Below are 72,089 nucleotides of genomic sequence, written 5' to 3' on the forward strand. Positions count from 1 at the left end.
TCCAATTAAGAAGGTTGTGGAGAAGTCCCATTTGACAACTATTACAATTCCTATTATGGCAAGAACCAATCATCTAAGTACAGAAAAACGACAGTCCATTATTACTTTAACCTCCTAGGACCCGAACTCTTCCATGGCATGCATTTTTAATTTCTCTTTGATATTTGGGCTGATTGGGACCCGATGAATGTACCTGATTTTTGTTTCTAAGAAAAAAAAAGAGCCACATATGAGGATATTCGTTTAAAATTTCGATACAATGTATAATGTCCTCGTAAGTGGATATCAGGCCCTTGTAGAGCAAAATTTAGTATTTTGGTCTAAATAACCCAAAATGTGATGTCCACTTATGTGGACGCCAGGTCCTAGGAGGTTAAGAACTGAAGGTCAGTCAGTCTGGAAAATTGCAAAAACGTTGAATGTGTCCCCAAGTACAGTACAAGCGCCACGACTAAAATGGCTTGCATGAAGGCCGCTGCATGAAAGGAAATCCAAGAGTCACCTCTGCTTCTGAGGATAAATTCATCCGAGTCACCAGCTTTAACAGTATGTCAGACTAGAGTCCAGATAAATGCCACACATAGTTCTAGTAGTAGACACATCTCTACATCAACTGTTCAGAGGAGACTGCACGAGTCATGATTTTATAATCAAATAGCTGCTAAGAAACCACTACTAAAGGAAAATGACAAACAGAAGAAGTGTGTCTGGGCCAAGAAACCCTACACCAGGAAATTAGACCAGTGGAAATATGTGCTTTGATCTGATGAGTCCAAATTTGAGATTTCTGTTTCCACCTACCATATCTTTGTGTGCCACAGAAAAGGCGAACAGATGGTCTCTACATGCATGTTTCCCACCGTGAAACATATAAAGGAGATGGTGGGATGGTGTGGGGTACTTTGTTGGTGACACAGTTGGGGACGTGAGCCAAACACCCCATACTCCCGAAATGCCTCCCACAGGACATTGGAGGAACACGGTAGAATGCCTTCTGCAAGTTTACAAAACAAGCAAGCCACCAAAGGACTCCAAGAAGGTGGGGTACTCTGAACCTTCATTTGGTGCATAAACGCAGACAACAGTCAGGACCCAGTCCTCGGCCCAAAAGGACAGGGAACCCCCCCCCAAAAAAAATAAAAAAAATAAATTACAGGCAGAAAGCCAAGGGGAAACTAAGAGTGTGCGTGTGTTTTTTCATCTTTGGATTATTTATTATTACTCATTAATTAGACAAAAGTATTTCTTATCCAATTACTTCAGTAATTGATGGAATAATTGAGATAATAATTAATAATACAATCGATAGCAGCAGTCCTAATTCGATTCAGTTCGATTTTATTCATATAACATCAAATAGCAACAGTAGTTGTCTCAAGATGCTGTGTTGAAAGGTAAAGACAACACAAAAATAGAGAGAAAACCCCCAAAATCAAATGACTCACTTTGATGAATCTCTTGGTGACAGTCTTAAGGAAAAACTTCTTTTTAACAGAAAGAAGCCTCCGACAGAACCTGGCTCAGGGAGGTGCAGCCACTGCTGTGACCGGTTGGCAGTGATGGGAGGAAGACAGGAAAAAAAACATGCTGTGGAAGAGAGCCAGAGATTAACAATGGATGTTAAATGGACTAGTTCTTATATAGTGTTTTCTACTTGATCACTTGAGTGCTTTATATAACATGCCTCATTCACCCAGACTTTATTAACAGAAAATTCCACCGCACCACCAACCTTCCAATTAGTAGATGATCTACTCTACTCACTGAGCCACAGCCACCCCAAATGACTAATGATTAAATGCAGGGTGGCACATAGTCAGTGAAAAAGATGATTGACGAAGAAATACTCACTGCATCATGGGAATTCCCCAGCTGCCTAAGCAGCATAACTAAGGGACCATTCAGAGTTACCCAATAAATTTTTTGGACAGCGTAATAACAACGAATCACAGTAGTCCAGCCTAGAAGTAATAAATGCTTGAACTACTTTTTCAGCATCACTCCGAGAAAGGTTGTTTCTAATTTTAGAGATATTGCACAAATGCAAGAAAGCATTCCTATATTTGTTTATGCTCTTTGAAGGACTTCATGTCAAGAACAGCTCCAACATTCCTCATAGTGTTACGGGAGACCATCATAATGTCATCCAGAGTAAGTATCTGGTTAGACATGTTTTTAAGATTTTTAGGGCTGAGCACAATAACTGCAGTTCTAACTAACTTTAGAAGGAAAAACATATAGGTCTTCCAGCTATTTAAATATTTAAGACATTTTTGTGCTTTAACTAATTGGTGTGTGGCATCTGACTTCATTGATATACAGAGCTGGGTATCATCTGCATAGTAATGAAAATGTATGCTTAATCTAAAATTAGAGAATTCTGTGTTCTTAATCTAAGAATGTGAATATAGTGTGAATAGCATCAAACTGATCCATGAATTCTGCTTGGGTACTGAGGTCCAAAACCATCCACTTAATATTAATTATGTGGACATATTACATGTGGTTAGAAATTTTCTAAACAATCAAAAAAAATGTTTCAAGAAGTTATATTTTTAAAAATCTTTTCTAAAAGCAATGAATTTCCACTTAAATGTGGTCATCTTCATGCTAATTGAATGTATTTTCTTGGTTGCATACCTCTTTGAAAAATCCTAAACCTGACTATGAGTACTCAATACGACATTTGATTTATTTTTGTGAAATAAAACCCTACAATTTTTCCATGTACCTTATACCAGTAACATATCTATGTACTTGTCACAATCTGGTACTACCAAATAAATTAACGGGACTTAGAAAATTAAGGTTGTTGTTTAATAAAAAGATGTTATTAACCATCTCATTATCTCTAAAATAAAAATACTAGTTCATGCATTTATTACTTTACAGATGGACTACTGTAAGTAATTATTATTAGGGAGTCATAAAAACTCCTTGAAAAGCCTTTAGTTGATCTAAATTATTGCAGCCACAGTACTGATAGGGACTAGATAGTGAGAGAATATTTCTCCTATACTGGCAAAATATTCATTGGATCCCTGTTTAATTCAGAATCTAATTTGCCCACAGCCTACACTTCTGTGGACTTCTCATGATACACTGAGTATTTCTGTTTCACTCACCAACCTCAACACTAGCATGTTTTATGTGTGTGTGTGGATTCACTGTTTATAGAAATGTTCTGTGTCTAATTGCACTTCCTTTGTCCTCTGTTTGTAATGATGTAATATATGGTAATCATGTTTTGTTCTCTTGTAATCTTTTGCATATTTCTTGTAATTTTGTACAATTTGTCTTTGTAGCACATCAAATTAACTATTTATGTGCTGCATAAATAAAGAGATTTTTACTTTGGCCCTGAGAAGTGAACCAGACTGCAACTTAACAAAACTTGCTAAAATACATACCAGGTATTTCACTTTCTTGAAATACTTGAAATACTTGTTACTTCATAGCCTGAAAGGATGCTTAGAAATAAATACAATGAATAAATAAATCAAATGAAGTTTTATTAAAATAAATGTATTAATATTTTATCATAGGAATTTTTGCTATAAATATTACTATTTTTACTTCACTGCTAAATTAAGTGAACACTTGATCAGTATACAGAACAGTATAACACAAAGTCATAAAAGTGCTTTGGTATCAGTTGGTCCAGTCAGCTAGCATAAACCATTGTGATTCCCTTTCACCTGATTTGGTGTAAATGAAAATGACAATAGGATCACTGGAGAGGCAACAACAGAACAACTCCCAAAAAGGATTTTACAGACCATTGCTCTATCCTTATCCTTTCTGTCTGAGCGTTCTCTATTTTTTTTCTTTTTGCTCGTGTCATGTCACTGGCATGTCACTGCTGGTAAAAGGAGATGATACCTATTCCTCAAACTGCTGAACTTTGGATCTAATGGCTGACAGTTTGAACCCTGACCTGGAACTCCTCCCTGAATGTCAATAAAGTCATTTCAAAATAGAGGTGGGCCTACCTTTTACCAATGAGCAAACTTATGATGAATATAGTCATTAAAAGAGAGGGACACTAACACTGGCCAATGAGAGAGCGGAAGAGGCCGGCTTTAACCTGATGGAAAATGGCCTTTGTTACAATCAATTTCTTCAAACTAGACCCATTGAAATTTCTTGAGTACCTGTTCAGATGACAAAGGTGGTAAAGTCAGGGGTTGCCTTTTTTGGTTTGTTTTCGCAAAATGTATGTAAAAAAATTAGTATAATCACTTCTTTATCATTTCTTTATATCTTTTGAAAGTCATTTTCTTCCCCTAGTTGGCTCTATTGTGTAGTGGCTAACACATTAGCCACAGGTGAAAGATCCCATGTTCAAGACCAGGAGGAGACGCAAAATTCTGGGAGGGTTGCTAACATATGATTTGACACATATTTTTCCTTATTTGGTTTGGCAAAATGTGTGCCAAATCAAATATGTGGATCCATCTGCAATGGATTATGAATAGAGTAGGGGGTGGTAAAAAGTTATATATATCTTTTTCTACTCTCAGTGGCAGGGGACCAGTATGAGAACAGCCGCACCAAGACTGCAAACAGAGAAATACTGAAAGAGCATATGGGAGATGGAAGCAACGCATAACAACAATGCCCAGGGGCTAATGGATCTAAGAGTAGATCACAACAACATCTCTGAACAGACTAATAACCATCACAGTGGCAGAGATCGAAGAAAGAGTGTCAAATATGAAGGGCTGGACAGAACCAGGACCCAACATGACTCACAAAACATTCATTCATGTTTAAGAAACCAGTCTGAGATTATTTGAATTTTGTGACGTGGTGTATTTTTCTCTTGGAACCAGCCCTCAGAAGATGAGTACACTGGGGTCATAAAGGGGTGGAGATGGTTAGCATCAATACTCAGATAGGCTGCAATGTTTAAATAACATTCACTATTTACCAAGTGGTCTAAACAGTGCCAAAAATATGGAATTATCTGAGTCATGTTTTTCAGATTCCAGAAGATGTAACTTAACTAATCAATATAAAATATCTAGTATACTTAGTCAAACAACACTTTGTGTTAGTAAGCAAAATATTTCAAACTTATGTTTCCTTCACCTGGAGATTTAAATGGAGAGAACAGCCTTAACCACAATCTTCATATAAAGTGAAACTAGCCCAGAGATTTTATCTGTTACGCTGCAGTAATGTTTCACTGCATAGCCTCGGAAAGTGAAATTTTTGGTTTGTCAGCATGATTCATTTTGCACTGAATGGCTGCACACATTGTTGAATAAAGGATGCACCCATGCATATGCCAAGCAGGGGATGTTGCTTGGTATATTCATGTTTCAACAGGAAACAAGGAGCTTTAAAAAAAACATTGACTTCAAACTTCACTTTTCAAAATGGAGTAAATTACATTAAAATGTATGTTTAGTTTTAATTAATAGTCAGTATTAAAATCTACTTAACTTTGCCATTCAAAATGCAATTATCCTCAAGAGAAAAAACAGACATAAATTGCTTTTGAATTTTAATTTTACTTTAATCAATTGACACGAGGTAGAGATTTAACTGGGGATTTATCCCTGTTTAGTTAAACTGGAAAAAAAAAATCAAAAACAGTGGCATTTAAAAAAAATATAACAAGTAAAACAATTCATTTTTTTACATTACCTTCCTCTGCAAGTGTAGATGGCGAAAACCGTCTGTGCTACAATGTCGTGCTACAATGTCGTGCTACAATGTCGTGCTACAATGAAGTGAAACTAAACTTAACTCAGAGAGTATATCAGAAACTGCCATAGGTGTTTCCTGGTAGTAGTTAAGTTTGTTTTTAAAGGTTATTACCTGGTTATTAATATGCTATTAAAAAGAAATAAACAGTTATGCATTTTGCAGCTCTGTTGCCTGCTTATTACACAGAAACTACTAGAGATATTTCCCGGTAATAGTTGCATTCCTTTAAGTTAGCTTTAATAGGTTATTCATATGTTAGTGAAGAAAACAGGCATTTTTGCATTTTTCAGCTGTTTCCTGCCTGTTACAGAAAAACTATCATGAGTGATACTAACTTAGAAATTACCACATTATTAAGTTGTGTTTCTTCCTTGTTACTATACTATTACCACTTTATCATGGAGTTGTATTTCAAAATTATTACCCCCACTTTTTTGGCTCTTATTATCCTGTTACATAAATTTCAGGGTAATATTACTCATCTGTAACCACTGTTGCTACCATGATATTACTTGGATATTACATGGTTCTTACTTTGGTAATTGCATAGTATTAACTTAGAAATTACCACATTATTAACGTCTTGTTTCCCCCTGTTACCCTACTTTTACCCTTTTTTTACCGAGCTGTAATAGAAAGTGCTACCAAGATTTTTTTTATTAAATAAAAACTAGTTGTTGCATTTGCTTCATTTGGAGGTTTAGATGGCGAAAGCAGCCTGCACTAGAGCATCCATATCAAGTGAAACTAAACTGTAACTCAGAGATCTGCTACCGGCCAGCAAGGCTGGCTGTACGCTGGGGCAAGAGGGGGCAACACCCCCTTAAACAAACGTTCTTCCCCCTTAACTTTTAGAAATTGAGAAAGAAAATAATAGGTTATCCACAAACTGAATATGGACAAGATTTACTACAGTAGGTGAAAAATCTACTGGAAAAGGCACAAATGAGATGGTTTCACCTCGTTCGCTCTTTCCCTTTGTGGGCAGGCTTACACAAAACTCAGCAGGGAACCCCTCCTCCCAGCTAAACATTTAATCACTGTTTGTATGCAAATGACCCGGTGTCAGGTTTCTCAGTAGGCAGGGTCGAGCAAGATGAAGCACCAAATCTCTGTTGTCAAAATCATAGCTACTTGTGAGATAATTAACAAATAAAAAAATACATCTATTTTAGTAAAGCTCAGCGATTCTAGTAAAGCTCATTCACTTTTCACTCCAGCTTCCAGCAGCCCACAAAGGGAACATTAATGCTGTGTGATAGGTCCTATCCCCCTGTTGTGTTCTGTTCTGTTCTAAATCTTTTGTGTTCTACAAATTAGTTTGAGAATTGTAGTAAAAAACATAGTGAATTGTTTTGTTTTATTACTTTTCCAACCCTTTTTAGTTTTGTAAATATTGTCTATATTGAGAGGACTTATTTTATTCTTATTTTATTTAGCAAATTTATTTGAATATGGCTATCCAATTAAAATACATTTTATGTTGCTGGTTGTAAAGATCTGGATGGGTATTTTATTTTATCCTTTATTTCATCTTTTATTCAATTTTTCAGTTTTACTTTTCAAGATTTGGCGAATTTACTTTTTTTTTCTAACTAGGCCTACCCTTTTTAGTTTCATTAATATTAGCAATAGTGAGAAGTGTTATTGTTATATTTGATGTAGGCCATCCAATTAAGGTAAACGTCATGTTTTTAGTCGTCATAATCTGATGAGGAGTATTTTATTTTATTTTTTTGTTGATTTATTTTTCAGTTAATGTGGTCAGGGGCTTTGCGTGCCTCAGTCACCCTAAGAGCTAGACCAGCAGAAGCATAGCCTTCAGGTTGGACACCCAAGAAACACCCCACAGAAAAGACAACAAAAAATTAAGGTTATGATTGGACCCCAGTGACTTAAATAAAACAATTTCGAGACAGCATTACTCAATCTCAACAACTGATGAAGTTTTGAGTAGGTTTGCCAGCTAGAAAATATTTACAGAGCAGGATGAAAATATAGTTACTGCTAAGTCAAGCTATGCAAAGAGTCATCAATTCTGTGTATATTCAGTACTACATGGGGAAGATATAGGTTCAAATGCCTACCATTTGGGATCAAATCTGAAAGTGAAGTTTTCCAGCAGCGCAACTGTGAAACATTTGGAGGTGTTCCAAGAGTTCACATGGTAACTGGTGACATGATTATTGCTGCATCTACAAGGAAGAAAGAGAATGAGATGATACAGAAAGTAATGAACAGAGCAACCGAAGCAAATGTCAAATTTAGACAAAATACAGTACAAGATAGTGGAGTGTCAGCTACATGGAGCCACACCACGACATCAGAAGGTGTGAAGGCAGATGAAACAGATGCCTTCTTCTTGTAACAAAGTAGTATTACAGTGGATGTTGGTCATAGTAAAATGCTTGACCGAATGCATCCTGGGAGAGGCTAAAATGATGACCTCTTACATGCTGCACAATAATGTTTAATATTTAGTATTTACAGTTATATTCCCATATATCATTGTGATGTTGTTTATTCTATTGCTCTCGTTTTCTTCTGCTTGTTGTCTTTTTTCATTCTCAACAGGTGAAATTAAAAAAAGTATCTACTGTTATCTATTGTTAGCTAGTTTATTGTGATGGTGTTGTTTTTATTATGTTGCTCTTTGTTATTTGTTTTCTCTTCTGGTTTTTTATCTCCATACAGGTGATCCAGGTGTTTTGTTTGTTTTTCTTTTTTTTTCTTTTTCTTTTTTTCTTCTCCCCTTTCTCACCATCTCTTCTCCCCTCTATTTTTCTTTCTCTCCCTCTCTTTCTTTCATTCTTTCTCCCTGTCCTATCCCCCAGTCATGTCTGTCCTGTCTTTAAAAAACAAAAATAAAATAAATACACAATTATAATAAAGGTCAATCAAATGGACCAATATGGCAAGGCCATGATGATCCACTTGGTAAAGTAAATCCACTTGGCATCTTTCTTGGCCTTCAGACAACGTTTCTGATGGCTAAAGATCCAAACGGGACAGGCAAAAACATAAAATAAAATAAAATAAATAAAATGATGACCTCGTTGGGCCAACTGCTACGATAGCACCATGTAGACGAAGAGGCAGTTAAAAGACTGAATATCAGTTTATATAAAGTCACTGCACATATTCTTTATAGAATATGATGCTGGACTTACACATATGTAGGAGTAGTATTAATTACTTTTACACTGATGGGGAACAAATATAAAAATAATTATTTTTGGTCTTGATACTTTATTAAAGGTTTTCCAGCAATACAGTTTTCTGGGTTCTGTGTTGTTTTCGTGGTGTTTTATTGTTTCTTTTCCTAAAGGAAGAGTTTGAAAAGTTCCTCCACCACTTGTCATTTTCAGCTAACAGGTGGATCGTCTCTGCTTGCCACCTCACAACACCGATGAACCCTATGCTTCTTTTGAACATATCTTAGTGGAATTATCTCTCAAATAGAGCGACACATAAACAGAGATTTAAGTTTAGAAAATTAAACGAATGTCCTTTGTGCAAAATGTTCACAAAAACAACAAAAACCCAAAACAATTCTCAATATATAGTCACAAAACAGTTTTATCTCTGCTCCCTATTACACAGTAGTTGCAAAACCTGTACACAACTAGTCACAATAATATTAAGTAAATTAAAGTAAAGTAAATTAAAATCTATGTGTTTAATTTTAATAAATAGTTTAATAAATTTAAATCTACTTAACTTTGCCATTCAAAACGCAATAATCCTCAAAAGAAAAAAGAAAAACAGAAAAGCAAAAAAGGAAATGTTGCTATTAATATTTAAGAGCAGACCAACAAGAAGATTGAAGATTAAACTCAGAGAATACAAATGAGTGTTTTAGCAAGTAGTAAAACATTTCAAGTTTGTTACATTACCTTCATCTGAAGAGAGAAAAAAAGCCCAACAACATCTGTGGAAATAAAACTGGGCTTTCAGACTGTTGGCTGCCAGTGTTATAAATGTGAAAAAGGGGGCGTGTTTAAAAGGCTGTCACTGGTGTTACTTGCAATATTGTTACTTCTGCTTAAATAAAGGGTTTTAATATTTCTCTCAAGATGTTTCTTTCTTGGCCTTCAGACAACATTTCTGATGGCTAAAGATCCAAACGGGACAGGCAAAAACATAAAATAAAATAAAATAAATAAAATGATGACCTTGTTGGGCCAACTGCTACGATAGCACCATGTAGACGAAGAGGCAGTTAAAAGACTGAATATCAGTTTATATAAAGTCACTGCACATATTCTTTATAGAATATGATGCTGGACTTACACATATGTAGTAGTAGTATTAATTACTTTTACACTAAAGGGTTTTAATATTTCTCTCAAGATGTTGTTAAAAAGTAATTCAATACAAGTACAAAGAGCATTTGGTAGTTGGTCCTTTCTATGCCAATATATTAGCAATATCGAGTATTTGCACATTGTGCTAATGTGGAGTGGAAGCATATACTGTTGCCTATCACAAGCATAAAGAATAATGTCTGGGGTGATGAGATGTAGGAAGTTCCGTTTCTGGTGCTATACTTCACAAATAATTCATAATAAAACCAGCACTGCAAATGAGCAAATTATCTCCTCATGGTGTATTTATGTTTCATTTGATATTTCACTATTAGTGCCCTGATATATATGTGGCACATTTTCCTAGTTCACAAATAAAAAGCAGAGAGAATAACATTGTGCAATAAGGTATGCAAGTGTGTCACTCTAACTCTAACTATCTTGAACAAATCCCTGCTGACTGGTGAAGACCAATTTCTTTCACACACACACACACACACACACACACACACACACACACACACACACACACACACACACACGTGTATATAGATAGATAGATAGATAGATAGATCGCTTTTAAGTGTGTAGTGTACATCAGTATGTATAAATAATGTCATATATATTGTTATATAACCCCACCTATGGTCCCAGTAAACTGGCTTAACATAATTCCTGTGGTCTGTATGTCTAAGGAAGTAAATGATTCTAGATCTTTGAAGGTTGATTGTAGAACACAATGCAAATGGATTTAAAGATCATCAGACACAGTGGTATATCAAAGAAATGCCAGGTGACCCACACCCAGGAACAATCTCACGGACTGGCGGTCATCAGCTCTCACAGACCTGGGAACAGGAAGATTGTCTGATATTCAGAAAGCAGACATTGGTTAGCTGACCGAGGAATATACTCAGGAACAGAAAGGTCACCTATGTATTTACACTCAGAAACAGGAAACTGGTTAACTGACCCAGGGATGTTCTCATGAACAGAAAGGTTGTGTGCTTACACAGACACGAAAACAGGAAATTGGTTTGCTGACTCAGGGACAAACTCAGAAACAGGAGGTTGGGGGAAACTAACCCTAACCCAGCTAGAGCTTGGCTGAAAAGTTTTTCACAAAGGTGTTCGGCTCACAAAGATCATTTGACTTTTGTTTCTTCGTCTTCTTCTTTTTTTATAGAAACCCCCAAAGGGTAATTTTGCTTCCCTTTCAGTTTGTACACACAGCAGTGAACGTGTTTTTCTGTTTTTGTGTACCTGCAGTTTGTGTGCTGATTTGACCACATGTTTGACTCCTGTTGCTGCATCAGCAACTTTTATAGAAAAATAAGGAAGAAGCAACTTCAAAATGAACCATCACTTTGAGATAACAATGGATTACTGCACACTACTCTCTTATGTTTAATTGCCTCACAGTGGCTTTAAACATTTCCCTCAATTTCTGAGAAATTAAACCTTTGTAAAAAAAAAAAAAAAAAAAAAAAAAGGGCAAGTCCTGGAAATATCAAGTAAATATGCATAAAATGCAATGCACCATTTTGAGCCATAAAGATGGCTCTGGCTGTTTATTATCTTCCCTTGGTTATTCCCCATGGTCCTATAACATTAAATGCTAAAAAGCCCCCAAAATATTATTACAATATATTATTCTCCTGCTGAATTACTAATCAGAAATGAAATGTCTTAGACCACAGAGACCCTGAGGTAACATTGAAAAATGAAGCACATTAGACCATATTTGCCTCTATTATACAAACACAAACTTTAGTCAGGAATGTCAGGCATTTTTAGTAAACAGGAATCTGTGTTCATTTGACTGGTGCGTTGGGTCTCTTAATGATATTAAAAATTGTATAGGCCTGAATTAAGTTTATTATAAAGCTATATCTAATATCATTTTCTTTAACAAAATCTGAGTTATTTAAGTATCTCTGCTGTATTGGCACATCCACAAATATAATATGTAGGTATGTTTGACTTCTTTTATCATGTAGCCTGATGATTTTGGTAATAAAAATATCGCCTGTGAGCTCTTCCATTCATTCAGAAATGCAGTGTTATGAAGTGTTTAGAGAAAATGTGAGAGAAAAAGTTCTTGTCCTATCTTGCAAAACTGTACAGAGGACTGGAGCAAAGTAAAACAAAAGAGACCTGAGTCATCATTGTACAATTCAAACCATCATTGTTTTGTCAGACCACTGCTGATTCCACGGACAGCTGTTCCTACTTTACATCTAGAACCTAGAAGAAGATGCCGCTGTTAAAAATACTCAAACATGTGCGACACATGTGTGTCTCATAATTCAGAAGGTCTGCCGTGGTTCATGGATGGATGTTTGACATCCTCACAACGGCGACTATAATCTGCAGTTCTCCCGCTGTCCACTAGATGCCCTCAGTTCCCTGCTCTTTGTCCATCCATTCCCTTTCCCTCAGAACCCACCAGTTTTACTTTCTACCTTTAGCTGTTTGTGACTTTATCTTTACAACATGTATCCTAAACTTCTGACTGTTTCTGACCCTCATCACCTGCTTTTTACATTTTTTGTTTGCTGATTCTGCCGCAAGTCTCGTGGAATTTAGACTCATTAAACACTGTTAACAGCACGTGTTACTGAAGCGATTTAAGAATAATATCGTGACAGAGTGTTTGCAAAGAATCAAGATATGACTCCAAGACTATTGTTCATTTACGACTGAACACAGTCAGAACCTAAGGTTTTTATTATAATCCATGTCCTCTTAATAAGTGATATAAACAAGCTTTCATCACTTCCACGTCACCTTGGCAAGTGGAGAAACGCTCGGATAGACCCTAATCAGGATTTATCCTGCTTTTCTCTCAGAAACCAGGCCTTGCTGCGCAGAAACACTTCCCCCCCTCAATCTTTCATACGAAAAAACGATGAAACAAAAATCGCAGACTCACTGGATTATAATAAGCGTTTGGCTTCGTCTCACTGATAATTCTCTCTAGAAGTAAACGGAGTTCAGCTTTAAAGGTGTTTCTCTATTTCAGCCACAGATTCTGGTAAGTTGTTGTAATCAAGCTATGACTTTATCACCTTCAGCCTGAATGAAAACCATTAACTTGCATGTTCGCATTTTTGTTCGTGTTCGTTTTTTGCGTTAAAATCGGTACTGTTTGCTTCACATTCCAGTAAAATACGTGTGATTGTGAGAGTTACGGTTATTTATTAGTTTCACGTCCGCATTCAAAAACAAAAACAAAAGTAAGCTGCAGCTTCAGGTCTGATGGAAAGAAAAGAGATTTCTTCTACAGGAAGTGTCAGTAGCTCTGATTTTTCTTGTTAATGCTGCAAGTTATGTCAGAGTAGTCGATTACAAGTTTACACAAAACCCAGTGAAGTATAATTAATTATAAAAATGTATCAAAGGTGAGTAAAAGTACTTTTATTGTAATAAATTAGTCCCTAGGAGTGACATGTGACATGCTGAGAATTAAAAAGAAGCCTGAATGGAAAACATGTTAGCTGGATCTGGTTCACTCTCTCCAAAGAGTCTCAGCATGTATTTTAGGAATCATGTCTTAATTAAAGACCCAAGAGAAAAAAAATTAATGACTCCTTGAACATCAGGCTCAAACATGTTTGATTAACAGTAGTTTAATGTTTGTGTTTTATAATCATACCATGTTTTTAAGAGTAAAATCACATACTTAGAACTCGTAACTATAACTGTAAAGTACTATAAAGTAGTGAAGTACTCCTTCTTTAGTGAATATATTTCTTTTTCCTCCCCCAGTTTGCACTAAACCATCCAGCTGTAAACTCAGGTATTCTGGGAACTTTGTCACTGTCAGGTGTTTTTGTTTGTATTTTGTGTCATTGGCCTGACTATTTTTCTCTTTTCCAGATGAAAACAACAAGCTGATTATTCAGTCGGTGAGTTTGAGACAGCTGGTGGGGTGTCAGCCATGGGTCGAAAGCTTGATCTGACAGGACTGACGGACAATGAGGCGGAGCACGTGCTGCAGGTGGTGCAGAGGGACATGAAGCTGCGCAAGACAGAGGAGGAGAGACTCAGGTGAGTTCTGACCTGTAAATGCAGTGGAGCTCCAGGTGTTTAATGTTTAGGAAGTGAACTGTACTGACTTTCCCCCCCATCCTGCTGTTTTTCTATTGCAGCTTGGTTACTCTCACTGCTCATATGAGTGTTTGAAAGTTTTGAACTTCCTTACCTCTGATGAAATCTTATTTCTTTGAGTCTGCTAGTAAATGTGAAACTGCTGAATAATCAGCTTATCACAGCGGTTTATAAAAGTACACTTTTTCTGTTCTTAGTGTTGCAAGAAACATAAACCTAGGATTTATTATTGCAGATATTCTTTTATTTTTGGTTTCAATTTGAGTAGATCTTGGCGTAGACAGAAAGAGGGATTGTGGAAATTAAAATTGTGCAGAGACCACGGAGACGCACTTGTGTGCAGAGAATTACAGTCATTTTAATACTTTGCCATTTTCAAAGTCCCAACATTAACTAGACAAACCAACCAAATTTAAACATGAAGTTTATTTTAAATCCTTTGAAATGAATGACTGCTTGATGCCTAGAACTCATGAACATCACAAAATGTTGTTTCCTTCCTTGAGATGCTCTGCTGGGCCTTTACTGCGGCTACCTTTAGATGCCGTTTGTTTGTGGGTTTCTCTGCATCCAGTTTTGTATTTTATTTATTAGTTGAAAAGCCTCCTCTGTTCGATTGAGATCAGGTGACTCACTTGGCCACTGGGAATGGAAACTATATCTCATTTCTTTGCTTTTGCAGTTGCAGCATTTGGCTGAATCTGTGTAGAGAGATCAGCCCTGTACACTTCAGAATTCATATTGCTTCTTCTATCCACAGTCACATCCTCAATAAACACTAATGACCCAGTTCCAACAGTTCCAATGTCATACCATTACCTCCACTGTGTTTGACAGATATGTTATGTTTCAGATTATAAACTATTTCTACCATGGTGATGAAAATATAAAGTATGGCTATGGAAACAAAATGAAGAACATATAAGTAAGTAAGGCACTGCATAACCAGTATACCTTTAAGGTCTTTTACACCAATTTTCTCAGGCTGCTTTTCTTTAGCACAATTTAATTGGAGGAATTTTTAGACCTTGGTGGAGATTTCCTTTCCCGCCTCTTTGCTCTGAAGTGTGTCCTAAACACAGTAGCCAGGAAGTGAAGCCTTTTTCCGCTGCACTCAGACCAGCTTCCTCCTTCACCCCAACCTCAACATATATAGATACAAAGGCACAATAACGTGGTAAATAGGTGGATTTCATTGCCTGTAGCCTCAGCCTGAGAGTTACACAATAGTGGAAAATGATTTGCCTGTTTAACAAAAAGAGTCCTTGCTGGTCCTGGTGCTTTATTTAGAAAAACACTTACCTCTTACAGCATTACTCCACTGTTTACCAAAATGCTTTCAGTGGACTGAAAACCCATGAGAAGGACCTCACATACAAGATGAATCTAATTGTCAGGATTTCCCTTAGATTTTTATCAGCAAAAGCCCTTTTATTTGGACATCTGGCTTGATTAATTTAGTGTTTATCTGTAGTGTTTGATAATGTAACTTCACAGCTAGATTTTTTTAAAGTATATATTCTTAGGAGTATGTCTAGTGTGTGCTTATCAGCCCAGTTTGGTCTATTATAACTTCCCATAAGAACTGTTTATTGTTGTTGCTGTTACCCTCCAGTCTCACTCTGTCCACACACTGAGGACACGAGGTTTCTGCCTGTAGGTCAGACTACGCATATGTTTTGAAAGTATTTCATATTTAATATGAAATGTTTTACTTTATAAGCCACCTACCAGATCAGTTAGCTACATTAGCTACATTCACATTAAAAAAAAAAAGCAGATGGATTTATTTTTCAGTACCACATACTGAAGATGAAACAGGGTCCACAGAATTATCTATGAAACACCATAAAATATCTCTGCATCTCTTCAGACGAAGTCTTTGAGGACCAGCAAACAGATTTTCAACCCGTGGTCTTTTCTTTAAACTTTTAATCTATGTTGTTTCAGATTATTTTCTGGTTACATTTTGGAGGGGAGTGTCTGTAAAGTTGAGGAAACAGAGACACCAAAATATTACCGTAAGAAAAATATGCTTTAAAGAAGTGTACTTTAGTACATTAGACGGGCAGGTAGTTGTTACGTACCATACCTTAACTGAGTTATAGAAATAGTAAAAAACTAAACTATACGACTAAAATTTATGACCCTCAGCTGCATATATATTTTCAGTACATTCACCTTAACTTACTTTCCCAACTCCCAAACTCTAACTCTATCTAAGTCTCTGTGACAGTCTAGTCAGAACATAGAACATACGTCTGTGGCCTGAAAACACTGTAGAACTACAGTATCGATCCAATTTTGTGTCCATATTCAAAAATCTGTGTATTTGCTTCACTGTACCTGCATTAATGTTTAAAAAGGCCCATCATCACTATCTGAGGCCACTGAAATGACAACAGTTTCTCTGCTTGAATCATATGTGCAACTGAAAGGGTTTTTTCTGTTAAATCCCCACATGACATGATGAAAAAAGTGATTAGTTGGTGAGCTTTTTACATTCCTTAACTTCAACAAGTGTTGCTAAGCAAAGCGCTTACCACCAGCTAATCTTGTAATTGTTTAGCCGGCATGATTACACATTGTTGACATTGTCTGAGTTCTTTAAAGACAGACATGCTTTTGCCCAAAAGTTAAGTTATTTCTTAGGTCAAAACAATAATAAAGTCAATCTATACTGCAGTTTTTAACAGCTGATAAATGTGGCCAAAGATCTCCTCAGCTAATCCCCTCTTTAGCAGAAGTGCTTGACACAAAAGGTCACGTACTGCTTTCAGTCATCACACGTATGAGTTTAATCTGTCATGTCATTTCGATTGTTCACTTTTCGGCTTCCTCACTCCCAAACTTGTTACGTGAGCTCTCACTTCATGCATCTTGCTTTTCAATTTCTGCACCGACATCCCTGAGATGAAACCCAGGAGTGTTCATGCATCTGAAACAGCAATCAGAGGGCAGAGATGAAGTTAGGAAAGGAATAGAGATGAGCGAAGAACAGGAGAACACATCTGGATGCTGTTGACTTTCTTTGTGACCTCTGGTGCATGTTTTTCTTATGAAAGGAGGAACTTCTGTGTTAAGACGTTCAGGACTGATTTGGATAACTGAAATGTCACACATGTATTTTATAACTGATCTGAGATGATATTATGTGCGATAAAAATACTCTTCTGTTTTTCTCAAGAATGTTCAAGCATAACTACTTCATTAGATAATAATAGAAAAGCAAGAAAGACACAAAATAACACAAATAAATACTCCAGATGAGATTTATTTTTAAAGCAGTGTGCTGGGGATTTCTGAAGCTAAATACAGCATCTATTGATTTCACACTTACCCGGGGCTAATACTTAGTTGGACTCCTTTGTGCCCTCAGAACTGCCTCAATTCTTCATGGCATAGAGAGGCAGAAACATTCCTCAGACATTTTGGTCCATATTGACATGACAGCGTCACAGTTGCTGCAGATTTGTAGGCTGCACATCCATAATGCAAATCTCCCATTCTCAATCCAGCAGAGCATCCCAAAGGTGCTCTACTGGATTGACATCTGGTGACTGTGGAGGCAAACTCACTGTTCAAGAAACTAATTTGACATGATTTGAGTTTTGTGACATTGCGTGTGGTCATAAAGGGATCGAAAAGGGATGAAAATATGAGCACAGAAAAAAAATATTAGAAGTATTCTTGATTGTAATGATTGGTTATTTGAGTTACTATTCCTATCAGCTGAAAGCATACTGGACATTCTCCTCTGACCTCTGGCATCAATGAGGGATTTTCACCCACAGAATTGCTGCTCACTGTTTTTCAAACCTTTCTCTGTAAACCCTCGAGAATTTCTGAAATACTCCGACCAGCCAACAACCAGGCCACATTCAAGGTCACTTAAATCACCTGTCTTCCTCATTCTGATAATCAGTTTGAACTTCAGTAAGTCATCTTGTACATGTCAACATCTTAAATGAACTGAATTGTATCCCAGCTATGATCAGAGACAAGTTAAATGCACATTGCAAAAAAGGTGATTTTGCAAAGCTTTTCTGAGACATGGTTCCCATAACTGAAATGACTGATCAGTAGATGAGAAAATCAGCTATAAATGAGTTTTAATGTTGCTGCATAGATGCTAACATGTAAATAAGCTGCTATTTGTCAGATGTTTTCATGCATCAGCCTAGAAGTTGATGATATATGAGAGATTAGCTGTCCTGGAATTGTGAATAGTGAAAACCTCCGTTCACCAGATACAAAAATCCTAAAACTTAAAACACAGCTGTCCCCTGCTGTTCAGAAGCAGCACAGCAGGCACATTCATTTGGTAAGATACACTGTTTACAAAGAACAACATGACCCATCTTTTTATCTTCTTATGACAAAAGATAACTGATCCCCATTCAAATCTTCAAACACAAGAAAAATAAACTAAGCTCCATTCAGACAAATGCCAGCAGACATTAGTTAGCTTATCACCAAGAAGCAGACTTTATGTGAGGATAACTGCAGCTGACACAGCCTGAGCCTCTTCTTGTTTGTTCTCTTTGAATGACCGAAGCTCAAAAGCTTCTTTCGCTGAGGGTGTGTGAGGATAAAGCTGCAGAGTGCTGTGAAACATTACTGTGCATGTCTTATTAGGTCAAAAAAAAGGTCCACAGCTTTTTTGTGTTGAGTATCATGGGATGCTTTATGTTTCAGGTATGTTTGTGCATGTTTCTTCACTTTCTTGATGTTATTACCTCACAGTCTCTGTCTGAGTCTGGCTGATGCTGTTCTGTCTGGGAGGTATTTATATCATCCACTGAGCTTTAGTAATGGATGTGGTGCTGTAGTGAGGGGCATCCGAGGGAGACTGTAAAATGTTTATGGTTTTAAAGTTACAAGTTTCATTTAAATATTTGTGGTTAAATTTTTTAAAGGACTTCTAAGTCATATAACTCTACAGAGCTGAAGTGATTAGCCAACAGAACCAAAGCTTGCTATCATAATTGTTCTTTTAAAAAAAATAAAATTCATCTTTTTCGTCATCACTGATGTGACCTTTGGCTTGTTACTATTGATTAACAGAGAAACTGACACATTTTTCTACACTAAAAATATTCATTTGTTGTCTGAGTTTTTGCTTTGAGCTTTTGTCACATATAACATCATCATCTTTTCTTTTAAAGAAACCCCTAAGTTTCCATAAATCACATTCTGTAAACGTACTTTAAAAAACATTGTCATGTGCAGAATGAGGAATTTATTTTGGTGCTTTGCATTTTGAATTTCACGTCATCAGAAACTGAACTGAAACCAACCTGCATACCCTGCAGAAGCAGTTCCTGCCTCTCTCCTCATCTTGTCAGACTCCATCAGTTTCGAGCTGTAATAATTTAGAAATGATTCAGTTATGGCTGATGCTCCTGCTGTCATGATGTGAAAATAATGGATTTTTTTTCTTGTGCCACCTACACAGTTACACTTTCTATTTGCCTCTCCTGCTTTGCCTTCATTTGTTTGACTAATTTTATATTCCATCATGTTGGAGCTCCTGTCAAATCATCTGCTTCTGTCTGTATTTCTTTGCTGGAAAGCTAATGATAAGAGAAATGAATGCTAAATTGTTACACAATTACCCGTGTTTGTTTGCTGTCACATTTACTGAATGTAACAGAAAACAAATAGCTGGCAGTTATTCAGCTCCCTGGCAGAAAGCAACCAGTCTAAAACAAATTTATAACAATGTAAATTCAGATAAATGTGATCTAGTAACACCACAAATGAAGAGAGATGTGCATACCAAGTCCAATTAATTTAGATGAGTAAATAAATAAATAACTAAGTAATTAGATTAATGTGTTTCATTTTAATAAAACAAATAAGGAATTTGCGTACAGTTTTAATTCTATTACTTTGACCAGTTTGACCAGAACAGATTTGTTCCTCACAAACGCACAGAAACAGAAACACTGTGCCAATGATGTCAAACAGCAACATTAATTTAACTCAACAACAAAAGAAGCAGACTGCTGTCTTTGTATGGCACTGAAACAGATGGTAAAATGGTAAATGGACTGGTCCTTATATAGTGATGCACTCAAAGCACTTAATGTAAGTGCTGTTTGCAGGTTGTAAATGCAGGCTGCTGTAAGTCTGTTAGTGCTTTGTGTTTGCGAAAGGATTATAAATGCAATCAAACGTGTAAAGTCGAGACGGCATGTTAAAAAAAGTCATATTGAGGCACACAATTACAAAATTACATTACATTAATTAGCATAAATTATTATTGCATTAATCTCCATGGCTTGAGCTCTTCTCACTTCTTTTGCACTTTCATCCAGATTAACCTTAAAAAAGACATCAGGGGTCTCAAATGAACCCCTTTCAGTCCAATGTTACCTGATTTTACATCTCTCTCTTCAAGCCTCAACAAGTTCTCATATATTCATGCCATCATTAACACCATAACTAGTGAAGACACTTGTTCAGTTATTAACATTAGTTAATTCATTTGTCTGAGTGAAGATGCACTGAAGACACTGGGCTCTTTGTGTGTGTTTTAACCATGTATTTGTGGTTTAGTCATCACGGCTGTTATTTATTTAATACAGGCTTTCTGGTTAACAAGCAGCTCGATAAACATATGAAGTCGCTCCATAATTCTCACCGTATCTATTTATTTTCTGTTTACAAAATGATGAAACAACCTGACCGAATTTTTGAAACCACTTCAATTTCTGCTCCATTTTCATTAAAGGGACGCAGAGGATCAGTGTGCGTTCATCTGTGCACTCTGTGTCCTCATTCACATAATCATCCTATTTGACACAGTAAACCCTGGTCTGGTGCTTTATCCATGTACAGGAACTTCATATGATCCCTGTGGAATACTATACTTCTTATCTTACTCACTGACACATAAGCATCTTTTTCAAACAGATTTTATACATCTCTCTCTCTCTCTCTCTCTCTCTCACACACACACACACACACACACACACACACACACACACACACACACACACACACACACACACACACACACATTCCTGGTTTCACTATCTCTCTCCCCCCTCCTCCCCACAGCGAGCTGAAGCAGGAGCTGGACGAGGAGGGCAGTCGCTGCCTCCTGCTGTCACGGCAGAGTTGCTTCAACCAGCGCTGCTGCATCCGCTGCTGCTCGCCTTTCACCTTCCTGCTCAACCCCAAACGCCAGTGTCACGACTGCCACTACAACGTCTGCAAGGCCTGCCGGGTGTACAACAAACGGGACAAGACCTGGCTCTGCTCCGCCTGCCAGAAGAGCAGGTAAGGTCAGCGGTGGTGCCTGGAAGTGCTGTGGTGTTTATCTGTGTGTGCGTGTGTGTGTGTGTGTGTGTGTGTGTGTGTGTGTGTGTGTGTGTGTGTGTGTGTGTGTGTGTGTGTGTGTGTGTGTGCGATATACAAGGAGACTAAGTGAGGATGAGAGGCCGAGAGTGACGTCAAAGGTTATTAAGGTCTTACTCCACTGTTGGAGAGATGGATTTAGCACTTATTACACATAACATAGACACTAAGATACAGTGCAGGATAAAGTCTCCTTTGGCCCCAACATTTGCACTAATGCAAGATGACAGAGGAGGAGATGAGGTAGGGAGATGTGCAGCAACATAAAATGGATTTTCAAAGACATTTTCCCAAATTTTCCCTTTAGAGGTCTTTTCTCGAACTCAACTTGTTTGTTTAATGTTACAGAAATCCTGAAACGCTCCATTAAGCATGTGAACTTTAAATCCACACGCTCTACTTCACTGTATTTTTGTGTAATTTTATATTTTTTACAGTTTGCTCAGATTGTAAAGCCTAACCTTAAGGCTTATTGGATAAAATCGAAAGTGTGTCATAATTAAAATTCCCTTTGTTCATGAAACGCTGACATTTCGGGAGTTGACATTTTCTTTTAAAAGGACGAGGCTGAGCTTGTTATATGTTTTTCTCATTGCTGAGGGGTACAAAGCAAAAAACTAGTTTCTATGACAAATTGAATGCTGTCTTGTAAGGCCTGCTGAAAATGCAGCAATCATAAAAAGGTCGAGACGTGATAATCGTTCAAATGTGTGGAGAACACATTTCTAGACAGGCTCCTAATCAGAAGTGATTGCGTGTAGAAGAAAAAAAATGGAGCCACCATTCTCACCTAAACATGTGAGTACGACCCTCAGACTGTTGGTGTTTGAAAGTTACAGACTGTCAGATTTATGGGGTTTTAGTGGGAATGTATTTCTGCAGCCTCTAGTCAAACTCTGAAGTGACCATGTCCGGTCACGTCTGCTGCACAGAGTCCAAATTAAAAGCCTGTGATTTCTGCTAAATGCTTACATTATATACTTCATAATGGCACCTTTTTAAAAGCCTTAATATACTCCAGAAACTTCAAAGACACTGTAGATGTAAATTTTAAATGTGTAAAGCAGTTGCTGGTTTAAATGCCACTCTGTATGCAGTGGATCGGGGTTGTGCTGCTGTCTGACCCAGACATTCAAAATCAATTAAATAGATAATATGAGAATAGAGAGCCATGACATGCGCTGGTGTCAGGAATCACTGTGATAAGCTTACCTACCTGCCACCTGCCTCCAGATCATTCAATATAGCATCAGCCGTGGGGTCAACGGGGACTGCAGATATCCAGTCATGCATTAAACGATGTATTTAGGTGCTACGTTAACTTTAGTATTTGTCAGAGAACCTAAAGGTAGAACATCCAAATAGATTTAAAATAAAGAAAAAACTGCAGTGTAATAAAAATGTAATAGTGCTTTGTAGATGTACTTCTTTCTTTCCAGTGAGGCATCGTTGCCAGTAGCTGGTAGTTAAAACCTGGCTGCTTAGTCTACACCAGGAGGCACCTTACAAAGCCTGTAGAAGTGCAGTAATGATGTGTGACATTTTATGTTTTGCATCTGCTTCCTGTCAAAGCACTCGCTGTGTACACACACTTACAGCCACTCAGAAATCGGAGGGTACCTCATTAAACATAAACGTGTCATTATACAGTTAATTTAAAAGCAGCAGTGATAGGAATTTCAATCTTAAATATACTTGAAGATAATGCAGCATGTAACTGAGGTAGACTAACAACATCATGCACACATTGGATCATATACTGGGTCTGTTTACAGCCATGTTTCATATGTTACATACAACAATTTTAGTTATAGTACGCAAGGATATAAACAGACACTTTTCATAGAGTCAGTCACTATTTGTAAATGTTGTAGTTGAGATACATTTTCTGCACACTTACTCAGATTCTGCAGAGTAACATGTTACTTTCACATTAGTCTAATTCATGTGACCTCACTAACTGATAGGTCTACAGAAATCTTCAAATTCTTCACATTGACTTATTTAAGTTAAACATTGCTGAAATACTGTTCACAGCAGCAGTGTTCTGGGTTTGGGTACATAAACGCCCTTCTGTCTGGGGTTTGCATGACCTTACATGATTGTGTGGGTTTTCTCCAGTTAATATGATACAGTAGGTAAAACAAAGAAAACAGCACAGTGTATCTACGAGATGTGTAACATTAAACACCTAGTTTTAGTCTTTTTTTAGCTGACTGTATTCAGTAGAAGATAACTGCGCAACTATCGTCTCTTTATCTATCTTCCTCTTATCCAGTTCAAGGTTGTCGAGGGGCTGAAGCCTATCTGAGCTGTGGTGTACCCTGGACAGGTTTTGTTTTGGACTGTGGGAGGAAGTCGGAGTAAACCCACGCAGACATGGGGAGAACATTCAAACTCCACACAGAAAGATCCCGGCTAGATTTGAACCCAGGACCTTTTTGCTGTGACAGTGCTAATTACTGCACCACCGGACTGCTCCCAACCATCTTTGCTGCTCCCAACCATCTTCACATTTAGATTTATTGGTGGTTCAGACTTTTCACAGTTAACCAAACAGTGATTTCATATCTACAGATTGCTTCTTAACTTTACGTCAGCAAGACTCTGCTAAGTTTGTGTGAAGTGTTTCTGTAATGCTGCCTTCTTGGTGCAGATCAGATAGTGTCACTGTGATTTGTTGGCTGTGACTTCTTACCCGTCACAAATGATAACAGCTGCTGTGTTTTTCTAACTCACTTCCAGCTTTAAAAACACTTATTTTTTAGGTAGAGTGTAAGATGAAATCAGTGCGACAATCCTGCTATTTAATCAGCGTTGTCACTGTATTACCCCCCATGACGACCCAACTTCAGTGTAAACCGGCCCGTGTGATTTCATGCTGTCTTGCAAACATCAAAGTGAGACGCTTATGTGTCTCCTGTCTACCTTTTACTAATGATTAAACCATTTCCTGCTGAGTCTCTCTCAGCCTCCTGATTTATGAAGTAACTCCAGAGAAGTTTTGGCTATTGATGTGAGAGACATAGTGGAAATGAATCCGCACAGCTGCCAGCAGCTGGTTGTGTTCATCTGTGAGTCAGATGTAGATTGGCACCAGGACTGACTGATGGTTTTGCTTTTTTGTGTTTGACCTGGTTACTGAAATTCTGGTTGAATGTTGCTTGACCAAAATGTGGATAATAACAAATGTGAAGAAAACTACATTTCCTTCACATTTGGTAGGGTGATTAGCATAATCTATATTAATCTGTTGTATGTTTATGTGTTTCTTTCTCAGGTTGTTGAAGACACAGTCACTGGAGTGGTTTTACACTAATGTGAAGAAACGCTTCAAGAGGTTTGGCAGCGCCAAAGTGCTGAAGACTCTTTACAGGAAGCACCTGGCAGAACACAGTGCGCTTTCAGAGCTAACAGGTAAACTACTTCTACTGCGTTAGATGCTTAAGATTCTCCGTTAGGAAACAGTTCCCAGCTCTTACTTCACTAAAACCTCACATATGATTGGCTCGTTTCATAACAGCTTGCTGTAGGGAGAATCTACTCTGATGAGAAATTAGTGTGCTCGCTCAAAGTTGTCTTGATTTTTGCTGTTTCATATCTCAAAGCAGTGGAGAACATGAACTTGGGAAGAGGGTGAAAGAGGATTAAGCTCTTGGCTTTCATCCCACATTACTCTGGCAAATCACTCAGGCTGTTGCTACACTTCAAGTCTATTAATGTTTGTTTGCTTCTTTCATATCTTCACTCAGCAGGGACTCAGTGCTGCTGTATGTGTGCAGGTTTTATGATCCACTGTTCAAAAGTGTTTACAGACGTAGATGTGAACATGACGGTGCAGTTACAAGCACAGTTTATGTTAACTCGAATCAGTGGATCACTTTTTAATTTGTTTTCCTCTGTTTTTGGCCTCAGAATTTGTGTAATTTAAAGCTGCAGTGATCAACGTTTTTATATTTATAATCTCTAGTCTTTAATTATTGTTATTAATAGGTGTAATGTGTATTGCAGACAGTAGATGTTCTTTAATTGATGTTAGCGCAGGGCCAGTTATGGTTCTTGTCAGTTTTTTCTTTGTAATGTGTGATCCTGAAGCCTGTGTGAGATTTGTGCAGCAATGAAACATTTCCTCTAAAAACCTTTCAGCACATCTCACTGATTCGACAGCTTTGTGGTGGGCTTGAATTTCTGAGGGATGAAAGTCATGCTAGACAGAATCTTTGCACTGCATCAGCAAATCATCTGTGAACAGTGCACCTCGCGCTCCCTGATGACTAATATCAGTGTTGGGTCCAGCTGTTTTGAGACAGCAGCTCTTTAGCCCTTTACTTTTTTAGGGATGGACCTGGTTCTAGATTAGAGGAGTTTGTTCTCAGAGGAATTTGATTCAAAAGATTTTCTTTGAAAAGTTCATTATGAACTTCAAACATTGCAAGATCTTTTCCTAAAAGTTTTGTTTTTACACGAGATCTTTCAGTTTGAACCTGTTTCTATTTCAGTGACAGTAAGAAAAAAAGGCTTTGAGCTTTTCTTTAATGAAAGCAAAGTCAGTGTAGAAGAAGCTTTTTGTGTCTTCACAGCTAAATGAGAAGCTGTCACACTGAAAATGTTTTGGTTCAGACACAGAGAGCTTTGAATAAATGTGTTCCTAGTGACATATGCTCAGGCATCTAGGTCCAGTCAGTGACAAAGCACCAGAGCATCTGTGAGCCACTGGTTCAGAGTATGATCTGATTGAACCGACAAGGGATTTCAGAGAATTATGTGTGTTGTGTGGAGGAGAGGTCACCTGCTGCAGATGATGCAGAGCTCTGACCCTGGTGGGAGGAGGACTGATGTGGGCTGGCGTTAGGCCGCCGCTCCTCTGATGTAGGTAGCTTTTTTTTATTCTCTGCACACGCACTCTTTAGCACTCTGTTTCTTCTGTTTTCGTACTTTTATGACAGACCGGCACTGAAAACTAAACTCTCCATCCAGTTGCAAAATGCGATCGACTAAGCGTGACTCATGATGTTACTTTGCATATGAATAATGCGTATGACATGAATAGCATCAGCGGAGCTGACATTTGAGAACTAAATGCTGTGTGATCCTGAACCTTGTGTGAGATTTGTGCAGCAATGAAACATTTCCCCTCAAGACCTTTCAACACAGTCCACTGATTCAACAAAGCCTGGAGACATTCTCCTCTGAAGAGAGACGCAAAGGAACAAAGTGGCCCTGAGGAGCAGAGGAAGTGAGGCGAACTCATATATATGATTTACTCAAGGCTTTGTATAGTACAGACATACAGGCGTTTTATTATCATCTAAACTAGTGATTACTGTTGTGATTCATCATTTGAGAATTCTGAAACTAGTCGTTACCTAAAGGCTAATGTAATGTTTTTTCCACGAACAGTCAAATCCTGATGATTATAAAATAAATACATCTACAAATCTTTACAACTGTTGTTGTAATTTTGGTGTGACATCACTTTTTTTTAAATTGTTCAGTTTTTTAATTTGCTGCTGTAAACATGGAGAACAAATGGCATCCTCAGTGTTAAAGATTACTTATATAAGCATACTAACAAGTCAAAAAACATTGTGGGCATAATGATGATTATTAGGATTCTGCTAGCTTTAGCATTTAGCTCTAAGCCCTGCTAGCACGTTAAAGATATCTAAGACTGTAAAATAATAGGTTAGCTTTAGTACTGATTTAATTTTCATTTTAATTCAATTTCAATTAACTTTTATTTACATAGCCCCAAATCACAACAGTTGCCTCAAGGCACTTTATATTATAAGATGAAGACCCTGCAATAATACAGTGAAAGCCCCAGCAAACAGATGACTACCTATGGCCAAGCACTTAGCAACAGTGGGAAGGAAAAACTCCCTTTAAACAGGAAGAAACCTGGCAGAACTGGGCTAAATCTTCCGCTAGCGGTTGAAAGTGATTAGACGAACACAGGACAAAACACACCATGGAAGAGAGATTAACAATAACTCTTTGATCAGTTAGCTGTTTAACAAATACTCTTTCAAGAAAGTGATAAAAGGATGGTTTGAGATTGGCCTATAATTAGGCCAGTTGACAGCCGGGTCGAGTGATGGCTTTTTAAATGATGGTTTAATATAGATTAATCATGCTGAAAATTTGAAAATTAATAATGGTAGGACTTCTCTGAGCAGTTTTGCAGGAATAGGGTCTAAAAGACACGTTGATGGTTTGGAGGAAGTGTATATTGAAGTTAAGTAAATATTAGTAGTACTGAAAGTAGCTGTATATGATAATGAGTCTGTAAGGTGGTTAGAAATGTTTTCTCTCTAATGGTTTCAGTTTTATTTTTGAAGGAATGCATAAATTCATTGGAAGTTGTGGTTAAAGGAATTTATTGGATTTCTGTAAGATCTAAAGGTAGAATAGATGTAGGTTAATGTTATTCAAATCACTGGAATATACTCTGCCATTCATGATACACGGGAGAAGTACTTTCTGCTGCAGAGTTCATATTCTCATGCATGCCTCTGTCAGCTCGCCTTCCCGAGAGATTCATGGCGCCTTCAGGGTTACAGTGACCTCCAGCTGCTGTTCTGGTCATACTTCTAATCGCATGCATCTGTTATGACACAGATGTCTGCAGACATACACGAGGCGTCACTAGAACAAAATCCCTTTTCCTGCAATTAAAACACAAAAAAATCCTCAGGTTGTCTCTATTTCAGGATATTTCACATCAAGCTTGTCTCTGGAGTTTTAACCAGTGGAGTAAAGTGCTTGCTTCATTTAAAAAATCTGAACAGTTCATATTACTTAAGTGCTCTTTGGCCTTTTAAATGAATTGAAGTGACCCCGTGTACTCAGCTGTACCCTTGAACCGGGCCCTGCTGTGCACAGATCGGCTGGTAATGCCATGCATGAGGAAACTAATGCACTTATATAACCACAAATGGCTGCATTGTTGCATGAATATTTAAATGATGTGAAAAGAGCTCAGAGCTCAAGAGCTGCAAGGGGAAACTATGTAGAGAGTGACTGAGTGCTCTCTACTGAGCAGTTACCGACATTAAAATCAGATTATGTATTTCAAATATCGGTCAGAGATACTGTTGATAAGTGTGTGTAGTTATATCTGTTTACACCATAGATGTATTACCAGCAAATGTAGTGAGGAAACAAGTAATCAAACCAAGCAAAAAACATGGTAGAGTGTCATTTTTATCAAAACTTACACTTAATAAATCAAAAATTAAGCTCTCATACAGGAAAGAACATCTCACTGGAGACAGCACAGCTGAGGTTTAGGTATTTGCAATGAAAACTGTTCTTGTCATAATAAAATATCAAAATTAATTCTCATAATTGCACAAATGTAGTTTCCATAACGCAATTTAAAAAATGACAGTGACCAAAAAGATGCTCCTTCATCTCTTTAATGCTTCATCTTATTTAAAGGTTATTCCCGTGATCAGGTTCCAGGATAAAAAGGTTAATCCCACGTGGAAGTCTTTTCACGTTCATGTAAACATGTGTGTGTCTGCAGAGGGCAGCGCCTATGAGGAGAGCATCTGCAATGAGGACAGCGTCTGCGGGAGCGACTCAACGTTTTACAGACAAACTGAAGGTGCAGACATATTTAATTATGACTTCACTGATGCTTGACTGTACTGTACACCTGCTGTTGTAATTACACATGAATACACTTGGACTTTCACATATCAAAAGTATGACACTTTGTGGTGGCATAAATGCTTTATTTAATGTACAAAAGTTACAGATTTTCCCCAGTTCAGCTTTCTCCCAGTAACTAGCTAAGATAAACGTTAAACTAATTAGTTTCAGTTTTTGTTTGTTAGCAATGAAGTAAAAAAAAAAGACCTGCCATTCAAGTTTTGCTTGCAGTTCTAAATGTAATTGGTTTTAGTTGTATTTCTGGTATTTGTAAAATACTGAAGTGCCAAAGTAACTTTAAGTACAGGGGTCAGTTAACTCATCAGTGAGCCCTTTGGAGCTGTGCGCCTTTAAGTCCCAGCGTAGCTCTGTTTTCCTCAATTTTTGAGGTTGGGCAAGTCCAAATTTAACAATCTGCACCACAATATTATAACATCAACTTTTATATTGAAGATAATAAAGCTGAATTTGGGTTTGCAGGGAAATATTTGCTTTCTTGCAAAGAGTATTAAGATGCACAAAGGTGGATTTTGTTAACTTAACACAGTTCAGATGATCATCTTGTGTTACTCTGCAAAAAACCAATATGCATTGTATTGCAATGTTGGCTTATTTTTTTAGCCCTTCCTGGAGCATCAGTTTTAGGCCTATTAATTTTATGTTTCTTGATTTAATCTCTTATGGAGTGAATTTAATAGCTTAAACAGAGGTGTTATGGTGCTACATATTTTATTCATTTAGCTCCATGATAATAATGAAGTTCCAGCCAGGCCAGAAATCCAGAAATTTAATGGAAAAACGGCGCTTGGCAACTTTGTGTTTATATACTATAAGAATACAACTCGTTGGCAAACAGATTGAGTCCTGTATTGCAAAGACACCCATTGCAACTGGGTTGGTCTCATTGGTGCAGACAGACCCAGACAGCAAATATTTGAGAACCTTCACCAATATGAGAGTATTTGCAGTCGAATGTGAGAGCTTTTCCATCTTTTACCTAAATCGGTCAGTGAAATGCTCACCATCTATTTGCCATACATCAGATTTGGCTACTCGAACATTTGGCCCTTTTCTCCTGATTGGTGATCCATTTCCTGTTAAAACGAATTTCAACAAGAAAAAGATATTTCCCAATATCCAGGTCAAACATAATCCTCTCATGATTCCACATGAATCCATATTTGTTCCCATGCTGACTTTCATGTAATGCTTTATAGCAGAAGAATTGAGTAGTTTTATGATCTTAGCTGTAATCTTTTGGCGCAGGTTCCTAGTTGCATCTCAAACAACCATGTCAGTCTGTTCTCTTCTGTGTCCTGCCTTGCTCTCATTTGTCATCACGCGCATAGTTCACTGCGCTAACAGGATGAGTGACGGCAAACATGAATGAAAAGCTGCTTTGGGCTGGTGGTCATGTCTCAGTCTGCAGAAACTGGGACTGAATGAAGACAGATGCATGTCTTTAAAAGTGAACTGAACTGAAAACTGCCCCTTCTTTATAAAATTTTGCAGAGTAAACAATGTAAACAATTGTTTGATCCAAAAGTCCTTCAAATAACAACAAAACACGTGATTGTTATTTTCGCATTTAGAGCACAGCATGGCGGAGACGCTCACTGTGGCCAGGCGGGTGGCAGAGGAGGCCATAGACGAGGCCATTTCCAAGGCTGAATTTGACACTTCCAATCAGGTTATTCATGTTTTTCCTCTCATACAAATAGTTGCTTATTGTTCGAACCTTTATCCACCCATACAGTCTTCTACTGGAAATGCTACATTATGTTGGAGATTATCCTCAATCTGCACTTTGATAAATAGCCTCTAGAGACCTTACATGAAGTTTCTTTTTAATCTGACTATTCTGTTTTTTTATTTTCTTTCAGTCAGATTAAGTTAAACCATCAGGATTATGCTTCAGTCCAAAACTCAGATGGTTTAATACTACAGTATAAGACAATGGCAGGGCGATTGCTATCTTTGCTCATAGCTGTATGTAAAATGTGGCCGCTCCATGAAATAACCCGAGGAGGTCATGATGTGAATCCTCGATCTGAATGCTTTTGCTGATGTGTTTTGGCTGAGTGACCCTTGTATGGTTATAACTTGTCAATCACAAGGAGGGACTGCCATGAAACCACATTCTTTTCTTTTCTAACTTGAATCATAATTTAAAAAATTGTATTCAGTAAGCCTTGAACCCAGTATGTACGACCATAAAGCCATGAGGTTGGGTCGTTAAAGAGGTCATAGCTGAAAGGACATTTTTCCTAAATTTCTTTATTTCAACCATAGTCAGCGCCCCCTGTTGGTCTTTTCAAAGAATGCAGGTTGAAAGTATTTTCTTAAACAAAGTTCATCTAATATCTGCATACCTTTTTTAACTCAACTGAAAACGATTTGCTCATTCACAAGAAACCCCAGTAACATGCTAGCCTTTAAAATGTTATACTTTTTCATATAGGGGGAATTATTTTGGTTTAATTCATCACTTGACCTTTCTAACTTAAGATTTCTGATGCTGCTGCGTCTTTAAAAACACAGTTATGTTAGAAAAGATTTACTTCTTACTAATCTCTCAAAGTATGCTAAAGCTTTTGGATGCAGCACAGCAAACATGTATATTGTAGTGTATATTCAGAGGAGTAATCAGCTTAGAGTGTTTGTTTGCGGTGATGAATAGCTTTTTTATTTGTGTTTACAACAGGAGAAGCAGAATGAAGCACGCTATCTGCGGGAGCACAGAGGAGAGCTCATTGAGGAACTGGCCAAAACCATTGTGCAAAAAGTAAAAAATATAAGAACAATTTTTTAGCATGTGAAGGCCTCTTCAAACCTTCCAGTATTAGAAAGGAGTTAATTATTTAATTTAACTTTTTTTTTTTCATCTGCAGAGTACTGAGCTGTTTGCAGCACTAATCCTAGTCTCTGTTTATGTAAGATCATTAGTAGGAGAAAGACTTTGGCTGAGATGAGAGCAGAATATGATCACGACTTGGCCCTTGAACGCAACCCTGACCTTCATCATCAACATCAGTCCCCCTCTGATCAAGCGTCCAGCTCACAGAAACATCCACCAAGCCTCTGGGTAAAAATAAATAAATCAGAAACACGTTTTGTGATCCAATAACTTTACCTTTGTGAATAATTGGTGGGAAATAACTCAAGTAATGTATTTGTATTTATTCTTAATGAGTAAACCAGTTTGCTTAGAAGAAGTTAAAGCTCCAGGAGCACATGTAGTATGAAGAACAAGTTACATTTAAAAATCTCTTTTGTTGGTACCATCCAGGCTGTGCTTTTTAAAAAAAGAATATTTGGTACTTAGAGTCTGTTCTGTGATGATCCTGATGAAGGCCATGGGCCAAAATGAGTTAGTCAAGTAAAAAGGTTGTTCTTCATATGATAAATGTTGCTGGATCTTTAGGTTCTTCTTCACACGCACATTAGAAGCAGCTGAACAGTAAGTCATCAGTTCTTCTTTCATTGAAACAAAGGATGACATGATCATTTCTGTTTCCACATGCTGACCTCTGCTGGTTGAACTATTCAACAGGGAACCTTTATTTTATCATCAGTTTATAGAAATAAAAGATCAATTCAAATATCACCAAACTATTTTTTTTCTAATTTTGCAATGACTTTTATCTTTTTCCCCAGAGGTCACAATCTGCTTTCTCACTGTTGGACAATGACCTTCCGGGCCTTATAGAAGACTCCCCGCAGACATTACAGAAGGAAGGAGCTGGGTCGGCTTGGAAGAGTGTAGACCGGCTGGATAACGCTGGTAAGATCCTCAAAAACTCAACAAGTATGTTAAACTCACAGTTGTAAATTGGATTATTTTATGTATATTTTTCTCCTCACACTGATTGTCGCAGAAAGCTCTATAATTGTCTTAAAATTTAGACACAGTTACTTTTTCAGCCTCCTCAGACTGTTTATGGATGTATTTTTACAAATGATTTGTTGTATGTTAAAACCTAGTTTTCATATTTCTAACTTCAAATAAAATCCTGCGCATAAGTGATGAGTCAGGGTTAGTCCAAATCCTTACCCAACATGTCTTTATAGGACCCTGAACCATTAGACTGAGACATTTTACTTGATAAAAGCAGAATGATTCATGAGCTCTGCTGAGAAACAGAGGAACTAATGAGAAAACCTGATACTTTAATATTCATTTTACATTAATTATCTTTTCAGTCCACTTTTTTATCAGTAGATTGAATTGATTTATTGAGATTTATTGACTTTAATACCTAATGTAATTATCTATATAGCCAACTTTATTAACAACGTTAGATGTAGGTGATTATGATTGAATGTATTACCATAAAAAGTTGGAACAGGTTCATTACATATGATATACACAACATGTGTGCTCCTGTAACTGGAACAACATGATTTAAGGGACAGGTAAACAATGCTACAGTCTCACAATTTTAAGGAAAACGGTCCACATTTGCATCAGCATTTAATGCTTTTTTTCATACTTTATCTCTTTTCAAAGTTTTCATACAAACTGGCTTCATATCCAAATTTTCTCTGCCTTGTTGGGGAACTGCGAGCTGTAATGTCACGCTCTCAGTTCTAGTTAAAGGTGTGGTAGGTAATACTTGTGTGGGTGTTTTTGTTGCATCGTTATATGCCTCGTTTGGCACACTGCTCCCTGCTTCTCTGCGTGATATCTGCGTCCTTGTGTGTGTATGTGCATGTCTGTGTAAATGCGTCTATGCGTCGGTGTGTCCGCAGTGCTGAAGAGCCCCGATGGGAACTGGATTGCCCTGCAGAGCGCCCAGCTGTCTCGTCCCAGCCTACTCACTAAAAGGAAGAGCCTGGTCTACAGCGCTTTGGAGAGGGAGTCCGGAGTGGTGTCAGCCTACGAAGGTCTGGGCTCAGACAACGAAAGCAGACCAGAGCCTGACAGCTCCTGGGGTGCCGTCCTCAAGGAGATCCACAGGAAGATGACAGACTCTAACTTTCACCTGCCTGACGCCGGCGACAGCATCCCATCGCCACTAACGGGCGAGCGAGGCAGCCAAGATGGTCTGTTTTCAGACTCTGAGGGGAACTGGAAGCCTAAAAAACCTCTCATGGCTCTCTTAAAGCGGAAGGTGCCGGCAGAGATCAGGAGACCTTCGTCATCCCACAGGACAAACATCATCGATGTGAACTTTAACCTGGAGGGAGCAGGAGGGAATCAGGGAGAGACGAAGGTGACAAAAATGAGGAAGTCACGGAAGAGGAGAAAGAGTAAAAAAGAAACGGTGGCTTCTTCTCCTGTGTCGGTAAGAAAGAAATACAGATGAAAGGACACTGGACTATCCAGCTGAGTCATTCAAGGACCTTTAAACATGCAAAGCTGGCAGCTTTTGCTCTGAAACTTGTCTAATTTCTGCAGTTGTTTGCATGGAGCTATGACGATAAAGAAATGAGATGATTACTCAGTTAACTGATAAATCAATCAGTCAAGTCTCTGTTTTTCAAGACAACAAACCCACTTCACAAATAATAGCAATGGTAAATATAATACATTTATATTTTCTAAGTCAAACACTCTTTCTGTTTGCAGGATTTAAATCAAAATGACAACGTCCCACCACATCCTTCTGATGATGTGACCTCTGACACTCTGACGTCTGAAGCCACGACCCCTGAACCGTTTGACTCTGAGGGTAACATCACTGTAAATAAATCCAATCCAGTGGACGAGGAGCTTCAGTTAAGTCTGCAGCAGCAAGCGGCACGAGTGTCTGACTCGACCACAAGAAATGAAAAGCTTGATGAAGACGGAGATGATGGACAGACGAAGAAAAGGACTCAAGAAAGTACGGATGTAGAGGAGGAAGATGAGAGGCTGTGGAAAATGGAGATCGATTTGGATGAAAGGAGAATGGAGGATGAGGAAGAGAAAGAAATGGATGAAGAGATGAAATACAGATTTTACAGGCTTGTTGCACAGTCCAGACTCTCATACTTTTCGTCTACTGAAGATAACCTCGACAGAAGTGAAGGAGAGTGGGACAGAGAGAACGATGAAGATATGGAGGAGGAAGATAAAGAGCAAGACGAGAAAAAGCCAAAAGGACTGACTTACAAAATATGTCAGTTGGAAAAACAAGTCAGAGCTTCACAGTTCTCATCCACAGAGGACGAGCTGGACAAAGTTGGCATAGAAGAAAAGGAAAAGGGAGAGGAAGAGGACGAGGAGGAGCTGGTGATGAAAGTGTGTAGATTAGTTAATCAAGTCAGTGCCTCCGAGTTTTCATCTACAGAGGACGAGTTGGACAGAGTGAGCAGAGAAGGAGACGAGACGATGGACGAAGAGTCTCTGTGGAAACTGCCAGCAGAGGAAGCAGCACAGCTACGCGATTTGGTCAGTTTAGTGAGGGCTTCTCAGTTTTCTTCCACTGAGGATGAGCTGGATAGAATTGGAGAGAATGAGGGAGAAATGGAGGAGGAGATGAAACAAGGTGAAACTGAGAACAGCATTGAGATGGAAGAGCTTTGGGAGAGAGCAGATAGGGAGAGGACAGAGTCCATTGGAGACCTGGACGTGAACATGTTTGAGTTAATGGCTGATACTGAAAAAACAATGAGAGAGGGCAGGGATGGAAAAGTAATACATGGGGATGCTTTTTACAATCAGATACAAGTCGAGGCTGTCCAGCATGAGGAAAATGAGAGAGCGGAAAATAAAGATTGCACAGTGGAGAGGGTAACAGTGAATGAAACAATAGCCAAGGGGCACTTAGGCGCTGGAAAAGTAGAAGTTTTCAAAGGAAATGAGAGTGAAAACGACTCAGAGAAAAGACAAGAGATTAACTTAAAAACAGGGGTGGAAGCACAGGGAAGCGACTTACAGCAAAAGAATTGGCTTGAGGCAAAGTGGCCTGACCAAGACAGAGAAGACAAGTTTCAGAAAGAAAGCAAAGAAAGCGAGAAAAAGAGGCAGTCTTTAGAGGACAGCGATGAAGAATTCGACAGAATAATCAGCAGCATGTTGTTAATGACTTTGGGCGACATGGACGTAGAACCAATAATGGAAAATGTCGGAGGAAGAAACAAAGAGCTAAAGGATGAAGATGAAAGCAGTGATCGAGGAGGAGAGAAAGGAGAAAAGGTTGGACAAAGCACAGACGCTTCAGAGGAGACGGGACATCTTTCAAAGGAGTCTCAAAGTCAAAGAGGCCACCAGAGGTCTGAGTCAGAGGTGAGAAAACATCCCGAAGAAAATAGAAGTGAGGAAACTGAAGGAGATATTTCTGCAAAACGGGAGAACACAGACAAGGCAGGCAGAGATGTAAATGAGCAGAAAGAAAGTGAAAAAAGTTTGGTTAAAGAAAAACCTGCAGCTTTGACATTTACCAAGACATTTGAGACAAGTGAAGCTACCCTGATGTGTGAAAGAACAGAAGAGGACACGGAGGAAAAAGAGGATGGACGAGGAAGTCTGGCAGCAGACCGGCAAGCACTGGAGACACGGGGAGATACTGCAGACATGGAGAAGACAGACATGAAGGAAGTCAAAGACAAAAGTGCAGACATCATGGAAGAAAGCAGCACTTTGTCTCTGCCCGAGGGTTTACTGTCAGCAGAGGAGATTCAGAATGTAAGCACTCAAGCTGTGAGACCATTTCAGAAGCTTTTTTCTGACACTTATTTCCTACTAACACTCTGCTGGGTAAAGTGAGCCTATGCACCTTAGAACAAAACAAACACACATGTGCACATTTCACCAGTTACAAATGAAAAGGTCAGTTCATAAGAAATAAAACACAGGATTCATTATTTCTATCAGTGCGACAGGATTACACATAATCCTGCATCAGACATAGTCTGTCCCAATAACCAGATTTATTAAAGACCCTCCAAAGAATGTATAATCGTGCTAACGAGTCTGCATGGTGTGTTTTATTTGCCAGAGGGTCCCCGATTAATTCCTGGCTGGCCAAACCTTTATTCTATTTTCTGTCTGTCGTAAAGAAAACAAACGTTTGTGTAAACCTGCTTTACATAACTTCCTGCTTCATCGCTGTTTTCCTCTCACTTCCTGAAAGTTTTCCGTTCATTTGAGCTCAAGTGTTTATATTCAGTCCAACAGGCCTGTGCTAAAATTTCATTTACAAACTTTGCCCCCTTTAAGAGTTTGATTACAGAAGAAGTCTTGATTTGTGTTATTACAGCTTATAGTGCTTCCTGCTGTATTGGACTAGATTCTAATAACATAATAAAACAATACTGACGATGCGAAATGCAGAGTTTATGATAGAGCTGTAAGAGCCGACACCCCAGTAGTGCTCTCTACGAGTTTAGGTTCTCCTGTGTCTCCTTTACTTGCAGTATATCACTTTAAAGTCCAGTGCAAACTCCCTAAAAATCATTTGTTTTGAATGCAACTAACTTCTATCTGATGCTTCTTTCTCCTCTGTGTGCTTCGTTTCCTCCTGCGCTGTGTGAGCTGTAGGGTAGAGACATGGAGCTTTACAAAACAATAGAGTTTATGTTGACTCTGTTGGAGCAGGTGAGAATGAACTTTGTTTTGGTTGAAGACGGGTACTCAGATTAGTTTTTGTTTTTTAATATTTTTCCATGTTTGTCATGCATAACTTATTTTTCAACATGTCATCAATGTTACCCCCCCAAAAAAGAAAATCCATAATATTAATGATTTACTAGCTTTTATAGCTGATTACCATCCACTGTCCCTCCTCCTGAAATGCATTTGAATTCATTCATGCATCTGGATGTTTTTATTTTGAACTTTATTTAGAGCAGTAAGTGGAGTGGCACTGCATTTCATTAATCTGAGTCCAGGCTAACGTAAGAGCGTTAATATCCCAGTATGACCTAAAAAACATCAGGATGTGGAGGAAATTCAAACTGCAAGCTTTAAAATCCTTCACACTGAATTCCTATATTTTGGTCACCTGGGTATGAACAGTTGTTCTATTGCACTCTTACTTGTTTTTCTAATTTAAATGAAAATAAAGGTATCTTTAATCACACTGCCAGGAGATGTCAGTATTTAGAGTAACACCCGTCTCTGTTTGTGTGCTGTAGAGATACTCAGCCATGTCCCTGCGCAGCATCACTACTGAGATGCTGAAGGTGCTGAACGCCACTGAAGACCTGCTGCAGGGTGTGGAGGGAGGAGAAAACACCCCACCCCCATCCACCTCCCTGCCCCCCAACACTGACCCCAAAAAACTGGACCAGCAGTTCTCCAGACTGGAGGAAAACGTGAGTTCAGTTTAAAGATATTCTACATCACATGTAGCACGGTTAGCTCTTGTTTTGAAGATGCAGCATTTTAATTTAGGCTTTAAAAGGATCCGCTAAGTATAATTAAATATTACCATAAATCTTTCAACAAACATTAAAAAGAAACAAAGCCAACTGAATAATAAGTTACTTTGGCTGCTTCCTTTTTCCCCTTACATTTACCCTGCTTCAATTTCTCTCTCAATAACTCAGTGACGTGACAGCTTGTTTTAATAGTTTCACTTTATTCACTAGATTTTCAATTGCTGTTGAGATAATTTATTAAAATCATTATTTTTAATAATTTTCAGTTGAGTCCATCAAGTAATTAACACATAAACATTGTGGTTAATGTAGCTGTTATTCCATCATGCATTGTTGGTTTTTTTTGTTTTTTTTATTTTGTTTCATACATGGTACAGCAGTAATTCATTTCCTATACACAACCTTCCTTTCAATTAAAGTAACATGAAAAGGAGCAGGAAGAAGAATAAATTCTTATTGATACCTGCCCCCTATCTGTGATAATACAAGTAGTCACTTACAGCCAAAAATACACTCTGACACTATTCTGCACACAACACAACACAACAAAACAAACAGAACAATATACTCAACAATGAGCAATGCCACTAAATATCAAACTAAAAGGATCATTCTTTCTATAATTTCTGTTATTTTCAGCTTCTTCATATCGGTTTATCATTTTATTTATTTTATTTTATTCTTATAGCAGATTTTAAATTGAGAAACATTTGTACAACCCTTAAAATGATCACTGAGAGAATTCCAGTTTCTTATGCCTATGACTGTTGGACACATTTGCCTTTGTGTGGTTCGAGCAAACCGGTGCTTAAAATAAAACTTCCTTCTGCTGTCCCCATTTTCTGAACACAATAGAAATAAACTTTGTAACTTAAGAGGTAGTGTTTTATTTTTTGCCCTAAACATAATAATTAATGTCTGTAATGTCACTATATCGTCTAGTTTTTATAATTTCGATTTTATAAACAAACTATTAGTGTGTTCTCTATATTTAACATTATGTATAATTCGAAGTGCTCTCTTCTGTAATAAGTATAATGGTTTCATATTAGTCACATATGTATTCCCCCATACTTCAACACAATAACTCAGATAGGGTAGAAATAATGAAAAATATAATATTCTCATTGCCTTGTAATCTAATATATACCTAACATTACCCAGGATATAAATACTTTTAGCCAACTTTTTATTTTTAACATGTTGTTGAAATTTTTTTTAACATCCTGTTAATGATTATCTAACTGTTCAATAATAGAATAATGTGGAACTAGTGAAACTTGTTTTTCATTATTACAGTTATAATTATAGTTATAAATGAGCACATAAATGAGCAAATATGGCCTAATGACATTAATGTGAAGATGAGTATTAAACAAAATCGTCTGCAAAAATGTGTTAAAATGCAGCAAAATCTCCAAAATAAGTGCTTATTTCACTTATCCTTGTTCCATCACTGCAAGCTGCTATTTCCTGTTTTGTGCAATTTTAGTAGTTTTAGAGAAATAAAGTTCAAATGAACGCAGGTTTCAAAAACACTTAAACTTGATTTTTAAAATGTGCTGCAGGTGTACGTGGCAGCAGGATCAGTGTACAGTCTGGAGGCTGAGCTGAGTGACCTGGAGGAGTGTGCCCGGGGAATCTGCAGCTCCACGTCTGACATGGAGTTGTCCTTCCTGGAGGAGCAGGTGGCAGCAGCAGCTGCCAAGGTACAACAATCTGAACTGCAGGTAGGTCGAGGTTAGATTTCTAGTAAAATATGTAAATAGAAGGAGAGATTTTGATGGACAGATATTTGGACGGTATTTCCTTTAAAAAAAGATTTGGCTGTAAAAACATAAAAATTACACCAACAGATTAAAATGAAAAACAATTCAAATATTGAACAGTGCTGTTTTGTTTGTTAAAAAAACAAAATCATTTTAATCCTGCGTCTGCTGCAGATCTGTGACATCTCAGCAAGGATCGCTGCTCTGAAGAATGCCGGTCTCAATGTGGACACACAGTCGCGCTTGATCAAGAGCAGGACTATTCCAGTTATGGTACAGTATCTGTTTACACTAACACACTGCAGTGAGTCCATCAGAACAGGAAGTCAAACTTTGCACGTGCACACAAAACTATTTCTCACATGCATCTCCCTGCAGCCCGTCACCCTCGACTCCTCGAGACAGATGAGAAGGCGATTACCTGCACCCCCCGTGAAAGGTGGAGAAACACTGTCCTACTTCAAACAGTAGAGTTTGAAATACTTTATTTCACTTCATATGGTTTATGTAAAAACAAACAAACACATGAAGTGTTTTAGTTATTCATAATGAACTTATATTTATGATGTAATATGTGACTTGTTAGTTTTTATTGACCCAATATCAGCTAAATGCAAAATTACAGCATTTACGTAGAGTATTTTCTAGGAGCACTGCAGTGATATCCATTTATTTTGTAACTTTTCATCTTCCCTGTTTTCCAAATCATATTCTTTTTATTTCACTGCATCATGCAGCTGCTTTTAGACAATATTCAAATTTATGTCCAGTACAGGACATATTTTTTCTTCATGAATTTGATATTTGACCCTCCCCCAGGAGCATAGCTGTGCAGATGGCTTCTTGCTTGGATACTGCAAAATGTTAGTGGTTGTAGCAGGATTTCCATTTGTTTTTGGGCATCATGGACTTTACATTCATTGCATACTAAATAATATGTATTAATTATACATTATATAAGTTTTGCAATTCATTACGTGTCATGCCAGGAAAAGCATAGGTGAAGCAAGAATTGCTACTCAGTTTGTGTCAGTGACACTGAATCAAATGGGGAGGGGGGTTAGGGATCAGGGGTCCAGGTTAGGTACACCTGAAGGTCTTTTAATGTGTATTTTTCTATTCAAAATATTTTTGTAAAACAGGCCAATTTATGTATGCAGTTGCTCTTTTATAGCAGTACCTGGGTTACAAATTAATGTGTCTTTCTCCTCATTTTCTTTCATTCTGCTTTAGAGTACAAAGACAAATAAGTCACCGGACAAGAACGTCTGTAGTACCTCCAACACATCAGTGCCTTGACCTTGCTACACTGCAGCCTACAGGCCAGTCTTAAACAATCCATCTAGACACCATTTGCCTTAATTTAATTTTAAACTACTCACGCCTCAAATCATATACCATAAGACTTTAGTACTGTATGTGTAATATGAGATGTACAAATAATGCAGGAAATAGTTGATTTGCATCATTCTATCAGATACATCCAGCAGATTTCTATCAGCACTGATCACTGTTAAAAAAAAATCAATCATTTACTTTTTAATTCCCCAAACAATGAAACAGCAATCTGAAATTATTAAACATCAGGTGTAAAAAAGTCTTAATGTTTTATTTAGAAAATGTTTCAGTCTTCATTTCACTGCTGTTACTGGATAAAACCTGCAATTTACACTGTACATTATATAGAAAATACAGTGATTACATTTACACAGGAGCAGTTATAGCATGTTAGAGAAATGTTGTGATACTGCTTTATGTCTACAGTTAATATAAATTTAAACAACTTACAATGTATACCTGTATTTTATTTAAGTGTGTATGTTGAAGTGTACATATCTGCAAAGCAATCAGTAAATGTTGTTTTCTGCCTTTTAAATATAGAAAATAAAGAGAAATAAGCCAAAGTTGCTGCAGTGTGCAAATGTTACACAGGGCTGAAAACACTGTGCATCCTGTTTTCCACCTCAGGTGGATGTGGGTGTAACGGTGAGGAATTTAGTCTGTAATTTTGAGATGAGGAAATGACACTCAAATATGACATTCCTCTTTGTGAAGGTGTGGGAAGGACAGCTGTGGAAAATAAAGGCCGTCTTTGAGAGGTGGTTTAAACCATTCAGCAGCATTACCTCGCGCTCTCTGTGGAGCTGTGGTAAAAATGAGCGGATGACCTGAGCAGAGTAAACTCATTATTTTGTCCTTTATGCTTCATAAAAGTGCTGTGGCTGGCCTAACGGATACAAACAAGAGGTAAAACTGGTGCATAAACATAATCGTAACACTTTCCTCATAGAGGTTTGGTGTTTTTGTGTTTCTGTGTACTCAGCTGTTGTCCTTAAAGTGGAGTGCAACAGCTAAATACAAATAAACTGTAGCATCTGAAAAAGGAAGAAGACGTCCATCGAGAACCAGATCTTTCCCAAAGGATGGTGGGATTTGTAGTTTTGGTCAGGAGCTCTCTGAACTTAGGAAGCGCTCCCTCTGATCAGGAATGACGAATCCTTCTTTCTGTTCGCTCTCTCGTCTGTCGGAAATCACAAAACACTTTTTGGGATCGATGACCACGATGCTGTCTCGGTCCTGACCGGGAGCTTCCACCTCAGCGTAGGAAGGACGACCCGAGCCTCGCCTGAACTTTAGGATTGGCCAGTGGGTTGGGCGTCGCTGTGGGGTTGGTGGAGGGGGGGCACAATTAGCAGACAGTTCAAGGAAAAAAAACTATTAAAAATAGTGGCCATTCTATTATCCCCCCATTTCCTGCAGTCATTACAGTCCAACAACAAACACTCATGAAGATCACATAAACATTCATCACATTTCACCTAAAGCAAACATAATGCTCCACTTTAGAAGTGTTCATTTCTGTTTTAACACAGAGCCCATTTTTATCAGACTGACTTCTATTTAGATGTATTTAATGTATGTAAAGTCCATGTGTAGTCCATATTTCACTGAATATTATAACAACTGATGGAAGAATTTTTGGCTGAACTCTCACAACAAATGTCGAGTAAAATAAGAGCCATACAATAAAAAGTTAAAGTTCACTTCAAGTATTTTTCTCAATGGGAAATATTTCCACGTTGCTAAAACAGTTCATTGCAATTCAGTTCAATTTTGTTTATATAGCACCAAACAAAAGATATGTATTATTTAATTTTATATAATTACACTGTTTGGAATATGATTGCATGTTTTTGTACATGAGTGTAAAACATACTCAGTAATGTACTTGTAGGTTCAATAGGAAGTAAAAACAAGGTGACTCATTGGTGCTGATTCACTTCTCCAAACACACTGAAATAACTGATGAGTAACATCTGCAAATGTCGAGCAATGTCTGGACATTAATTTAAAATCATGTTTTAAAGGGAAGTTTGAGTAACTAGTTTCATAGTAAATGTGAGTAGTTTCCTCCAAATTAAATCTAACCAAATGTTTACTGTGTTAGGTTTGCTTCTGATAATTTATTAAAATTCACTGTATTTCCAGTTTAATTTTAAAGAGGGGGGAATTAAAAGGATCTAGGAACTCATGATTTTGCATAAATATAATGTTGGCAAGTGTAGGTTCAAATAAATTAAGCCGTACTACTAGTGCCGTTTTTTCAGGGAAGTCTGTTATGGAAACCTTGGCTGATTTTAGGTTGACGCACCTCCATGAAGAAGAGGCTGGCGCTGGACGTGGGGTGGTTATACACGTAGATGTATGTAAGGATGGCTGCTGCCAGCAGGACCATCACTACGAGGACTCCCACCAGCAGACGCATCGGCGATGCCTCATAGGTGTCTGTGTTCTCCCCCTCTCCTGCTGTACACAGAGAGTGGTCAGATTCAGCTAATAGACTTAAATGTAAATGCTGCTGCAGCCACGTTAACTTTTCATTTTTCTCGACATAAAAAATTTACCAACTTTGAACAATATCAGGTTCATTAAGTTGCAACATTGTGGGAATTGGTGCTTTTTCACACGAAACCCAACAGGAGGCCTGCCTCAGACACAGTCTCACTATGGGGAAACACTGTGTTTGACTAAGGCGGAGGTACTGCTTGGGTAGAGCGCAGAGGAAGCAAGACTCAACACACACACACTCTCTCTCACACACACACACTCGCTGGATGTGAATTTGTTAAGGAAATTACATGCACTATTCTCACATGGGTGCAGTTTAATGTCACACACTTTGGACTAAGGAGCTGGAAAGCAGAGACCGTTTCAGGTCCAATAGAACTGCACGAGGCACTTTCATTCGACTGTGAGTGACTTACGTGCATCACTGACGTGAAAAGCAGTCTCTGCACCATCTAGAAAACGAAAAACAAAGACTTTTAAATGCACACAGTACATGACATGCTGTGACATGACTTTAAAAAATATTTTGGTTAAATTTCACAAGTGGCGGTTTCTGAGCAATCTGTAAACTTAATTTTCTCTTCCTAAGCTTTCACTTCAGTGGACTTGACTTAAAACGTAGTCTGCAGAAGAAAGAAAAAAGTGATAATCAACAAAATTTTTTGGGTTGAGTCGGATATTGAATCCTTCTCACTCTGCCAGAGTGATGAACGTATATCACGCCATCCTTCAGCACACTGAGGACATCATGCAGTATTTAACATGGCGCTGTATATGCTCAGCTATGGGCTAACAGGGGGCTGGGAAATAGCTGGCCACTTGACCCCCACCCTGTCAGATGTTCCACAACACACCAAGCATGGATACTGTGCAACAACAACAAACATTCATTCATGGGGTTGTAATGATGGCTGCGCTGCAGAGCTGCAGTCTGCACAAACAGCGACAGAGTGATCTCAGATGATTCAGCATTCAACATGATTTATTTTAATGTTAACAATCAAAAGGATTCCATTAAAGGCATCCACGCTCCTCTATGTTAGTAGAAACTGACATTTGTTTATAAGGCAAACAAAATAAAAGTGTAATCAAGGAAAAGAAATTATTTCAATTATATTTCAAAACCGTTTTTTTTATTCTTATTGATTCTCTGATTAGAGTCAAGTGAAAACATGTGCATGAGGAGTGTGATCAGACAAGCAGTCACAACAAACTATGAGTACTATTAAAGCAGATAAAAAAGCTTTGTGAGTTTACCACCTGCAGATTTGTTGGTGGGACGCTGTGGATGTGATTTTGTTTCTCTGCTGATGCTGCTGTGTGTTGAGGGAATGGTGAAAGTGGGAGTCTCGGGGGTGGAGGTCATGCCAGAGGTCCTCTGCTGCCCTGCAGACACAGTAACTGGAGGGGTTCGGTGTCGCCCGTGATGTGATGTGGCATTTGTGACTTCCGTCATCCGGGGACATCGCAGATTCTGCCTCTGGGAAACAAAAGTGTGTTCAGACTGACGCTAATGGTGCTAAGCTCTAATGTGGTCAATCTTTATGGAGAAAAGCAGAAGAACCTCCTCTGGACAGCCGAGGTCAACCCAGTCCTGCCGTTTACGATCAAAACCACTGGAACATCTGAGAAAGAATGAAACGACTGCTGTTACATTTTCACTCTGTGAGAGCACAACCCGCTTTATTCGTGGAGATGAATGTTTCCAAAAGCAGATTAAGTTATCCACCATGTGCAGGCAGCTGATGATTTATTTTTAAATTAAAATTAAAATGATTTATTGGAGATGTGGATAATAATCACAAAATATTTAAACCACCATGAGTGATGCTTAAAAACCTTTTCATTGTCACAAATCACTAAATGTATTACAATTATTTATTTAAAAGATAAGTTTATTAGACTCTTCAGTGCTTGACAGGAGATTCGGCTGCATATTCCTGCTAACTGCAGTGAACTTTGTATATTCATCTCTTAAGGTCGCTAGGCCAGATTCAGGTAGTTGGGGTTGCTGACTATCCCGCAGGCTTCCTGTTGACTGTACTGTATGTGAATGACATGCGAATGACTCTGCGAGCCTGCTCTGTTTACTCACAGTGACAGGATATGAGACAGTCTCAGGAAGCACCGCCTATGAATCAAGTTTACTGAGTGTGAGTGAGTGAGCGTATCCCTGCACGCGCAACCGCAACTGACTGAGAGCTGAACTGAACAAATTTTGGGCAACAACAAAACAACTCTCATGGATAAACTGTGAGGTTGAATAGGCTGCATGTACAAAATACTTCAAATTCATTATTATTAAAATGAGAGATAATGCAGTTATTATATTTTCATATTTATCCAAAGTGAGAAATGCCTCAGTTTCACACTGAAAAAGAATCTTACTGTAACTGCCTTCAACTAAAAATATTCTCTAATTTTAATGGATCCACATTAGACCATGAAACATTTTCTATTCCTAAAATAGTGGCAAAGTCACTGGTAAGATCTCTTTGACTGCTTTTCCACGTTACCTTTGTAGCTTACTGCACCAGCTGCAGTTAAAGCCAATCTGAGAAGTGACACATGGGCCACAGCTGGAGAACTGCAGACACGCTGAGAAGACAGACAAAGAGAGTGAGGAGGAAGAAACTGCTTTGCCTTCTGCAGATAAAACAGCATAATAGTAGAATATCCTGTAGCACAAAGATTATACATTCTTTGAATACTGACTGGTTCAAATGGTATTAAAAATAGGAATAACTTACTAGGGAGAGGAAGCATCTCCACAGCTATTAAACGGGAGATTTTGGACACTGGAATGTCGACTTTGTGATACTCATAGATGGTTCTCCGACGAACATCTGACGCATGTCGGATAGAAAATAAAGATGTCACATATAAGCTGCTAATAATTAAAGAAAGTATTTTGATGAAATTTTAACAGGACAAATTTTCAACTTACTGGGAATCTGCTCTAGCTCACGAAGCACCATAAACGCATCGGACAAGCCCACTTTGACAGGATGATTCTCAGAGCTGATGTCGCTGATGCTAATAGGAATCTATGAGGTAAAAACTGCATGAATAAATTTACTTCGTTTTATAAGATGGACACAAAAGAGAGAAGAAAAGCCACCTCTTTGTAGGCAAAGACAATCCGCCCGTCACTGTGCAGAACGGCCTGGAAGGTGAAAGCTCCCACGCTGATGTTGTCCTGGAGGTGAAGGTGGTTCCACTGAACCACCAATGCTGTGCCTAATGGATGGACATGGGCACACACAATACTGTAATGTTTTGTACGCATGTTTGCACGTTCCCTGCCAACCGTATGCAGCACATGTTAGGGCGTATATTCAGTAAAAATATTTAGTCTAGTAAATAAATAAGATCAACAGTTCCCACCGTTATCGAAGTAAAACACAGATGAGTTTTTCGACAGGCTCGGGTCGAAATTCGCCATCAGAGGAGCGACGTACTGAGTGGCTGTGAGCATCCGATGGATTATGTCTCCAGTGTAAATAAAACCTGGTAGGAAAAGATGTGCAGCTGTTAGCATCAGTAACTTATTATACATTATAATCAGTTGACACGGACAGCTGTCATGTAAATTGCTTGTAGACACAGTCATTAATTTAACTTATGTACTTTGTTCCTATCAATGCAACGGTCAGATCTTTGAATCACTAAAGCTCAGGCATTGATACTGCCCCAATAAAACTTCAAAATATGCAAGTAACAATTATTTATTACCATTTAATAAACTAATATATTTATTAAGTAGGTGGAATTCCAACTAACAAAAGTGTGTTTATTCTTAGATTTGAAGAAGGTGATGGGATTTCCTGACACGTGCAGCTTTGGGCTCACAACCTCCACAGAAACAACACTGAGTGTAGTTAAAGACTCACCTCCAGTTGCAACTGTGATTTCTTTGAGTAAATGGCCATAAAAAGGAAAGTCAAAGGAAAGATTCACTCTCTGGAAGCACAGAAACATAAAGCAGGAAATTAGGTAAAACAAAGTTGTTGTTTTTTTGTCTTTATTTAGGAAGAAGATGAAACTATAAAACTAATATGAAAGGTGTACAAGACAGTCTGGACATCATACCTGGAAAATAAACCACTTCACTCCCCACAAATTTGAAATGTTCCTATTTTAGTTATTTCTTCACAGACTGATCTCTTACCTCAGCTTGTCGGTGAGTGCTGGGCAGGAAGCCACGGACCTTTTGCTGATCCGCCTCCATTTTACTGATGTTGACCCACAGCTCTTTACCAGCTGCATCTCCAGGAGCATAGATTTTAGATGTGTAGTAGACATTATCCATATCCTACAACAGCAGATATTTATTATATATGTTATTATATGTTCTTATCACATCTTTGCATGTACCCTTTTCAAACACTAAATCAGTAGTACAGTAATATTTATATTGCATTAACTCTATCTGCTGTTGAATGTCTTTGCAGCAGAATAACCTTACTACGATCTGTGTAGAATTACTGGGCTCATCCTCCATCATTACATTTGGATCTGACTCCTCTGACTGGTGTTGGTTTCTGTAGTGGCCTCGTTTATCTGCAGTCCTGTCAGGGGCCTCGGACCTGGGCCTAGATGCCCACCTCCGTTCTCTGGGCTGGTGGTTCACAGAAATTATATGTAACCTCTGCTCTGGAGGAGACGGCTCCTGCATGTTGGCAGGGTAGACTCCTAAGAAGTAACAGATGAGAGCAAAGAAAATAGGTTGACTAGATTAGAATTTTTAATGAGACAACAACAATGTAGCCAAATAAAAAATGATGCATTTGTTGTATGAAGCATTTTATAGGGCTTCATAGGTATCTTATCATAAATTAATTTATTGTAAACCAGTGCTTTTAGGTCTGTCTTTTTGTTGTTTTGTTTTGTTTTTGTTTTTTTTGCAATTTCCTCTTTTATTCTGATATAAAAAAATCTATACTTATAAAAGACAAAGGGGTTCTAATTAAACATCATAACAAATCTAATTAAACATCTATTGACTGAAGAGTCCAGTGAACAGATTTAGTGGATTTAGCAGATGTAGTAGATAAAGCAAAATCTGACAATATAATATTCAGCAGATCACTAACTTACTGTAACTTGAGCGCTTACAAAAATACCAAACTGACAAAGTTTTAAACAAAATTGAAAATATTAAATGTACCTCTCAAATATGATCTCTTGAGGCTTTTCTTTTACTTACTCTCCATTTTAAGGTACTGATTTTTTCCCAAATCAGTAAACAAAGAAACACATAATTTAAAATGAAAAATTTTGTTTTCTAATTACAATTTCGCTTTTCTAATTAACTCTGTAAAGTCTGATCTGATTGAACCTTCAAACAAATTAAAAAAAGAAATGAAATGAGTATTAATTTGTATAACTTCTCTACATCCGTCATTTTTGCCAAATGTATTCCAAAAAAATGTGTTTGTGCAACGTATTAATTGTTTTCAATAACAACAAAAATTGACTGACAATGCTGAAAAACTCACAAAAACCTGTGTATCACAGTAGGCATTAAATAATTAAGAACATCAATTGTATTTTAACACGACGTGCTGTCATAAACTTTACATCCACAAAGTTTATAATATCAGTTTCTTATATGAACCCTTTCAGAAAGTTCTGGCTTTTCTTACGTCACTTCAGAGGGTGTGGTTTGTCAGCTAAATTGCATTATGTCGTATTGAGCACATTTCCAAGAACAAAATATGACTATTTTATTTAAGCATTTTTAACAGTAGCACAAACCAAATCCTGTAAAACAACACCTTGCCAAAAACAGTCTGTATGCTGTGAGGCTGCTGTATTAGAGTGCATCAGCTTTACTGAAACACCCCAAACTAAAAGGCTTAAACAGATTAAAAGATTATTTTAACAGCATTAAAATAATCTTTGATTATTAGATATTAAAGAGATTAGATATGGACAATACGATGTTTAAAACGTAAGAAAGCAAACTCGCTCTTTTACATGTCCGGCTGGATGTAAACAGTTCCTCAGTGGGTGCCATGTGGCAAACATGTGGTCACTCTTCCCTTCCAGTGACAACAGTGTCCTAACTTTTCCTTTCACAGCGGACAGTGAAGGCATGCTTCACATTCTTCACACCAGGAGCTCCAGGACCTGGCGTGTGAGGCCAGACATCAGTGGGTGATGTGTCCATGAATCTGTCACACGGTGACTGTCGGGGCTCAAAACACGCCACAGCAAATGCCAATAGGTGCTTCCACGCAAGATGTGTTAGATTTTCTTACAGACGTGAACTCTATTACACAAAGCAGCAGCAACAAAACAGCGTGGTTAAACATTTCATTAGTTTGCCGTCTTAAAATAATAAATAAATAAATCACTGCTTTCAAAGCAGGAGGTTAAATTTGTGATTTGGTACTAAAATAACTGAAAGGCCATCGGGCTGTCAGTACTATGGTAAGAAATATGGACACTGTAAGCATATTCAGAAAAGGTTACACTTCATGACAGCCAACCCATTATTAGCCTAATGACAACAAATAAATGTTAAAAAGGAAAATGTGATTTAAAAATTGTCTAAATAAAATTAATAATATAATTAACACTTAATTCACGATGTGGGTCTGTGCTTTTTGTAGCTGGTGTCAATTACATTTTTATGACTCACCGTAGGCGGATTTTAGCCTCATGAAGCTGATTTCAAGCTGGAGAACAAAGACCAGACATCTGACGAGATAAACCGTCTTTGTCGTCGCCATCCTTCCTGTAGCTCCAGTTTCTGAGCGCAGAGAAACTCATTAATTATCCCGAACAGATTCTTCACTCTTTCACTGATGGCAGTTATCTATTTAAAAAGACAAATGCAGTCCAGTGTTTTGAAGATAAAAGAAAGAAAAAAAGCAGACGAAGCAAAGTTAGATATTTATGTATCCTCATGTGATGTTGATGTCCAACTCCATCGGTGTTCATCATCAGCAAGCCTTCTCTGCATCAGTTCAGTCTGCAACAAAGTCAAACCCTGCAGGAAACGTTGCATTCAGGCACTGTCGTATTGATCAGCATCTTCAACGTCATTGCATTGATTTAATTTAATTTTTTTTTTTATTTGTCTGAATTTTATTTGAATAAATCAAAATGTTTTTGAAAAAGAATCTGTGCATCTCAACCAGTATACTGCATTGGCCTAAGGTACTGACAGAAAACCTGGGCTTAGGCTACTAACTATATCATTCCTGTGACCGTGTTAACCTGTGATGTGCACAGTGCACAATTCTGCAATTACAATGTTTGACAAATACATAAAAATCCATGCATGCATGAGTATTATAAGGTAACCAAAAGCACCAAAATTAAGACTAAAGTGTCCCACATCATAATCGTCTTGCAGATATAAAGAGCAAAAGAAATCGCACACACTGCCAGGATGTATCTTAACTCAATCATACACTCAAATTTCTAACTGTTAGAAGACGTTATGAGAGTTTGCTCTTTTTTCACCTGCACTACATTCACATTAATAACAACCTGAGCATCCTCTGTCTATCTCACTCTTCTATCCAATGAATGTTGAATGCAAAAACCTGCACCTACAAATGGAGAGATGCCAAACTGTGTTTCTGGTAACAGTGACATTACAGATCTATCTTATCTTATCTTATCTTATCTTAATCTGCATTGAAGTTTCACGATTACGGGGAACAAGTGAATGCACCAGGTCATCCACGCAGCTCCAACCTTTCCCGTTGGATGGCGCACGATTGTGCAACTGAGAAAAGGACAAAGCAACCCACTCGTGGGACTAGTATGAGTTATGCATTTATTTGAGTATGCTGATTCATTACCGCTTATTTCACTAATAATATGCCACATATTAGAACAAACAAAATGCCTAAATTTCTGTGATATTACAGGTTGAATATTTAGATAAAATCAGAATGTAATGACATACAAATCTCATAAGTCCATATCTTTTCAGAAACCTAAAGAAGCTATAAAATATATTGAATGTTTGATTTTCCACATCCGTGGAAGTGATTTGAACTTGTGGAAATGTGGAATTGATTTGAATACCTGAAAACAATGATTTTGATGTGTGAGACAATACTTTTTTCAATATTTTGCAACGGTCTATGAACACAGTTCATCGCGCCATCCATAAATGCAGGTTATCATGTTTTAGTTTTAGAGTAACATGCTCACAGTGACTATGTTAAAATGTGTATTGCATCTATTACAGCACACAATGAGTCCTTCCTACTGAACTGGCCTGCATGCTTGCAGTCCAAACTTGGGACTGTCCAAAGTGGAAACATTGAATGAAATGAAAAATACAACACAGAAGACCCAGGACTGTTGAACAAGTAGCAGGAGGAGGAGTCAGCAGCCTGGTCAGGGTCTGGGATGCTGGGCCTCCCTGCTGCTGTAGGACCAGGGGCGGTCTGCTTGTCTTCACCACAGGCCCAAGGGAAACATCTCCTGGGTCTGGGGGTGGATTGCCCCTCTGGGGGTGATGGTACCTGGACCTGGGGGTATAGAGTATGTTTGGGGAGTGTGAGTGTGTGTACAGTGTTCATTTCTGTTTGTCTCCACATTGGGCGAATGCTGACTATTTGTATATGTGTGCATGAGGGTGGGAATGCATGTTTGTGTCTGCGTGCACATAGGTGTATACACGGTGCTCACAGACTTACGTGCTGCTCAGTAACATTCAATATTGATTATTTATTGTTACTTATACTTATCTAGGTTGTTGCTGTGGTCTCCCTACTCTGTTGTTCTGTTTTTGCTTGTTTTCCTTCCCCCCGTTCCAGTAGATGATCCAGCAGATTTTTAGTGTCTTTTCTCACCGTCCCTCTCACCTCTGTTTTTCTTTCCTTCTTGTTTTCTTGAACTTCTCTTGTCTATGTCTTTCCCTTTCCTATCCCCCAGTCATGTCTGTTCCATTTGTAATAACTCTAATAAATATATAATAATAAAGATCAATCAAGTGGACCAGTATGACAAAGCCATAACAATCCAATTGGAAAAATAAATCCATTGGGCTTTTTTGTTGGTCTTCAGAAAATAATTCTGATTGCTACAGTGCCAAATGGGACAGGCAACAAGAAAGCCTACAGTTGATTTTTGGCCTGTCTTGACTATCTTCCTATAATCAGCTAAGTCTTATCTTGTTCCCTCCCTGGATCTATAGTGGTTGTGAGGGTAGTCAACTAAAGAAATTGCACTCTTTACATTCTCCAGTTTTCAACCTTCATTTCTCAACACATGGTAGTTGGGAGTTATTTTAGTTCAACATTAAATTAATTTTGAAAGGAACATTAAGCTTAACAGTTCATTATTTTCTTCATTTCTTTTATATATTCATAAATGTCATGGGAAAAACACTTAAATATGCAAAAAAAAAAAAAAAGAGAGAAAATTCTTACTAAACTGCATAGCAACTGAAAAGAAAACTTCTTTATTTAGAACAGACAAAAAGAACTGACTTTCATAGAACACAGCGTAACATTTCAAAAGCACACAGATTAAATTTAGAGTGTAATAGTCTCACCCGATGACATTGTAAAACATGGAAATGCATGTCTGACGGTGTTCCAGTAGAGGCAGCATTACTGTGGTATTTAAATTCATCACCGAGAAATGTGCTGGCTTCCTCAAAATGCATTGCTTACCTCACGCCACATAGCCACTAATTCAACATACAGTAAAGCTACAGTGTTTGTTGTTTGTGTTCATAATGGTTTCATTTTAGGAAAAACAGGCTACTGCTATTATTTTTTGTCATCAAGGTTGGTTCTGTTTAAATAAAGAAAATGACCCAGATAGCGCTGTATTGCTTGTTGCAACATGCAAGGAATGCAATCATTCCCTGCATGATAAGTTCCCCCCCATGGTATCAGATGAAACAGTCCTGGTAGGCATAATGTCTAGGGAGAATTTAGCTTCACTTCATATCGACATTGTGGCACTGAATGTTTTCTCCGTCTAAACTTCTAGAGGTTGGTAATGTAGGAATCTTGTAATATTTTACTTATTTACATGGTTTTCTTTGCTAAACTGTGCTAGACCAGAAATGGAAAAAAATCTGCTACTCTTTTTTTAAATGAGGAAAAACAACACTGCAACAACTCAGCTCAGCACTGAACTTTGAGTAAAGGGTATGAACACCCCCCTAAAATGTGGTAACCTATGCTGAATATATAACCTAGTTGGGAATAGTTTATTTTATAAGTATTGATTTAAAAATGGCTGGAGGTGCTACGTGATTACAGATTTTTTTGTTGCTGTTGTATGTATATAGCTTCTCTGTCTTAGGAATAAAGCATACCTTACTACACTCACTGAATGAAGCCCAGCTGTAACATTAAATATTATATAATATTATATCTAATCTGCTGCTATATAATATTAATATTAATTTATTGCCCACAAACTAAAGTGATTTTGATGTTTCCTTTATAGACTTAAACTTTAATGCTTAAATGTATTCAGAGTTTCAGAGCACAGATTGTCTGACAAATAGAAAGCAGCACAGATATCACAAATAGTTTTGAAATTATTAGCTTGAATTGTTTATTTGTGAGTGCATGAATGTGTGTGTGAATGGGTGAATGACTGAATGTAGTGTGAAGCACTTTGGGGTCCTTAGGGACTAGAAAAGCGCTATACAAATGCAGGCCATTTACCATATTTTAGTCTTATTTGCAGCCAAGTTGCATTTTGCTGTCATATTTTTTTTAATGACGATGATGATGTCTCCAGTTTGGAATAGGTAGCGCTCATGAGGATAATTTTGTGCAGAAGAAGAGTCACATGATCCACAAAGTGCCCCTTTTTGTGAGTGAGTGTAACCGGTGTGTTTCTGGGTTGTGTGTGATCCTGACGATAAAAGGTAAAAGAAAGAAAGACCTCCAAATAAATAGCTTGCCCACTCCAGCTCCTCTCCCACAGGGGAATTATAGAAAAGGGGAGAGGCAAAAGGGGTACACTGTATTTATAGGGTTGCACCAAAGAAGAAGAACAATGAGGATGGGCACTAACTGATAATGAACATAACTACAGGCTTGGAGGTCCTAACAGTCAGGTATTAATAACACATTTTGTGTAATTATAACAAGATGTGATTTATGACCCTGTTACATTTGCACAGAATCACAAGTAGAAAGTCTAACAGAGAAAGCTGATATGCATCCATACCTGTTATCTCTGACGGGTATCTGTTCATCTCTCTTTTAGGTTTTGTTAAGGCAGCTAACTAAAAGAAAGGCTAGCTTTGTTGAACTTTCTTCGTGTTGCCCCTCAAGTGTTTTTTGGACTTTGTTATTCTTAAGCGCCATTAAGCTACAATAAAGGTCAACATTTGCTTATCTCAAGTTTGACTGTGCAGACTTCCTTTGGATTCAAATGCATTTGTTTTTGCTGACTCAATAACCCGCAATGACTTGCTTTATGTGTTATTCGTAGGTCTAATAGATTAACATCAGAACAAGGTGTCATACAATTGTGCTTAAACACATTTCATTTGAAATGGTCCATTTTGAGAGTCAGGTCAACACTGTCTGACTTTCATTCCTTTTACTTAAATTTACATTATATTTTTCTTGACTAATGTTGAAGGCATAACACATAAATAAGATATCCTGATATCCTGGAGAAATATTTAAAGATCTTAAAATATGAAATGTTTGTGCACTGAAGTTTAATACTGGCTACTCATGGTTTGCCTTACAAATAGTACAACACAACAACATTAAAAAAAATGAAACAAAAAAGCAAAATACAAGCTGGAGCTTTCAAAATGATAACCTTTAAAGTTTCATCACAGCTCTTGTCAGATTTTATAGGTTATATTATATTCTGATGTCTGGTATGATTGATGCAGGATGCTTGTAGACAGTTATTTGTCAGTAAAAAAGTATGACAAACAATGTTTAAAAAATGTGTGCTTTCCTTTAAGGCAGTGCTCTGACTCTAACTTAAAAAGAGGAACTATAAGTTTACTTAAGAACATCAAAACCTTTCCAGCACAGGAAATTGATGGCTGATGCTTGGGGTAAGTTGATCAGTATTTGCTGTGCCTCTTCTCCTAATTTGGTGCTATATTACTCTCAGTGGTTCACAGATCATACAAAAACTAAAATCTAAAAAACAGAAATTCCCATAAAGAAAACTGCTTAGTTAATGTGTTTAATTACATTTTAAAAATCTAGTTTTGTGTTTGTGTTTTATAGAAACTTGACAATGGAAAGCAACTACACAACTGAAGAAGAACATTATCTATGTGAGGTTAACTTTCCAACCTTTACTGGCACTTTGTTCATATTGATCTTCATCATCAGTGTCATATGCAACAGCCTCCTCTTATGTGTCCTTTTCATCTACGAGAACCTGAAAAGTATCACAAATATTTTCATCCTGAACCTGGCCTGCTCTGATTTGATCTTCACCATCACACTTCCATTCTGGGCTGTTGATCATTTACACCACTGGGTCTTTGGAGACCTTTCCTGCAAATTCATGACTGCTGCATTCTTTGTTGGTCTGTACAGCAGTGTCATTCTGCTGACTGCGATGACAGTGGATCGTTTCATTACTGTGGTGCTGCACAACCAGCTGAACAAACTAGATAGAAAGAAGTACGCAATTGGTGCTTGTGTAGCTGCCTGGGTCATCAGCATCTCTGCATCCCTGAGGGAAGCTGTGATCACAAAGGTGGGAAACTGGGAGAATTATACCTATTGTGATACATCTGAAGACAACCTCGGGCAACACCTCCAAGTGTCACTGCTATTCTTCCTCCCATTTGCCATTGTTATTTTCTGCTATTCTGCCATCCTCAAGAAGGTTTTACAAGCTTTAAACAGAAAGAAGCACAGGACTGTAGTTGTGCTGTTGTGTATTGTTGCAGCATTTTTCATTTGCTGGGGGCCATACCATATTATGCTTTTAATCAATTCTCTCTATACACCCAAAGGTTGTAAAACACAGGAACGGTTGGCTATCACGTCTCGTATTTGTGAAATGCTTGCCTATTCTCATTGCTGCATGAACCCTCTGCTGTATATGATCTCACAGAAGTTGCGAAAGCATCTGTTGAATCTTTTGCACTGTGAAAATGTGTGCAGGAAGAACAGGGAGAGAGATACTGGCCGGAACACAACTATTAGCCAGAAAGTTGTTTTCACAGAACAAACTACTGCTGTCAACGAGGACATACATGACTATCCATTAAACAATCTGTCTTAAATTTACATATTGATTTAATTTGTAAATGCTTTTACATAATATCTATTTTTCAGTTTTTCATTGAGCCAGTTAAGAAAACAACAACAACATATGTGCATTTCATTGCATTCCTTTGCATTCACACTGTTTTGTGTAAAAAAATAAACTGTTGCTGAAATTCAGTGAAGCCGTTTTCACTTCTCTCTTCTAACGAAATTCTGTATAATGCCATGGCAGGCCGAACTGACAAAAAATGCACTGACAGCACTACTTTATGGTGTCACTACTGTGAAGTGTAAGGGCCAGATTTGGCTAGTGGTAAATTTTGAAATGATGCACTCCCAGCAATGTGCCAATGTGAGAAGAGTGTTATACTAACAATGGACATTTTTAAACACATATTTCTTTCAATAATGATCAATGATAGTCTGAGTGACTAATAAAACAGTGTGTGCAGGTTTTACACGTGTTTCTCTTCAAAAATGGCATTACAATTTAAGAAAATCAACATGTTTTTGATATCAGGAAAACTGATCCTATTAATAACTGCTGTGGGTTGTGTGTGCATAAATCCACGTGGTCTGGATAAATCTGACAGTGAAAGAAGAGCACATGACTCATCCAGAGAAGGTCTGCATTATTACGCTATACTGTTTTGTTTACTGACTTATTTTTCAATTTATTTTTAAGCTGTGAAGTAAAAATTTCCAGTAATAAAATATAAATACATTTATTTTGAGAAAACAGCATTTTAGTTATTTCTAAGCATCCTTTCAGGTAACAAAGTAACAACTAAAATAAAAACTGTTTTTGATGAAAATCTGAAATGTAATTTTTAAACATTTTTAGTTAAACAACAGCCATAAAAACATTTCCTCCTCTCCTACCATTTCCTTAAATGAGTTAATAGAAATTCAAATTATACTGTTGTAAAACTTACAGGTTATCAAAAATGTTTTATCAGGCTATTAATTTAGTGAATACTTCTTATGCCAGAAATGAGTAAATGCGAAGTTTATTATTATAAATTAGATTCCAAGTCTCATAATTACAGGAAACGCAGTGAATACAGCAGTGGTTTTGACCTGAATGCAATCCCGACCTTCTCCATTAGATGGCGGAGAAATTTTAGAAATTAAAAAGTAAATCACTTACAGAACTACGCTGAGCGCTGGGCTCAACAAAAATACGGCAGGTAATTGCTGCCTCTGGTTTAGCTGCACCAAATGCTTACCTTAAACATAATCCATATTTACTGGCCAAAAGGCATAATTTCTCATCTGAAAAGGCTCCTCATCAATACATAAATTATTTTGATTAGGTTAAGAAAACATTTCAGTGATAGAGAAATCAATATGATTTTGACCACATCTCAAATCCATGAAATTACTTTAATTTGCTGTATTATTAGCAGGTGTTTCACCAAGAATATGTCAATTATTAGGGGGAGAAAAGACGCTAAACTGCACCCTTGGAAGCGATGGTCAGGGGTGGTTTAAACTTCTTCTGTGCCTAGAGCCTCATTCTCAGCTTGTGCCAGGGTGACCAGTCCTCTAATGTGGTTGGCTGCTCGTTGTGTCTTCTTCTCTGGGACTCTAGCTCTTTGGCCATGGGTGCCCCTCCGTCCTTCTCCTGCTGCGATGGATGCACAGATATCGCTGAGATGTGTACTCTTGTACTCTTGGGGGCTGTGGATGGCCCGGATCTCCTGGATCTAGTTCTGTCTGCCTCTGGGGGCGTTCTTGTGGCTTTCCACCCTTATTATCAAGTACTTTCAGCTTTAGACATTGTCATACTATAATATATAATATTATATTTAATGTAACAACTGGAATAACATAAATAGAAATGCATAAATAAAAGAGATAAAAGAAACACATCAACAAAGGAGGAAAAGCAGAATATGTTGGGCACAACAGTGCATTCAGATCATAATTCTGATTGCAAAAGTCATCAGACATGACAGGAATAAAAAGAAAAAAAGGCTAAATGTCTCTTATGTTACATGATATAATGTAATAATCCTAAATCTTAATAAGAGGTTTTTAGTCTCATTCTGCCACTAAAATTAAATTACCTGGAGATGTATGAATTTGAAATAAAAATCCCATCTTTTGAGCAAGAACAGAATAACTGGTTATATTTAGAGCTGAGGAGTCCTCACAGAGCTGGCAGTGTTTGGAAACAGTTCATGCTTCCAACTTTCTCTACTTCAGACTCCTTAAACAAGACCAGTCTTTTAAGGTTAGATCTGAAAGAAGAATATGCATATGCAAAATGAAACACGTAGACAAAACAAAAAGCCACAGCTTTGTGTTTGACACTCAGTTCAAACATTCCTGGCAGGTAACAGATTTAATCTCTGAGTTACAATGTAGTTTCACTTCATATGGATGCTGTAGTGCAGACTGCTTTCTCCATCTAAAACTCCACATGAAGGTAATGCAACAACTTTGACATTTTTTATTTAATAAAAAAATATTTTATTACCTTAATTAGACTAGACTAGAAACTGGAAAAATAAGTTTGACTCTTTTTTTAAATACAAATGTAATTAATCAACTCTTTTAATTCTCACTAAACTTAAAGATAAAGGGGCCCCCAGTACAATATTTGCCTTGTTGTGTGTGTTTATTTTGCTGAACAAACAGCTGTTTGGGGAACAGCTGTTTGTATTATATTTACACAATATTGCGAAAACACAAAGGAGCATTCAGAGGACTTTGAGGAGCAGAGGTGTTTCATTTTTTTCACAAAAATATAAAAAGAACTAGTGTCTTTTTATGTCAGTGTATAAACTGTAAATGTTCGTATACTTTTTTTAGTCTGTGAAGAATCATTAAATTCATGTTTAACTTCTGATTAATTAAAAGTAATTTAGAAAGCTACCTTTACCTAATCATGAGTATCACACAGTCACGGCAGCTTAAAAACGTTTCGGTTTTCATTGAACTTAGAACTTAAAAATGTTGAAAGAAGATTATTCTTCATAATAATAAGATTATTATTAGAAACAAGGATGCATCTTCTGTCCACTTTCTTCAGGACTACAGTTAACTTAATTGCCCCTTGGGGATAAATGATGTCTTTCTGATTCTGATATTACTCAAAGGTGATTTTATGGATTTTTCTGTTTAACAAATATGTGCAGATCAGTAGCTGTGTAACAATGGACATAGATCATATGTAATTTTTTTTTGCAATCTGATGCAAATTATTGTATGGTCTGAATTATAAACAAAAGTATATTTTAATATTGATTGGTCAGTTGTAATCAGTAAAGAAGAATGGACTCTACTTGAAAAGTGAATTTTATGTATATTACCAGCTCTTTAATTTCTGTGAGATGAAGAAAATGACGGAAAATGTATGCAAATCTGTGAATTTTGACCTAACAATGCATGAAGCCACTCGTTGAATTTCAGTTTGAGTTTTAATCCACACAATTTAATAATCTTAGACTATCTGCCCTTTATTTGAGTGCTTCTACATTAACTTTACATTCTGAGTAATGAAAAAACATCAAGATAAATCAAGATACAAGTAAAGAGTAAGAATTGCAAGTGTACACTATTATGAAGTAAACATACTTTAAAATTCAAAAGATAACCAACCAAAATAAAAAAGACTGGCTGGGCAGGTAAACTTTGTTGTTCATCTTAAATCCTTTTTATTTATTTAATGGTACCAGATTTTTAACACTGAGTGATTTTGTCACTACTATTGTATAATAAAAAGCAACAGGAAAAGGTCATGTTTCATCTCAGTGAAAACAGGCCATTCCTATTATTTTGTGCAGTCAAGGTTAGGTCTTCAAGAATTTGACCAATGAAAATAACCCGGATAACACTGTGTTCTACTGTATTGTCTAATACAACATGTGACAAGTGCAATCAGTCTGTGCAAACAGTAGCATCCTAACAAAACAATCTACATCCTGAGATCTAGTAAAACAGGTAAAACATTCCTGGTATGGAGATATAATCTCTTGGCTAAGTTTAGTTTCACTTCATATGGACATTGTTGCACAGACAGTTTTTGCCAATTAAACTTCCAGAGAAAGGTAATCCAATCCAATCCATCTTTATTTATAAAGCACTTTAAAATACAAGGCACAGGACGAAAGTGCTGTACCTTAAATAAGTTAAGAACAATAGAATAAAACAAAGCAGTAAAAAATAAAACACATAATACATCAGAATTAAAACAGCCCTATATTTAAAAAATAAGCTAAAATAGCATAAATTAAACTAAAACATCTGAAATAAAACTAGAACAAAAAACCAACATCTCACAAGGAGTCAAAGGCCAGGGTGAAGATATGGGTTTTCAGGAGTGATTTAAGAACAGAAACCTGTCTCATCTCTAAAGGCAGATTGCTCCACATAATGTAATGTAATAAGAATGAATTGCTCTTCCTGTTTCACCTAAGCAGAGAAGCTCAGACCTCCCTCTCTACAGCCATCTCCTAGCTTGTAACAGGCCAGACACCCCATACTCCTAAAGAACTTCCCAGAGAGAACTTCGAGGGACACGGTCAAATGCTATCTCCCAGTCAAGAAAAAAAATGGGTAAACTCCCATGCTCCCTCAAATGTCCTCAAGAAGATAAAGAGCTGGTCCGGGACAAAAACCGCATTGTTCCTCCTACATCCAAGGTTCGAATAACGGATGGACTCTCCACAGACTTTCCCGGGGAGCATTTTTGAATAAAGAAAATAACACAGACACCCTGTCTTACTTTATTCAACATACAAGGAGTACAGTCATTCTGTGTTAAATGGCATCCATCTAAATCTCCAGATGAAGGAAACATGTAAACATCTAACTGTTTTACTTACTAACACAAAGTTTTGTGCTATACTAGACAATTTATATTGATTACTTAAGTTTAGGTCTTCAGGAAACATAATTGAGATAATGCCATATTTTTGGGACTGTTTAGACCACTTGGTATGTAGTGAGTATTGTTTAAACTCGCAGGCTATCTGGGTTAAGGTTAGGGTTCGCTAGTTCGGTACTGCTTCTTGTAACTGTTTAACTTATAGCTAAGTATGTCAAGGATCACTACTGCTGTGGTGTACATCAACTGGTTACTGCATTCACACCTTCACATACTCTTGGTATACAAAAAATTCCCCTGGTCACCAGTTAAGCTTAGTGGGTGAGCAGGCGACCATATACCATATGGCTCGAGAGCAGTAGGCCCAGGTCGAGTCTGATCTGCGGAATTGTTGCATGTCTTCCCACTTCACTCTTTCCCCGTTTTCCTGTCAATCTACACTGTATCTATCCAATAAAGGCTTTTTAGCTTTTATTGGATAGATACAGTGATGTCAGATGTTGTTCCTGGGATCTGCTGGACACACTCGTCTAGCTTGGAGGTCACTGCACCGAATGCTTCGATTACCACTAGGACCACTGCTGCCTTTACCCTCCATATCTTCTCGAGTTCTTCTCTGAGCCCTTGGTACTTCTCCAGCTTCTTGTGTTCCTTCTTCCATGTTGCTGTTTTTCTATGCGCACATAGAAAAAACATGTTTGATTTCGCACACATTTTGCCAAATTCAAAATTGCACCACCTTTGTCATTTCAACAGATCCTCAAGAAAGTCCAGTAGCATGCTCTAGTTTGAAGAAATGGAATATAACAAGGCCAAGGCAATTTTCACATTCCAGTACATTGAAGTTGGTGCTTCTTGGCATTGAATGTTTTGGAACCAGGTGAGTCACTTTGGCAAATGTTTAATCAGTTTATACCATGTCAATAAAAAATGCCTTGAAATTGAGAAAACTAAATTATTGATGGTTACAGCGCTCAGAAACCAGTAGGAAGTGTAGAGGCCTTTTTCTTGGAATGGCTTTAGCATATCAGCACCAATGGGATATTACTAATGGCTCCCATTAATGGTTGGACTACTTCTTCTCTGTTCACATAATATGTTCCTTTGAATCTATCTGTTCATTAGTACATTTGAAACTACCCTTTAGGGTTTTCTGTTGATGTTAGGCTTGGTCACTGCTTAGAGGACTTTTAACTCCAAACCATTTGAACTGAGAAATCAATGCCTGTCAAGAAAGTTCAGCAGTGAACTGGCAAGCAGTTTGAGATTTTCATCCCAAAAGACTTTTACATGGTTATCATTTTGTGTAGAGATTTAAAATGATTAGCCTAACTGCATATTATAAGACTTTAATTTCTGATCTATGTGCGAACTTCAGGCTTGAATGCACTGACCTTTGAAGATTCCTGTTTGGTCTCTGAATTCTAGCTGGGGATCTAGATTTCATCATCAGGATTATCCTTGACATGACAGTCAGGCAGTGCACACAGATGATGTTCATCCTCTGTGCAAGATTGAGGTTCATGATGAAATTGTAGAGCAAGAAGGCATGTTGGCTAAACAGACCTTCTAGGAAGAGATCAAAAGTACTGGCTGCGATGCTGTTGCACCAAAGTAAGTGAGACAGTAATATAAAGAGGAGAACCTTCAAAATTAAATTACGTTTGTTTTCTGATTTTTTTTTCTTTTTTCTAATGAATAAAGTCTCATAAAGTGCTTATGAGTTGGCTGTTATATCAAAAAGTATTTCTAATTTGGTTATTTATTTATTTTATCTTTCAGAAAGTACCACGTCACTGTTCAGATCAAAACAGGGAACAAAGTTTCAAATGAAAGCCACATGGGTGACAAACTGAGATGCTGTGAATAAAGTCCTGTCTCCATGAATATCATTTTCATAAATTATACCAAAGTACTATTCATGAACGATACATACATGTGTTCAGTGGAAGGGAATACAACAAACCAGTTGTTAACGATGAGTTGAGCAGAAGAAAGAGGAAAGACAGAAAGAAAAACTGAATCAAAGACTACAAGAATTTCACCAACAAGCTAAAGAGCAGCTTGAAAAAACCGAGTGCCCAGATCTCAGATGAATGTGAGTCACAGTGAGATGGCTTAATAGGGCATCTGGATAAATGTGAAGCCAACTACGAATCAGGCAGTGACAGTGCTGAGTTTCTTGAAATCCTCTCGGTGAAATGCAGTCTCCCAGTTTCAAATCTCAGTCTGAGTCAGCTCACAGCTAATCAGCTTAGTGAGATCCTTTCAGTCCTGGAAAAGCGTCTGTTTAATGACATCCATCAGCACTCTGCAGCACACTCAGGTGTTCATCACAGAGCTCTGTGCTCTGTCTCTGGATATATATGGAGTTTCCCTACAATGCATCTCCAATCATACGCAGTCCATTTTGGGATCCATCAGCCAATCATAATGTGGAGTTTTGAGAGTTCCCTCTTGACTCAAGCCCTGTATCTAAACCTGGTGGTTGGTGGTCCACAGTGAGGCAGATGGTGCAGTGGTATAAAGATGAGGAAACAAAAGGCACAGACATTCTTTTTTATGAAATACGCCAGATGAAAAATATTGAACAAAAACTGAGTGAATCAACCTAACAACTTATGTAACAAAGCTGATCAAAACTGATTACATAAAAAAACCACACAGATATACAGCAAGCTAGGAATCCCAGCAGCATCCCAGGTGAAATTATTCTCTACTGCCGCAGTGACAGAGACAGTTTGAGCAAAATACACAAGGAGCTGTTTCCCGGTGGTGTCATTGTTGCCACAAACCTTGCTGGACGTGGCACAGACATAAAGGTTTCCACAGAGGTGAACAATAATGGAGGATTATTTGTTATCCTCTCCTTACTCTCTGAGAACACAAGAGTGGAACTCCAGGCTTTTGGTCAAACTGCATGCAAAGGTAAACCTGGATCTGGTCAGGTAATCATCTCCAATGAACAACTACAGCCATCTTTCAGCACAGTGTCCTCTCTGGAGAAACTTGCAGCAGAAAAGATAAATCACATGATGAATGATGTTGCTGAGATGAACCTGTTTTCAGAATACTGTGAAAATCTTCAAGATATTTATAATACCACTCTCATTGAGGAACTAACAGGCTGTCTTCAATTTGTAAAAATGTCCTCTGCAGACTCAACAAACAGTAACCCAAACGGCCTGGAAATACAGTTAACAACCAAGTGCATAATGTATAGTTACTTTGACAAAAACATTACTGAGGCTATCCAAAATTTGGATGAAATAAAAGAGAAAGCGAGGGATGCAATGTCCAAAACAATCCAGATTTTTAAACTGGTGTCAGACAAGGATAAAGATCTCCAAGTTGAAGCCATGAACGCCTACTATTGAGGTCTGAAATGTGTACTTTCTGTGGTAGAGAAGAATCGTTTCTCATGGGAAGGTCTTCTGGTGTTCTTTCTTGGAGTTTTACAGATTGTTGGAGGAGCACTGCTCACTGTATTTACATTTGGAACATTTGCTCAAGTTGGATTGGGACTCATTACAGAGGGAATATCAGACTGCATCACTGGCATTGAGGCCATGGTGACAGGAGAATTCAGCTGGAATTCATGGGCTATAGAAAAAGCCATTTCCATTGGTGTCTCTCTTATTGCGTCAGGAATTGGAAAGCTGATATCAAATGGATTCAAATGTTTTAAAACCTTATTTAAATTTGGTAAACAGCATAAATCAATGTCAATGTTCCTTTCAAGACAGGCTAAAGATGGCTTCAGTGTAGTCTTAAAGACTAATTTGAAGAATGTAGTAAAACACACAAGTAAAGAAATGTTAAAAGAAAAAATCAGCTATGCACCAGGAAAGACTGAAGGGAAAATACTCACTCAAACACTAAATGACACTGAAGATAAAGTGAAATTAAAAATAGAAAAAGAGCCTTTATCTACATTAGGAGATCTCATTATTCTCTCACAACTTGATGATAAAAAGCAACGTCACGATCTCCTGAAGGACGAGAGCAGGAAGAATAAACTGTTGGCCATTTTCAAAGAGGTCAGTACAGCAATACAGCCATTCTATGAAGACCTCAGCTGGAAGAATATGCTGAATCCATTCCTCTCCACAGTGACTGGTAAAGCTAAATTACATAGCCACAGAAAGACAACAGCACTTCTGGGAGGTATCCAAAGTGTCTACATGGTCTCCAGTCACATAGTTTCTATTGTTAAAGGCCAGGCAAATGGTGCAATTGGTCGTTACATAAGAAAGGGCTTAAAGAGTCGCAAAACAGAGGAAAACCTCAAAGCTGGACAGAACACCAGACACATTGCATGCATGCCAAGAAAGCTAAATTCTAATCACAAACTTGTAGGACATGCAGGTCAACACTCACAATCATATGCTGAAAAGATCAAGAACTCCACGACTGCAGGCACCATCCTTGATATCAGAGTTCTGTCAGAAGCCACTGGCACTAAAGTTGTCATCCTAACAGAGGACAGCAATGGAAGACTTACGAAAATGCAAGAGCTGAGCCCAGACACTAGACCTGCTAAGAAAACTGTGACATTAGTCTACAGACCAAAGAGTGTCCAGTATCCTGATGTCATTATGATGTGCACATGAATAACCAGACAATGAGCATAGAAAGTAAGGGAAAGAGCTGCTTGTTTCATGCTTTGGCACGGGGAATGAAACCAAAAGCCAGTGAAGAAGAGATCACTGTGGAAGCAAATCGCCTCCAATCTGTGGAGGCTGATGCTCTCCTCGGTTACCCAGGCCAATGGGAGCCTTTCATCAACCGGAAAGAATTAACTAAAGCAATGAGAGGAGAGGAAGAGGAAAGTGAACCAAGAAAGATAATAAATGAATGCAAAAAGATACTTCAGAGAGAGGTTGGAAAAGTAGAGTTATACAAAAACTGGCATAAATATGCAATTCAAAATCCAGGACTTGGAAAGTTCATCAATGCAGATCACCAGCCACCAGTCAGTAGTATATTGAAGGCCCATAAACAGAACCAGAATAGCAGATTAGCAGAGGCCATGCTTGAAGTGGCAACAAACTCATCTCCTCTGGATCGAAGTCTCATTTCTAAAGTGGACAGTTCTCATGGTCGGGAACTTCCAACTGTTTATGTACCTACAGAAGTCCATCGTGAATTTCCCAGTACAAAATCACCAGCTTTCAGAGACCTCTTGGCTGCAGCCATAAGTAATAATGATATAAAGAGCACCTTCAAGCTGACAATCCTTGGTTCAATGCCAAGATTCTGGTTGGATCATAATAAGGACTTCAAAGACTTTCAGAACAACTCAATGAGTAACACCAGGCTTGAAATTTTTGAAAACAGCTTTCAGAAACACAGCACAGAGATGGTAAAGACATGGTTTTCTCTGCTTCAGATCAAAGGTGTTATAACAGATGATGATGTAAAGATCATTACAGATTGGATTGGCAAATCAGGCTACAATGATCAAAATGAGCCATACAGGAACGAAGTCATCAACCTTCTCAGATCAAAAGGTATAATCACATTTAAAATGACATTTAAATAAATCACGTACACAAAACTTATGTGTGATTCTTAATAAAAGGGAATGGAAGTGCTTAGAGTGGCATTCATTTGAGTGGATTTGTGTTTTCAGTTTGTGAGGTTTGAGAATGTGACTTACAAGCAGATCACACAGGACACTATGGAGATCTTCCACCTGGCTGATCATCATCAATAGGGCTCTCTGTGTCGTGACTAATAACGACTATATAATAACGAGCATAAAAAGCACATAAAAAGCAATGTGTTTCTTAGAAAATGTTAAAAATCAGTCTCATAGGCATCTAAATTCATGAACTTTACAGAGTACCCGAGTGACCTCTAGTGTTCAGAAAGGCAAAACACACATCTCTTGCATTTAGATCTAAGCAATGCTTATTTATCATTGTTTTTTGGTGGCAGCTGGTGTTATTCTGCAAGAGCTAGACAGAGGGAGCTAATAAAATGCTAACTTTGAATCATAAAAGCCAGAAAGATGTACAGTGAAAGAATTAGTAACATAATTATAGCAGCTATAAATGAAGCTGGGACATTATGTAAATATAGATATTGATATAATGCAGGTAAATAATGTAATGATTAATTCTGTAATGCAGGGAAAAATATGTGTATTACAGGTTAAATGTTGAGACGTCCCTGTGCAGTGGATGATTTGTTGGAGGGCTGCTGATTAGCTGGAGAGATTGATGTGGGGTTTATGAGACAGACCTCAGGAAACACCACACAGTTTGGATGATGGGGAGCATTTCAGCAAAGATAACTTTACTTGGTGAATTTTTCAACCATAAAGTATTCTTGCTCTCTTCAGATTCACCAGGTTGCACCCACTTGATGTGTATGTATTACTGGCTGGTTTACATGAATGAACTGTAACTCTCTGTGGGTGATGCAAACCATTGGTATGGGTTACTTGTTGCAGGTCAAGCTGCCTCATTTCCTGTTGGGCTTTTTCATCAGAGAGAAGACAAATATGCTCAAAGTGTATTTTCTTAAATTTATTAATCAGTTCAAGATTCAAGTTAAAAACGGTTGCCGTGTCTCTTAGCTCACTCAGGAGACCCAAACGAACAATGAGCACCACACCCAGGCAGCAAACACTTTTATTAGGCCACAGAAACAGAATATCGGCTCATGTTTCTTTTTCTGGACCTCTCTGGACATCTCTGTATATAGAGATGGCCCTTTTACAGGTAACACTTGCATTACCATGGCAACCACCTCTTGCCTTTTGCTTAGGGCTGTAGAGTTAAAGAAGAGGGAAGGACTGGAAGACCATTTCCTAACACCAGAATTTATGGCCGTCTTTTGGTGTAGGAGAGTCAGCCTTAAAGATTTGTATCTTCTGGTGCCATCACCAATCCAGGCAGACCATTCCCCTCACACATTCCTCAAAAAAGAAGGCTTCTCTGTGTCTATGCCTGTTAGTATCTGAGTGTAGCAGTGTAAATCCAAAATTATACTAAAATGCAAATCGGTATGCAATAAAGGACAAAACACAAATCTGTGCCACAAATCACGAAGCAACATAAAATAATGGGATACATGAACCTTAAATATAAAAAATAAATTCCGACATTCCACAGAATTGGAAACACCGCTCTTTGCAAGGAGAAAGCAGTGAGGGAGGAAATAAGTTCCATAATAATAGCCAGTTCCATACTGATTCTGCAGCAGTTTTCATTGCCATCACACAACCATTGTGTTGTTGGATATATTATTAGTTCCTAAATTATCATCAACAAAAATGAATGTATCTATTTTTGTTCATTCATTCAGATATTATAGCTTATCTGCAGTAGTTTTGATTCATATTACAGTGACAGGACTGATTCCACTCAGAAATAACCAAGACATCGACAGCACATGCACTGAAAATGACAGTATCCCCTGTGAAAAAGTTGTTAATGCTCAACAGGAAACCAGTGATATCACTATGTTTTTGCATTTATTTACAAAGTTCTTCAATGGGATCAGTTTTCTGCTGTTCATTTCTGCCAGTGTAATCAGTTTTTTGCTTCATTTCCATGTAATGCCCGACTTGTCTAAAAAACATCAGTTCTGCAGCAGTTTCATTCCTTTTGTTTTTGTATCTATTAGCGATTTCTAAAGAATTTTGTAATGTAATTTGGCTTTCACATGAACGTAAAGAATAATGAAAATTTTCTTTAAAAAGGATCCACTAATGCTGGTCAATTTGTAGTGGATACTGTGCAGCAGTAGCGTTTTTTCTTTTTTTTTTCTTTTCTTCTCTTTTCTTTCTTTTCTCTCTCCTTTCTTCTTTTCTTTCTCATTTCTTTTAGAAAATAAAGCTGTCTATATATATTTCACTATATTTCACATGCATTTTAATTTAATATTCAGTATTTTTGATTTTGGTGTAGACTGTTAATATAGCCTCTTTTATGCGAACTGGATAAGCTTGAGTTTAGCTTCATAATAGTTTATCTCTCTGTGTTTATAATTGACCTTGGTTAAAATTAATCACTCAGCGAAGCATCAAATCCTCCGCGCAGTAGCGGTTTTTGATACGGCCGACACGGGCGGTCAAAAACCGGGGCGGCATCGTGGTGGGGGTTGGCATCACGGGCATCGGCAAAAAAATAAAAATAAAAAATTGCTGGTACTCATGCTGCCCCGACATCAGCCAGCCCATATTGGGAATGGCACAGGCACCGATCGGTTTTCTATCGCCCATTTGCTGGGAGTAAGGGTGCCCTCCGTTTGCGGGGTGCGCCTGCTGCTTGCGGCACAGGGAGGAGAGGGCGGGGCGGCGGGGGATTCTCTGGCTGGCTGGAGCCGCATCTAATAACCAACTCGCAAAATAAAACAAAATAAAAACAAAACGTCACCAGACATCATGATACAGACTTATAATTTGCAGGTTTTTTTTCGAAATTCTATACGCGAAAAGTGAGCGCGAGAGCCCTTGGTGCGCCTGCTTGCTGCTGAAGTCAAAGTAAACTTTATTGTCATCTCCGCTACATACAGTGCAGTATATAGAGAGACGAGACGACGAGGCTCCAGTTACAGCAGTGCAAGTACACAAACAATAAATATAAGAAGAGTAAGAAAATAAATATAAATAAATATACACTTTAGGACCAGGAGTAAAGGGATCAATAACAATTGAAAAAAATTTATAATTTACAGTTTGATGATTTAAAGTCTCACACACAACCCGTCGAAAGGGGAGGGGGGCCGGCTGCTTCCAAATAGAGCACATTTCATTCATAATGATGTAAATCCAAGTCCATTATGTATTCATGCGACCGTGGCTGAGGGGGTTGGGGAGCGTATCTGTAACCGGAAGGTCGCTGGTTTGATCCCCGGGCTCTTTTCTTGTAATTTCATAAACTGGCCTTGGACAATAGGTCTTTTAAAGTTTTTGTTTGGACACCTTTTTCATTCTAATCCTTGTACCTGTGCATACCTACAGGGAGTGGAGAATTATTAGGCAAGTTATATTTTTGAGGAATAATTTTATTATTGAACAACAACCATGTTTTCAATGAACCCAAAAAACTCATTAATATCAAAGCTGAATGTTTTTGGAAGTAGTTTTTAGTTTGTTTTTAGTTTTAGCTATTTTAGGGGGATATCTGTGTGTGCAGATGACTATTACTGTGCATAATTATTAGGCAACTTAACAAAAAACAAATATATACCCATTTCAATTATTTATTTTTACCAGTGAAACCAATATAACATCTCCACATTCACAAATATACATTTCTGACTAGGGATGGGTATCGTTTAGGTTTTATCTGATACCGGTGCCAAATCGGTACTTTTGAAACGGTGCCGGTGCTTAAACGGTGCTCGAACCGGTGCTTAAAGAATGGAGAACACAAACTTTGTCCAAAAACCTCTCATGTTCAGCTGGGTTTTTTTGTAAAAAGATAACAATGTGTGCCTTTTCTGCAGCTATGTGGCATATATGGCATCACTCTTGGCTGGAAGCAGTGCTTAAACAATGGAAAAAACACAAACTTTGTCCAAAAACCTCTCATGTTTAACTGTTTCCCACTTTTTCTTTGGTCATTTTAGCCTTTTTGGCCAGGGTGAAGGGAGTATCTGCCATCAAACAAGAAGACAGCCGCATGTAGCTATGATGATGTTTGCTAGTTCACCTTACATGCATTAATGTAATAACGTGTTTAGCCTACTCAACGTAAATTACACACGAACATGAAGCTACTCATGCAGAGAAGAACGGCTGCTGCTGCATCATCATCCTCATCATTTCTGCTACACTGGCAGGGCTAGGGGCCAGGACTCTATTCTTCGGGTTTTTGGGGGATGTTGCTCCGGGTCCGATAACTGGCAACCCACCCGATGTGCACGGTGTGAGGTCTCGCAGCAAGCTATCAAATAGGCGCATTTCTCGGCTTTTAAAAAAAACGCTATG

At 37.8% G+C, this 72,089-nt stretch overlaps 3 protein-coding genes across 5 annotated transcripts; 2 read left to right on the forward strand and 1 right to left on the reverse strand.

Annotated features, from left to right (window-relative positions):
• Nucleotides 1-11,806: 11,806 nt before the first annotated feature.
• LOC120724995 (rab effector MyRIP-like) lies at nt 11,807-42,359 on the forward strand. Of its 3 annotated transcripts, XM_040017585.1 has the most exons (18): nt 11,807-13,062; nt 13,797-13,827; nt 13,908-14,078; nt 21,207-21,428; nt 24,787-24,923; nt 29,038-29,118; nt 30,758-30,855; nt 31,870-31,950; nt 32,104-32,250; nt 32,823-32,949; nt 33,918-34,453; nt 34,738-36,777; nt 37,633-37,689; nt 38,229-38,408; nt 40,043-40,204; nt 40,418-40,516; nt 40,622-40,682; nt 41,477-42,359. In XM_040017585.1, exons 3-18 carry the CDS (start codon nt 13,969-13,971, stop codon nt 41,491-41,493), a joined length of 4,155 nt encoding a protein of 1,384 aa, XP_039873519.1. In that variant the 5' UTR covers nt 11,807-13,062; nt 13,797-13,827; nt 13,908-13,968; the 3' UTR covers nt 41,494-42,359. The 3 variants fall into 3 exon arrangements, with proteins under 3 accessions (XP_039873519.1, XP_039873511.1, XP_039873526.1); XM_040017577.1 differs by lacking the exon at nt 13,797-13,827 and having other exon boundaries at nt 11,808-13,062; XM_040017592.1 differs by lacking the exons at nt 13,797-13,827; nt 37,633-37,689 and having other exon boundaries at nt 11,809-13,062.
• Nucleotides 42,360-42,483: 124 nt separating this feature from the next.
• LOC120725009 (plexin domain-containing protein 2-like) lies at nt 42,484-50,975 on the reverse strand. Its single transcript, XM_040017606.1, has 14 exons — nt 50,742-50,975; nt 48,561-48,787; nt 48,264-48,407; nt 47,986-48,055; nt 47,480-47,602; nt 47,214-47,332; nt 47,040-47,139; nt 46,843-46,938; nt 46,609-46,690; nt 45,657-45,717; nt 45,353-45,572; nt 44,509-44,544; nt 43,896-44,047; nt 42,484-42,904 (listed from the first exon to the last, which is right to left on the reverse strand). The coding sequence occupies exons 1-14, from the start codon at nt 50,830-50,832 to the stop codon at nt 42,689-42,691; spliced, it is 1,737 nt and encodes a 578-aa protein (XP_039873540.1). The 5' UTR covers nt 50,833-50,975; the 3' UTR covers nt 42,484-42,688.
• Nucleotides 50,976-53,962: 2,987 nt separating this feature from the next.
• LOC120725015 (chemokine XC receptor 1-like) lies at nt 53,963-57,986 on the forward strand. Its single transcript, XM_040017618.1, has 3 exons — nt 53,963-54,072; nt 56,031-56,126; nt 56,305-57,986. The coding sequence occupies exon 3, from the start codon at nt 56,315-56,317 to the stop codon at nt 57,317-57,319; it is 1,005 nt and encodes a 334-aa protein (XP_039873552.1). The 5' UTR covers nt 53,963-54,072; nt 56,031-56,126; nt 56,305-56,314; the 3' UTR covers nt 57,320-57,986.
• Nucleotides 57,987-72,089: the final 14,103 nt, after the last annotated feature.

Source organism: Simochromis diagramma, unplaced genomic scaffold (assembly GCF_900408965.1).
Source record: "Simochromis diagramma unplaced genomic scaffold, fSimDia1.1 OVJJ01000205.1, whole genome shotgun sequence".
NCBI lineage: Eukaryota > Metazoa > Chordata > Actinopteri > Cichliformes > Cichlidae > Simochromis > Simochromis diagramma.

Coding starts and splice junctions, on each gene's coding strand:
- LOC120724995 (XM_040017585.1), top strand. CDS start 13,969: ATGGGTCGAAAGCTTGATCTGACAGGACTGACGGACAATGAGGCGGAG. Junction 29,119..30,757: donor GTTTTACAGACAAACTGAAG/GTGCAGACATAT, acceptor TTTCGCATTTAG/AGCACAGCATGGCGGAGACG. Junction 32,950..33,917: donor AGACCGGCTGGATAACGCTG/GTAAGATCCTCA, acceptor GTGTGTCCGCAG/TGCTGAAGAGCCCCGATGGG.
- LOC120725009 (XM_040017606.1), bottom strand. CDS start 50,832: ATGGCGACGACAAAGACGGTTTATCTCGTCAGATGTCTGGTCTTTGTT. Junction 47,140..47,213: donor TTGTCTTTGCCTACAAAGAG/GTGGCTTTTCTT, acceptor TTTACCTCATAG/ATTCCTATTAGCATCAGCGA. Junction 46,939..47,039: donor TGAGCTAGAGCAGATTCCCA/GTAAGTTGAAAA, acceptor GACATGCGTCAG/ATGTTCGTCGGAGAACCATC.
- LOC120725015 (XM_040017618.1), top strand. CDS start 56,315: ATGGAAAGCAACTACACAACTGAAGAAGAACATTATCTATGTGAGGTT.